Source organism: Rutidosis leptorrhynchoides, chromosome 1, assembly GCF_046630445.1.
Source record: "Rutidosis leptorrhynchoides isolate AG116_Rl617_1_P2 chromosome 1, CSIRO_AGI_Rlap_v1, whole genome shotgun sequence".
NCBI classification, from domain to species: Eukaryota; Viridiplantae; Streptophyta; class Magnoliopsida; order Asterales; family Asteraceae; genus Rutidosis; species Rutidosis leptorrhynchoides.
In genome coordinates, this window is record NC_092333.1 from 60,539,773 (window position 1) to 60,611,861 (window position 72,089).

Here is a 72,089-nt window from a genome sequence, read left to right on the forward strand (position 1 = left end):
TAATTATATTATTACTAATATTATTTCTAGGATAATACTAATAATACATTTAAAAATAATAATAATAACAATGATGATGTTAATAATAAAATGATAATTTCAACAATTTTAATAATAATCAATAATCAATAATAATAATAGAAATAGAAATGATAATAATGATAATAATATCAATAATAATAATATTAATGATATTAAATAGTGACAATTATAGTATTACTTATAAAAATGATAATGATCATATTATTAATGATAATACTTATAAATATTATTACTCTCTAATAACTATAATGATAATAATAAGGATAATAGTAATAGTTTATAATATTAATAATAATAATTCTTAATGATAATAGTAATAATAATATCTAAAATTATAATTTTTCTACAAGTTATAATGATATTAATAATGGTAACAATAATATCAATAATGATAATATAACAAATCAAATGTATCAATTTTCATATTTGTGCGTTATTTAGTATTATTAATAATACTAATTTTCATATTTATATTATTAATGATAATAATATAACAACTATACTTACACTTGTAATTACATTTATTAATTATATAATATTTAGTAATTATATCATATAGTATATAAATACATCTATTGAATATTTAATATTTATATATTTTATAAATGTTATAATATAATAATTACTATTAGAGATCTTATATATATATATATATATATATATATATATATATATATATATATATATATATATATATATATATATATATATATAGTGTCATAATAATATCATATATCTATTTATATATATTCATCCTACTGATAACTTTGTTATTTTACAATTTTAATTTAAATTGATTACAATATACTTTATTAATATTATATATACACTTATATATATATATATATATATATATATATATATATATATATATATATATATATATATATATACACACACTTATATATATATATATATATATATATATATATATATATATATATATATATATATATATATATATATATATATATATATTCAATTGTTCGTGAATCGTCGGGAATAGTCAAATGTATATATGAATCTATGTAAACAGTTCAAAATTTTTGAGACTCAACATTACATACTTTGCTTATCGTGTCGAAACCATATAAAGACTAAGTTAAAATTTGGTCGGAATTTCCCGGGTCGTCACAGTACCTACCCGTTAAAGAAATTCCGTCCCGAAATTTGATTGGGATGGTCATGGCTGACAATAAGTATGTTTTCATGATGCATACGAGTTGGAAATTAGAGTTTTATCATCAGTGAGTAATATGGATAAAACAATTCATTTATGTAAAGAGTACGAGTGAAGTTATCACAAAAGAGTGAAATGAGAACATTAAAGATTTGTCTTAACTTTTGACGTAGTCAGGGTTGAATTTCGTAATTTAAGGAATTTAAAGATAATCTTCTAAATCTTTATAAGGTTTGATTCTTCGGTAATTAAGGAAATTAAGATCTTCTTGATTAAATGCGACGATCTGTCTCGATTACCCCGTCGGATATTTCGCTATAAATCCACCCTCTTCGTTTCCTTTATATTTTGGAGTTCCATCCATTTGTTTTCTCTTCCTGACTTTAAGTCAAGCGAATAATGGTCCAGAATTCGTAAGTATGAAGTTTCGAATGAACATGACTAACGTTCTAAGAGAGAGATTGTAATAGCACGATATTGATTGGTTAAATTACCAAAATTCAATAGAAAAGATAGTACTATCAGGGAGATATGTTCTCGATATGTTTATAGATTAGTTAGAATGTAATAGTCGTGTAACATGGCACATGATGACGTTATGGTCTGTGAATCATCACATTCCATTAGAAACTCAGCATGACTTACTGTAATATAATCACGTTGATCAAGTGTCATTATATTATACTAACTTATGCATCAGTTCCCAACACTACTTCAATAACATTCATATTTTAAGTTCGAATTTTACAGAATTTAGAAACTAAAATAGTTTCCTTTCTGATGTAATACTGATATTGCGAAGAGATAAATGATTTCAGATACGAATAGTTATGAAAATATCTTCAGAACTATCGAGGATATTTATAATGAAAGATACGATGATGTCTTAGAATTTCTAATATTGATGAATGATGATGAAGAAGATTTGTCCGTAAAGATTTCGAGTCAGGAGCAAGGTATTTGTTAATAACTTCAGCAGTTACTGAATCATTTGGATTCTTTAAAGGTAAGTTTATTCTTTGTGATTTATCTACAGCCTCCTTCATAGTTTGATCAATCCGTTTTCCAGTTCCAACTTTTCTGAGATTTGCCAACATACTATCCTTTATCATTAAACTTCTGATGATTAAGGTAGTTTATAGTTTTTGCTGCTTCATTCAGCTTTTTCAATATTTCGAGTATTGATTCGTAGACTGGGTGTTTTTCAGAATGTCAGATTTGAAGATCAAAATTCCAGGAGTTACACATTATATATAACTGTTGAAGTGAAAACACTGTGAGATTCGAGATTGATGATTGATGCTTCTCGATAGTTGGTATGGCAATTCTTGTTATAAGATACAGATGAGTATTTGATAGGGTTTCAAATATGTATAGTGATTTGTCGGAGAGACTTACACCGGAGAATACTGATGTTGCTGGTACGTTTACTGCTAATATGGTGGAACATAAAAGGTTCTCCGGTAACGATGACGAAAGGCAAATTTATATATCAAGGTTATAATAAGGCTTATTCGAATGAAAAGTCAAAATTGATTTGCTGAAGCTGTGACAAAATTGGCTACTTTGGAAAGGGATTGCAAAGTGATTTTCGGTAATAACAACGCCAAAGGAGCTAGCACAGATACGTGTTAAACGTTTACTCAGGTTCTGAGTGTTTTCAGGTGCATAACTATATGTATCAATCTTTTCTTTTGTAGATGAAGTGCGGTTGGTTCATCCTCTCGATTGAGGTGTTTTCAAGGATCATGAAAGGTTTAAACGCAGCTTGTAATCGTCAAGATACAAATGAGGTTTTAAGATAAAATCAAGTGGCAAACTTGAAGAATTGTTTAGTTTCATATGTTATAATCAATATTTTAATTCATTTTAATTGTCCAATGTTGGTAGTCCACAGTTAGTAGTCCACAGTTAGCAATTCAATAATTCATATATAATTTAATATATAATATTCGAATTAATTAATACGTATCGTGACCCATTGTATACATGTCTCAGACTCAATCACAACTCAAAGTATATATATTATTTTGGAATTAACCTCAACCCTGTATAGCTAACTCGATCATTACCGCATATAGAGTGTCTATGGTTATTCCAAATAATATATATAGATGCGTCGATATGATATGTCAAAACATTGTATACGTGTCCCGATATTTAAAATGCATAAATAAAAGTATTTAAATGATGATAATTAAAGTGCATAAAATAAATAACAGAAATAAAATGACGATAAATAAAATTGCGAGAATTAAATTGCGATAAAATAAATTGCGATAATTAAAATGTAATAAGGAATTAGCAGTTAGCTAGGAACAGTTAGCTAGAATTTTATTAGCGTGGATTCTTAACAAAATTTCTCATAGTTAATTTGTTTGTTTCTAACAAATTTTATTTTGTCCAATGTTTTCTTCATTATGCCACTTGTTGGATTCTGATAAATCAAAATCCAAATATGAAATTGGATGAAAATGGTTATTCTGTGGTGAACGGATTCGTATATCTATGAATGTAAGTAGGATAGTAAATGAACGTTGAATCAGATTCGAAGAGTGTACAGTGTAACTTATTAATGTGAAATCTAAATATTCCTCGGGTATTACCTACCCGTTAAAATATTTTCACCATTAACAGTTTGTACAAAAGAATTTTTAATTACAATCTTAATGAAAACATATATACATATATATTTTCTTCAGATGTAATCAGGGATTTAATGAGTCAATATGATATTAGACTCATTTGATTTATTGTTAAAACTAGAATACATAATCTCTAAAACATTAGAAATTATATAATCGTCATGTAAAACGAAGATAAATGATGTAGAGCGATTCGTAGAACGATGATTATGCTCGAGGTACATAATGAGATGTTGAGGCATGTGATGTTGAAACTTAGATTGTTGCTGGTACTGGTATTGATGTTGGGGTACTGTTGGTGCCGGTGATGTTGCTGAAGCTGGTACATTTTACACCATATTTTCCAAGGCTACAACTCGGGCGCGAAGCTCGTTAACTTATTACTCCAGGATGATTGTCGGTAGGAACGAGCGAATGAATAAGGTTTATAATCTGAGTTATGATATAGTCGTGGCGAGATACTCTGAAAATGAGAGAGAAAATGGTGTTTCGAACAGGTTCGCCGGTAAGTGCTTCAGGTTCTTCGCCAAGAGGTGAATTCGGTTGGTGGAAAGGATCGCCTTCTTCGCATCTCCATTAATTATGTCAGCTACGAATCCATCCCCAATTCATCCAGAATTGTTGATGGCTGATTAGTTGATCTATTCCGATTACACTGCTTTCGGAGCTCAGGTGAATATCCATATCGGAATAGCTGTCGAAATAATTATCAGAATAGCTATCGAAATTCGAGGGACTCGAACTGGTTGAAGGATCCATCTCGTACGATCAGATGGAGGATTTTCCATATGAATTAGATTATAGGATGTAGATTAGTATCCTGCAATACATAATTTACATATACATATATAATACTAAAATCCCATAAGTTACGGAGGAATCTACGGAACTGCCAGGCAAAGTCTATGGTAATAGCTACGCTAAGATATGAATTTTTGTCTATACACTATTCATGCAATCAATGCAGTAAGATGTGTCTAGACTAAGAATGATAAGCAGATAATTTTCCGACAAGAAATGATAAGCAAAACTTTTGACATGCAGACACGGTCGAAGTCCAGACTCACTAATGCATCTTAACAACTATCAGTTAGACACACTAATGCAAGACCTGGTTCGCTAAGACCACCACTCTGATACCAACTGAAATGACCCGTCCTAATCCATCTGGACGAATACATTACATTTGGTTACATCGCGAGGTACTTGACCTCTATATGATAAACATTGCATTCGTTTTTAAAAGACAAACTTTCATTACATCGAAAGTTGATGGCATGCATATCATTTCATAATATATCCAACTATAATTGACTTAATAATAATCTTGATGAACTCAATGACTCGAATGCAACGTCTTTTGAAATATGTCATGAATGACTCCAAGTAATATCTCTAAATTGAGCAAATGCACAGCGGAAGATTTCTTTAATACCTGAGAATAAACATGCTTTAAAGTGTCAACCAAAAAGTTGGTGAGTTCATTAGTTTATCATAAATAATCATTTTCAATTATATAATAGACCACAAGATACTCATATTTAGAAAACAATCTGTGCAGGTCTACTCCTGCTATAAAATCATTCATATGAAGAACACTGGAACCTTTAAAAACAAACTCACCAACGGTAGCTAATGCGTGCGTGCAATGCAAAATCATCTCACTGTGGTAGTTAATACAATATAATTTCAATAACGGGAGCTAATGCGTGCAATAACGGGAGCTAATGCGTGCGTGCAATACAAAATCATCTTCCCATAAATAATTTTACAACGGTAGCTAATGCATGCGTGCAATGCAAAATCATCTCACCGAGGGTAGCTAATGCGTGCGTGCAATGCAAAATCATCACACCGTTACTAACTACTAAATCGAACCATTTCGGTAGCTAATGCGTGCGTGCAATGCAAAATCATCACACTGATGGTCGATAATATAAACTTTATAGAAATCGAACCTCAGAATCCAAATAATTCTATCATAGAATGTAGTTTTGAATATTTATGTCTATTTCGTCAATCATTTATAAAAACAGTTCATGTATTCTCAGTTCAAAAATATATCTCAAAAGCATTTAATAAAACAGCTATAAAAACAGCGCATGTATTCTCAGTCCCAAAAATATAAAGAGTAAAAGGGAATCAAATGAACTCACGCATATAAATATTGTAAAACAGTTAATAAAGCATTTGCATGTATTCTCAGCTCAAAAACGTAAAGAGTAAAAGGGAGCAAATGAAACTCACTCTACAATATTTTGTAGTAAATATATTCATACGACGATACTGAACAATGCAGGGTTGGCCTCGGATTCACGAACCTATATTAATTGCATTCCTATTAAAACATATAATAGAAATATCATTATTTCATTTATTAATATATATTTTTGTAGCTATATAAGATTTATACTAGGTTTCATTTAAAAACATATACTTTATGTTATATCTTAAATTATATGTTATATATATATATATATATATATATATATATATATATATATATATATATATATATATATATATATATTTTGTATACGTATTTAAAGTGATTAATATAGTTATATTAATATCTATATATATATTTAGGATTATATTAAAAATACCTAATTTGTTGTATGTAAGTTTTTATATAAGTAAAGTTAATATGATTTATATATATAGTTATATGGAATATTAATATATTTGTAATATATGTGATAAGTATGTTTTATGTACAAAATATTTATTTGTTTAAAAATGATAGTTTTGATATTAATGATTTACTAATAATAATAATATTAACTTTATTAATAATAATGATAATACTAGTAAAAATAATGATATTGTTAATAATAATACTTATGTTAATAATAATAATAATACTAATAATTGTAAAAATGATACTAATAATTATAAAATGGTTCAAATATTCATATAAATGATAATAATAATCATAATCATAACACTTATTAATAACAATAATTCTAATACTTAATAATAATAATTGTAATAATATTAGTAATCCTAATACTTATAATTGTAATAATAATAATAATTGTATTACTAATAATAACAATATTGATAATTATAATAATGATGATCTTAATAATAATAATACTAATAGTAGTAACAATAATAATAATAACACTAATACCAATAACAATAATAATAATAATAATAATAATAATTAATAATAATAATAATAATAATAATAATAATAATAATAATAATAATAATAATAATAATAATAATAATAATAATAATAATAATCATAATAATAATAAATGTAATAAATAAAAACTACCTTTAAATGGTTTTCCAAAAAAAAAAATGCCCACGACCGGGCTCGAACCCGAGACCTCCTATAGTGACCCGAACTTTTCCATGTTTATATATATTAATTGAGATTGATATTTACATTATTAAATGTTTCCAACATGTTAAGCAATCAAACTTGTTAAGACTTGATTAATTGAAATATGTTTCATATAGACAATTGACCACCCAAGTTGACCGGCGATTCACGAACGTTAAAACTTGTAAAAACGACATGATGATATATATATGGATATACATATGGTTAACATGAGATTATGATAAGTAAGTATCTCCATAAGTATATTAACAATGAGTTATATACATATAAACAAGACTACTAACTTAAGGATTTCGAAACGAGACATATATGTAACGATTATCGTTGTAACGACATTTAAATGTATATATATCATATTAAGATATATTAATATATCATAATACCATGATAATATAATAATTTAACATCTCATTAGATATAATAAACAATGGGTTAACAACATTAATTGAGATCGTTAACTTAAAGGTTTCAAAACAACACTTACATGTAACGACTAACGATGACTTAACGACTCAGTTAAAATGTATATACTTGTAGTGTATTTAGATGTATTAAAATACTTTTGGAAGACTTCAAGACATATATCAAAACACTCATACTTAACAAAAATGGTTACAGTTACTTTTCCATTCTTTTCTTTCATCAAGAATTCTAGTCGTATTCTTACCCGTATTATACACAGCTTCAAAACGTACTTACTATGAGTATATACCAATAGGAACTAGCATGGGATTCCACTCTTGATTATGTCATGTATGACTAATCAATTTTAACTTCTACCATGAGCTAGTCAACTAACTAGAACTCCTTTTAACCCCACTCACCACTCACCAATTACCACTCATCATTCACTCCATTTCACTTCCAATTCTCTTTCTAATTCTCTCTCAACACACACACACTCTATTATGAACGTATTTTTCCAGTAGTTAATCATCATCTTCATCAAAAATCACTTCAAGAATCAAGCTATAATCATCATAGGAAGAACACTTCAAGAACACTTCAAAAATCCCTTCAAGTTTACTAATTTACTTCCAAGCTTTCTAATCCATTCCAAGTAATCATCTAAGATCAAGAAACCTTTGTTATATACAGTAGGTTATCTTTCTTATTCAAGGTAATATTCATATTCAAACTTTGATTCAATTTCTATAACTATAAACTATCTTAATTCGAGTAAAAATCTTACTTGAACTTGTTTTTGTGTCATGATCCTACTTCAAGAACTTTCAAGCCATCCAAGATCCTTTGAAGCTAGATCATTTCTTGTCACTTCCAGTAGGTTTACCTACTAAACTTGAGGTAGTAATGATGTTCATAACATCATTCGATTCATATATATAAAACTATCTTATTCGAAGGTTTAAACTCGTAATCACTAGAACATAGTTTAGTTAATTCTAAACTTGTTCGCAAACAAAAGTTAATCCTTCTAACTTGACTTTTAAAATTAACTACACACATGTTCTATATCTATATGATATGCTAACTTAATGATTTAAAACCTAGAAACACGAAAAACACCGTAAAACCGGATTTACGCCGTCGTAGTAACACCGCGGGCTGTTTTGGGTTAGTTAATTAAAAACTATGATAAACTTTGATTTAAAAGTTGTAATTCTGAGAAAATGATTTTTATTATGAACATGAAACTATATCCAAAATTATGGTTAAACTCAAAGTGGAAGTATGTTTTCTAAAATGGTCATCTAGATGTCGTTCTTTCGACTGAAATGACTACCTTTACAAAAACAACTTGTAACTTATTTTTCCGACTATAAACCTATATTTTTCTTTTTAGATTCATAAAATAGAGTTCAATATGAAACCATAGCAATTTGATTCACTCAAAACGGATTTAAAATGAAGAAGTTATGGGTAAAACAAGATTGTATAATTTTTCTCATTTTAGCTACGTGAAAATTGGTAACAAATCTATTCCAACCATAACTTAATCAACTTGTATTGTATATTATGTAATCTTGATATACCATAGACACGTATACAATGTTTCGACCTATCATGTCGACACATCTATATATATTTCGGAACAACCATAGACACTCTATATGTGAATGTTGGAGTTAGCTATACAGGGTTGAGGTTGATTCCAAAATATATATAGTTTGAGTTGTGATCAATACTGAGATACGTATACACTGGGTCGTGGATTGATTCAAGATAATATTTATCGATTTATTTCTGTACATCTAACTGTGGACAACTAGTTGTAGGTTACTAACGAGGACAGCTGACTTAATAAACTTAAAACATCAAAATATATTAAAAGTGTTGTAAATATATTTTAAACATACTTTGATATATATGTATATATTGTTATAGGTTCGTGAATCAACCAGTGGCCAAGTCTTACTTCCCGACGAAGTAAAAATCTGTGAAAGTGAGTTATAGTCCCACTTTTAAAATCTAATATTTTTGGGATGAGAATACATGCAGGTTTTATAAATGATTTACAAAATAGACACAAGTACGTGAAACTACATTCTATAGTTGAATTATCGAAATCGAATATGCCCCTTTTTATTAAGTCTGGTAATCTAAGAATTAGGGAACAGACACCCTAATTGACGTGAATCCTAAAGATAGATCTATTGGGCCTAAAAAACCTCATCCAAAGTACCGGATGCTTTAGTACTTCGAAATTTATATCATATCCGAAGGGTGTCCCGGAATGATGGGGATATTCTTATATATATGCATCTTGTTAATGTCGGTTACCAGGTGTTCACCATATGAATGATTTTTATCTCTATGTATGGGATGTGTATTGAAATATGAAATCTTGTGGTCTATTGTTACGATTTGATATATATAGGTTAAACCTATAACTCACCAACATTTTTGTTGACGTTTAAAGCATGTTTATTCTCAGGTGAATACTAAGAGCTTCCGCTATTGCATACTAAAATAAGGACAAGATTTGGAGTCCATGTTTGTATGATATTGTGTAAAAACTGCATTCAAGAAACTGATTTCGATGTAACATATTTGTATTGTAAACCATTATGTAATGGTCGTGTGTAAACAGGATATTTTAGATTATCATTATTTGATAATCTACGTAAAGCTTTTTTAAACCTTTATTTATGAAATAAAGGTTATGGTTTGTTTTAAAAATGAATGCAGTCTTTGAAAAACGTCTCATATAGAGGTCAAAACCTCGCAACGAAATCAATTAATATGGAACATTTTTAATCAATAAGAACGGGACATTTCAGTTGGTATCCGAGCGTTGGTCTTAGAGAACCAGAAAATTTGCATTAGTGTGTCTTATCGAGTTTGTTAGGATGCATTAGTGAGTCTGGACTTCGACCGTGTTTTCTTTAAAAATGATTGCTTAACATTTTTGTTGGAAACTATATATTTTTAACATATGAATATTATGTGATATATTAATCTCTTAACGTGTTTGATATTATGTGATAGATGTCTACCTCTAGAACAAGTCCCATTGACTCACCTAATAATAATGAAGAGTCAAATGTAAATTGGAATGATTCGTGGACTGATTCACAAGTTCCCGAAGAGGAACTGGAAGAAGAGTCGGAACCGGAAGAAGAATCGGAATCGGAAGAAGAATCGGAACCGGAAGAAGAAATAGAACCGGTGGGGGAAATAATAAAACGGTTAAGTAAAAGAGAATCCTCAACCAACCGACCAAGGTTAATTATGGTCAATGGTGTTTCCGCCAAGGAAGCAAAATATTGGGAGGATTACCAATTCTCCGATGAATCGGATTCCGACGAGAATTCCGATGATGTTATAGAAATTACCCCAACTGAATTTAAAAAGGCAAAAGAAAATAATAAGGGAAAGGGCATAAAAATAGAGAAATCTAATTCCAACCCCGATGAACTTTATATGTATCGTCAACCCCCGAAGTCCTTAAGTTGTAACAATGACCCGGGAACCTCTAAACCACCAGGTTTTTCTAAACCAATGTGGACAACGACGGCTCGTATTAGGGGAACATCATATATCCCTAGAAACTTGGCAAAACGAACCAAAACCGAACAAGAAGAAACGAGCGAGTCGGAATAAGATAGTTGTATTCGTGTGGTGTAATATATGTAATATAGTGTGCTTATGCTTTATGATATATGTAAAAATTGCTTGTATTAATAAGTATTTTTTTATGAATCTAACTCTTGTCTATTTTACAGTATAAAAACACAAAATGGATAGACAACCCAATATTTTAAGAGACCTACCCGGAGACATGATTGATGAAATCTTGTCTAGAGTCGGTCAGAATTCCTCGGCACAACTATTTCAGGCGAGATCAGTTTGTAAGACATTCGAAGAACGTTCCAAGAATGCCTTAGTTTATAAAAGGCTTTCGTTCGAAAGATGGGGGATATCACATTGGGAAATCCATAAGTTACGATGTGTTTACTTTGACGCATATATTGCGGGGAACCCAAATGCTATTTTACGCAACGGGTTAAGAAATTATTTTGACTCAGTATATCCGAATATAGGACTTCGTGATTTAGAAAAAGCGGCTAACATGCAACATAAAGAAGCATGTTATGCTTACGGGTTAGTAATGTTCGCTTCTCACCAAAGTGAGAACAAGAACATCAGGCTACAACTATTAAACAAAACGTTCCCACAAGTGACGGAGTCGGTAATTGGGGTAAGAAATGAGGTTTTTAGGTTATTACGAGACTGTTGGTCATTACGTAACCCTCGTCCCTTTGACGACGTTACAACACGCTGTCTTATCAACGGCCATAACGGTTATGTTCCACAAGACCAAGGATGGGAAGTAGTCCTAGTAAAACCAGAATGCATGACTTGGTTCTGGACGTATGAATTACGTGTCTTTATTGCCTTTGCTGAACGACTTGTGTACTAGCTAGAATTATCTTCACAACTATCTTGTATCAAAGTTATTGTGTGCTATATTTCATGCTTTATGTAAAATAAGCGGTATTGTAAGTTTGTAAAATATTGTATAAAAGTTTGAACGCGAAATATTATTACAATCAGTTTTTCATATAGAATTGTAGTAGTTGAATTGTATATTAGCTACTAAGTATGAACTTAACGGGTAGGTACTACCCGAATTTAAACTTATAAAACGCTAATATGAAGAAAAAGCTTTTATAAATGAGTTCATATTATGCTACGAAATACTATTAACTACTCTTAATATTCTGTATGATTAACTTGTTCCATTTGACTATTTTGAAGAAAATGGCACCGACTACTCGACACACCGTGAATATGAATGAAGAGGAATTCCGTACTTTTCTAGCTTCAAACATAGCCGCAGTACAGGCTGCGCTACATACCAACAATAACCTTGGATCTGGCAGTACAGGAAATCGTGTAGGATGCACCTACAAAGAATTCACTGCCTACAAACCTTTGGAATTTGATGGAACCGAATGACCGATCGGATTGAAACGGTGGACCGAGAAGGTCGAATCGGTGTTTGCCATAAGTAAGTGTACTGAAGAGGACAAAGTGAAGTACGCTACGCATACCTTCACAGGTTCTGCGTTAACATGGTGGAATACCTATCTAGAACAAGTGGGACAAGATGATGCGTACGCACTACCGTGGTCAGCATTCAAGCACTTGATGAACGAGAAGTACCGTCCCAGAACCGAGGTCAATAAGCTCAAGACATAACTTAGAGGGTTACAAACCCAAGGATTTGATATTACCACGTACGAAAGACGATTCACAGAATTGTTCCTATTGTGTCCGGGAGCATTCGAAGATGAGGAAGAGAAGATCGACGCGTTTGTGAAAGGATTACCGGAAAGAATCCAAGAAGATATAAGTTCACACGAGCCCGCCTCCATACAACAGGCATGTAGAATGGCTCACAAACTAGTGAACCAGATTGAAGAAAGAATTAAAGAACAGACTGCTGAAGAGGCCAATGTGAAGCAAGTCAAAAGAAAGTGGGAGGAAAACGGTGATAAGAATCACCAATACAACAACAACAACAATTATAACAATAATCGCAACAATTATCCCAACAATCGCAACATCAATCGCAACTATAACAAACGGCCCAACAACAACAACAACAACAACAACAACAACAACAGCAACTACAACAATCATCCCAACAACAATAATAACCGCAACAACAACAACAATCAGAAGCAGCTATGCCAAAGGTGTGAAAAGTATCACTCGGGGTTCTGCACCAAATTTTGCAACAAGTGTAAAAGAAATGGTCATAGCGCGGCGAAGTGTGAGGTCTACGGACCAGGGGTTAATAGAACGAAAGGAACAAATGGTGTCGGAACGAGTAATGGCGGAGCAAGTAGTGTCAGAGCAAGTTATGCCAATGTAGTTTGTTATAAATGTGGAAAACTGGGCCACATTATTAGAAATTGCCCGAACCAGGAGAACACGAATGGACAAGGCCACGGAAGAGTTTTCAATATTAATGCGGCAGAGGCACAGGAAGACCCGGAGCTTGTTACGGGTACGTTTCTTATTGACAATAAATCTGCTTACGTTTTATTTGATTCGGGTGCGGATAGAAGCTATATGAGTAGAGATTTTTGTGCTAAATTAAGTTGTCCATTGACGCCTTTGGATAGTAAATTTTTACTCGAATTAGCAAATGGTAAATTAATTTCAGCAGATAATATATGTCGGAATCGAGAAATTAAACTGGTTAGCGAAACATTTAAGATTGATTTGATACCAGTAGAGTTAGGGAGTTTTGATGTGATAATCGGTATGGACTGGTTGAAAGAAGTGAAAGCAGAGATCGTTTGTTACAAAAATGCAATTCGCATTATACGAGAAAAAGGAAAACCCTTAATGGTGTACGGAGAAAAGGGCAACACGAAGCTACATATTATTAGTAATTTGAAGGCATAAAAACTAATAATAAAAGGTTGCTATGCTGTTCTAGCACACGTCGAGAAAGTACAAACTGAAGAAAAGAGCATCAATGATGTTCCCATTGCAAAAGAATTTCCCGATGTATTTCCGAAAGAATTACCGGGATTACCCCTACAGCGATCCGTTGAATTTCAAATAGATCTTTTACCAGGAGCTGCACCAATAGCTCGTGCTCCTTATAGACTTGCACCCAGCGAGATGAAAGAACTGCAAAGCCAATTACAAGAACTTTTAGAGCGTGGTTTCATTCGACCAAGCACATCACCGTGGGGAGCTCCTGTTTTGTTTGTCAAGAAGAAAGATGGTACATTCAGGTTGTGTATCGACTACCGAGAGTTGAACAAACTTACCATCAAGAACCGCTACCCACTACCGAGAATCGACGACTTATTTGATCAACTACAAGGCTCGTCTGTTTATTCAAAGATTGACTTACGTTCCGGGTATCATCAAATGCGGGTGAAAGAAGATGATATTCCAAAGACTGCTTTCAGAACACGTTACGGTCATTACGAGTTTATGGTCATGCCGTTTGGTTTAACTAATGCACCAGCTGTGTTCATGGACCTTATGAACCGAGTGTGTGGGCCATACCTTGACAAGTTTGTCATTGTTTTCATTGATGACATACTTATTTACTCAAAGAATGACCAAGAACACGGTGAACATTTGAGAAAGGTGTTAGAAGTATTGAGGAAGGAAGAATTGTACGCTAAGTTTTCAAAGTGTGCATTTTGGTTGGAAGAAGTTCAATTACTCGGTCACATAGTGAACAAAGAAGGTATTAAGGTGGATCCGGCAAAGATAGAAACTGTTGAAAAGTGGGAAACCCCGAAAACTCCGAAACACATACGCCAGTTTTTAGGACTAGCTGGTTACTACAGAAGGTTCATCCAAGACTTTTCCAGAATAGCAAAACCCTTGACTGCATTAACGCATAAAGGGAAGAAATTTGAATGGAATGATGAACAAGAGAAAGCGTTTCAGTTATTGAAGAAAAAGCTAACTACGGCACCTATATTGTCATTGCCTGAAGGGAATGATGATTTTGTGATTTATTGTGACGCATCAAAGCAAGGTCTCGGTTGTGTATTAATGCAACGAACGAAGGTGATTGCTTATGCGTCTAGACAATTGAAGATTCACGAACAAAATTATATGACGCATGATTTGGAATTAGGCGCGGTTGTTTTTGCATTAAAGACTTGGAGGCACTACTTATATGGGGTCAAAAGTATTATATATACTGACCACAAAAGTCTTCAACACATATTTAATCAGAAACAACTGAATATGAGGCAGCGTAGGTGGATTGAATTATTGAATGATTACGACTTTGAGATTCGTTACCACCCGGGGAAGGCAAATGTGGTAGCCGATGCCTTGAGCAGGAAGGACAGAGAACCCATTCGAGTAAAATCTATGAATATAATGATTCATAATAACCTTACTACTCAAATAAAGGAGGCGCAACAAGGAGTTTTAAAAGAGGGAAATTTAAAGGATGAAATACCCAAAGGATCGGAGAAACATCTTAATATTCGGGAAGACGGAACCCGGTATAGGGCTGAAAGGATTTGGGTACCAAAATTTGGAGATATGAGAGAAATGGTACTTAGAGAAGCTCATAAAACCAGATACTCAATACATCCTGGAACGGGGAAGATGTACAAGGATCTCAGGAAATATTTTTGGTGGCCGGGTATGAAAGCCGATGTTGCTAAATACGTAGGAGAATGTTTGACGTGTTCTAAGGTCAAAGCTGAGCATCAGAAACCATCAGGTCTACTTCAACAACCCGAAATCCCGGAATGGAAATGGGAAAACATTACCATAGATTTCATCACTAAATTGCCAAGGACTGCAAGTGGTTTTGATACTATTTGGGTAATAGTTGATCGTCTCACCAAATCAGCACATTTCCTGCCAATAAGAGAAGATGACAAGATGGAGAAGTTAGCACGACTGTATTTGAAGGAAGTCATCTCCAGACATGGAATACCAATCTCTATTATCTCTGATAGGGATGGCAGATTTATTTCAAGATTCTGGCAGACATTACAGCAAGCATTAGGAACTCGTCTAGACATGAGTACTGCCTATCATCCACAAACTGATGGGCAGAGCGAAAGGACGATACAAACGCTTGAAGACATGCTACGAGCATGTGTTATTGATTTCGAAAACAGTTGGGATCGACATCTACCATTAGCAGAATTTTCCTACAACAACAGCTACCATTCAAGCATTGAGATGGCGCCGTTTGAAGCACTTTATGGTAGAAAGTGCAGGTCTCCGATTTGTTGGAGTGAAGTGGGGGATAGACAGATTACGGGTCTGGAGATTATACAAGAAACTACCGAGAAGATCATCCAAATTCAACAACGGTTGAAAACCGCCCAAAGTCGACAAAAGAGCTACGCTGACATTAAAAGAAAAGATATAGAATTTGAAATTGGAGAGATGGTCATGCTTAAAGTTGCACCTTGGAAAGGCGTTGTTCGATTTGGTAAACGAGGGAAATTAAATCCAAGGTATATTGGACCATTCAAGATTATTGATCGTGTCGGACCAGTAGCTTACCGACTTGAGTTACCTCAACAACTCGCGGCTGTACATAACACTTTCCACGTCTCGAATTTGAAGAAATGTTTTACTAAAGAAGATCTCACTATTCCGTTAGATGAAATCCAAATCAACGAAAAACTCCAATTCATCGAAGAACCCGTCGAAATAATGGATCGTGAGGTTAAAATACTTAAGCAAAACAAGATACCAATTGTTAAGGTTCGATGGAATGCTCGTAGAGGACCCGAGTTCACCTGGGAGCATGAAGATCAGATGAAGAAGAAATACCCGCATCTATTTCCAGAAGATTCGTCAACACCTTCAACAGCTTAAAATTTCGGGACGAAATTTATTTAACGGGTAGGTACTGTAGTGACCCGAACTTTTCCATGTTTATATATATTAATTGAGATTGATATTTACATGATTAAATGTTTCCAACATGTTAAGCAATCAAACTTATTAAGACTTGATTAATTGAAATATGTTTCATATAGACAATTGACCACCCAAGTTGACCGGCGATTCACGAACGTTAAAACTTGTAAAAATGACATGACGATATATATATGGATATACATATGGTTAACATGAGATTATGATAAGTAAGTATCTCCATAAGTATATTAACAATGAGTTATATACATATAAACAAGACTACTAACTTAAGGATTTCGAAACGAGACATATATGTAACGATTATCGTTGTAACGACATTTAAATGTATATATATCATATTAAGATATATTAATATATCATAATATCATGATAATATAATAATTTAACATCTCATTAGATATAATAAACAATGGGTTAACAACATTAATTGAGATCGTTAACTTAAAGGTTTCAAAACAACACTTACATGTAACGACTAACGATGACTTAACGACTCAGTTAAAATGTATATACATGTAGTGTATTTAGATGTATTAAAATATTTTTGGAAGACTTCAAGACATATATCAAAACACTCATACTTAACGAAAATGGTTACAGTTACTTTTCCATTCTTTTCTTTCATCAAGAATTCTAGTCGTATTCTTACCCGTATTATACACAGCTTCAAAACGTACTTACTATGAGTATATACCAATAGGAACTAGCATGGGATTCCACTCTTGATTATGTCATGTATGACTAATCAATTTTAACTTCTACCATGAGCTAGTCAACTAACTAGAACTCCTTTTAACCCCACTCACCACTCACCAATTACCACTCATCATTCACTCCATTTCACTTCCAATTCTCTTTCTAATTCTCTCTCAACACACACACACTATTATGAACATATTTTTCCAGTAGTTAATCATCATCTTCATCAAAAATCACTTCAAGAATCAAGCTATAATCATCATAGGAAGAACACTTCAAGAACACTTCAAAAATCCCTTCAAGTTTACTAATTTACTTCCAAGCTTTCTAATCCATTCCAAGTAATCATCTAAGATCAAGAAACCTTTGTTATATACAGTAGGTTATCTTTCTTATTCAAGGTAATATTCATATTCAAACTTTGATTCAATTTCTATAACTATAAACTATCTTAATTCGAGTAAAAATCTTACTTGAACTTGTTTTTGTGTCATGATCCTACTTCAAGAACTTTCAAGCCATCCAAGATCCTTTGAAGCTAGATCATTTCTTGTCACTTCCAGTAGGTTTACCTACTAAAATTGAGGTAGTAATGATGTTCATAACATCATTCGATTCATATATATAAAACTATCTTATTCGAAGGTTTAAACTCGTAATCACTAGAACATAGTTTAGTTAATTCTAAACTTGTTAGCAAACAAAAGTTAATCCTTCTAACTTGACTTTTAAAATTAACTACACACATGTTCTATATCTATATGATATGCTAACTTAATGATTTAAAACCTGGAAACACGAAAAACACCGTAAAACCGGATTTACGCCGTCGTAGTAACACCGCGGGCTGTTTTGGGTTAGTTAATTAAAAACTATGATAAATTTTGATTTAAAAGTTGTTATTCTGAGAAAATGATTTTTATTATGAACATGAAACTATATCCAAAAATTATGGTTAAACTCAAAGTGGAAGTATGTTTTCTAAAATGGTCATCTAGACGTCGTTCTTTCGACTGAAATGACTACCTTTACAAAAATGACTTGTAACTTATTTTTCCGAGTATAAACCTATACTTTTATGTTTAGATTCATAAAATAGAGTTCAATATGAAACCATAGCAATTTGATTCACTCAAAACGGATTTAAAATGAAGAAGTTATGGGTAAAACAAGATTGTATAATTTTTCTCATTTTAGCTACGTGAAAATTGGTAACAAATCTATTCCAACCATAACTTAATCAACTTGTATTGTATATTATGTAATCTTGAGATACCATAGACACGTATACAATGTTTCGACCTATCATGTCGACACATCTATATATATTTCGGAACAACCATAGACACTCTATATGTGAATGTTGGAGTTAGCTATACAGGGTTGAGGTTGATTTCAAAATATATATAGTTTGAGTTGTGATCAATACTGAGATACGTATACACTGGGTCGTGGATTGATTCAAGATAATATTTATCGATTTATTTCTGTACATCTAACTGTGGACAACTAGTTGTAGGTTACTAACGAGGACAGCTGACTTAAAAAACTTAAAACATCAAAATATATTAAAAGTGTTGTAAATATATTTTAAACATACTTTGATATATATGTATATATTGTTATAGGTTCGTGAATCAACCAGTGGCCAAGTCTTACTTCTCAACGAAGTAAAAATCTGTGAAAGTGAGTTATAGTCCCACTTTTAAAATCTAATATTTTTGAGATGAGAATACATGCAGGTTTTATAAATGATTTACAAAATAGACACAAGTACGTGAAACTACATTCTATGGTTGAATTATCGAAATCGAATATGCCCCTTTTTATTAAGTCTGGTAATCTAAGAATTAGGGAACAGACACCCTAATTGACGCGAATCCTAAAGATAGATCTATTGGGCCTAACAAACCCCATCCAAAGTACCGGATGCTTTAGTACTTCGAAATTTATATCATATCCGAAGGGTGTCCCGGAATGATGGGGATATTCTTATATATATGCATCTTGTTAATGTCGGTTACCAGGTGTTCACCATATGAATGATTTTTATCTCTATATATGGGATGTGTATTGAAATATGAAATCTTGTGGTCTATTGTTACGATTTGATATATATAGGTTAAACCTATAACTCACCAACATTTTTTTTGACGTTTAAAGCATGTTTATTCTCAGGTGAATACTAAGAGCTTCCACTGTTGCATACTAAAATAAGGACAAGATTTGGAGTCCATTTTTGTATGATATTGTGTAAAAACTGCATTCAAGAAACTGATTTCGATGTAACATATTTGTATTGTAAACCATTATGTAATGGTCGTGTGTAAACAGGATATTTTAGATTATCATTATTTGATAATCTACGTAAAGCTTTTTTTAAACCTTTATTTATGAAATAAAGGTTATGGTTTGTTTTAAAAATGAATGCAGTCTTTGAAAAACGTCTCATATAGAGGTCAAAACCTCGCAACGAAATCAATTAATATGGAACATTTTTAATCAATAAGAACGGGACATATCACCTCCCGCTAACCTGACACCCACACAAACCGTTCCTCTGTTCCATTAATTCTGTTTTAAATCACCATCGCAATTTATTTAACCAATTATTCAGTGTTTCCTCCTTCTTTTCTATCTGATACATCAGTCAACCAAAGAACCCAATTACCACTTATACAACTAATTGCTTATACGAAATTAAGTGTCTTAATTGAGCTAGGAGTGACCGGTAATTGAAAATTAAATTAACAGACACAAAATAAAAAAAAAATATAGCTGTTCGTGAAAAAAAATTGTAATGAACTCGATAATTGATTTCGACTTTAAGACTGTTATAGAGAAAGTTTATAACATGAATTGTGTGGCAATTGCTTCATAGAAACTTTATAAATTATCAATTTTGACAGAAACAACACCTACATCTTCAATTCGATTGTAGAATATTGTTTAACTTTTGTAAAAATTTACTTTGACTCACGAATTCAGAATGAATAGATGAAATTGGATTTTGAAATTTTACAGGAAGTTCAACTAGAATAATCCTAAAACAATGGCATTATTAGTTTTTGAAATACGATTCGAATTCGAGATTTTCAAGAAATTAAAATGGGAACGGAGTAGTATCTGTTCTTCCCTCTTTTTTTAAAAAAAAAAATTCGATTAAATTACAGGCTTTAAACGATTTGTGTGATGGCTAAACTTAGTAGTAGGTTGAATGATTTACGTTTTAACTGAATTGATCAATTATATAGGAAACGTGGTTCTCAAATTCTCAATCAGACAAATTAAAGCAAAAAAATTAATAAAATACCATAAAATCAAATATAGTTGGTAACTGATTTGTACTACTGATATTGATATGAATCCACTTGGAGAAGAATTCGTACCAATCTAGTATAGTTGATGTTAACATGTAACTGATTCTATAATTATTTATCTGTATTTGTAAATATAAATAATATAAATATTTTAGTAATAATAATACTAATTAATAATAATTATATTATTACTAATATTATTTCTAGGATAATACTAATAATACATTTAAAAATAATAATAATAACAATGATGATGTTAATAATAAAATGATAATTTCAACAATTTTAATAATAATCAATAATCAATAATAATAATAGAAATAGAAATGATAATAATGATAATAATATCAATAATAATAATATTAATGATATTAAATAGTGACAATTATAGTATTACTTATAAAAATGATAATGATCATATTATTAATGATAATACTTATAAATATTATTACTCTCTAATAACTATAATGATAATAATAAGGATAATAGTAATAGTTTATAATATTAATAATAATAATTCTTAATGATAATAGTAATAATAATATCTAAAATTATAATTTTTCTACAAGTTATAATGATATTAATAATGGTAACAATAATATCAATAATGATAATATAACAAATCAAATGTACCAAATTTCATATTTGTACGTTATATAGTATTATTAATAATACTGATTTTAATATTTATATTATTAATGATAATAATATAACAACTATACTTACACTTGTAATTACATTTATTAATTATATAATATTTAGTAATTATATCATATATTATATGAATACATCTATTGAATATTTAATATTTATATATTTTATAAATGTTATAATATAATAATTACTATTAGAGATCTTATATATATATCTATATAGTGTCATAATAATATCATATATCTATTTATATATATTCATCCTACTGATAACTTTGTTATTTTACAAATTTAATTTAAATTGATTACAGTATACTTTATTAATATTATATATACACTTATTAATATTATATATATACTTATATATATATATATATATATATATATATATATATATATATATATATATATATATATATATATATTCATTCAATTGTTCGTGAATCGTCGGGAATAGTCAAAGGTATATATGAATCTATGTCAAAATTTTTGAGATTCAACATTACAGACTTTGCTTATCGTGTCGAAACCATATAAAGATTAAGTTTAAATTTGGTCGAAATTTCCCGGGTCGTCACATTACATTATAAAAGGTACAATTAAAAATCAAAAACATTACAAATTTTAAAAGCTAAAAATTAAAAAGACATAATTAAAAAACAATACATAATTTATTCTTCATCGTCGAAATTGTACTCCGCTAAGTACTTTTTGGTGAGATGGTTCCGATATTTCATGACCAACTCATATTGGTCCGGAGGAATGTTGGGAAAAACTTCTTGAGATAAAAGCCTCAAACCATCAAACTTCGTACGCGTTTGTGCTTCTTTTCGTAACTCCTCCATAGTTTGCCTTGTAGCTATGGACGAATCAATAACGCGAGCTCGAGCCTCGTCCGAAGAAAGCCGAGAAGCCGCATCCGAAGAACCTGAACTTTTAGCACTTTTTGAACTATCACGACCTCGAGGACGACGTATAGGATCTCCTCGGAAGAAAGGCTCCAAGTTTGGTACATTCGTGGTCAGTGTCGATGTTGGGTCGGGATCTTCAAGATTAATTGAGTCGGGTTGGGCGTGTTTCATAAGATCCGCGTCATTCTCTCCACTTTTCCAATGTTGTTTTAGCTTTTCATAAATTCCAATGAAGATCTTGATGTCTTTACACATCCTACTCCAATTTCCCGTTAATTGATCTTGTCGGCGAGGCTTGGTAACCAAATTGTTGTACTCCTCTCGGGCGGTGGACCAAAATGGCCTAGTAGTTTGTGAGTTCCCGATAATGTTGTTTTCAGAAGCTCGTGCCCAACACTCAGATAAATTTATCAGACCACATAACCTTTGCCCGTTTTCCTTTTCCATGTGACTCGGGTGTTTGTGTTTCTTCAACTTCTTCGGTATCAAATTGCGTTTCTTGAACCGCATTAATTTCGGGTTGTGAACCTTCTAACGGAGGGTTAACTTGTGATTGATACATGTTTTGGTTGGGGTTTACGAAATGTTGTGGCGGTCCGTATCCAGCAAAAATGCCTTGTGGATGACCAAAACCACCTTGTGGATGTCCAAAACCGAAATTTGAGGACCTCCGAAACCGAAATTTTGAGGACCTCCGTAACTGAAATTTTGAGGACCTCCGAAACCGCCTCGTGGATGAGTGAAATGTTGTTGGTGGATAGAAGATGTTACGGGTCTCGGAACGGTAATATTGTGTCGTTCGATATCTTGTAAAAGTGAACTCCACATATCCCGATCGACACCCGATGAATGTTGTTCGGGTGTTTGTTTTTGTTTTTGTTTGGATGTTTTTTTTTATGAAGACATTTTGATGAAGATAATGTTTTGGTGTTGGAAGTGTTTGAATTATTGTGGGTGTAGTATGTTTTGAAGTGTTTGTATGTGTGTATATATAGAAGTGTAAATCATCACAATCGGGTTTTACAACCGAATGTTTTTATAATTTCCCTTCATATTTTACAACTCTAACTTTTTAATAATTTTTTATATTTATTTATGAAGTATTTATTTACATTTACATTTAGAAAGTGTGGGGCCGGTAAACCAACTTTATCAGCTGAATTCCTGAAACCAGACCCTCTCTTTATACTCAACCGCCGATCCACCGAGTCACATTACAACTCAATCATAATCCACAGAACACTGTATCTATATCTATATCTTTATACATCTCTATACATGAATTTGTAGTGAATTGAATATGAGGCGTCACGATTGGATAAATTCAATGTTACCAGATGAATTGATCATCGAGATCTTTCGTAATTTGGATTCAAAATCCAGCCGAGATGCATCTTCTCTGGTCTGCCGTCGTTGGCAAGCCCTAGAACGTTTCAGCCGTGATACAATTCGAATCGGTGGCTCCGGTAGCCCCGATTCACTTGTTAATCTCATCGCTAGGCGTTTCGTTAATGTTACCAACCTTTATATCGATGAGCGATTATCTGATGCTCATCCCTTTGGTGTTGTAAGCTCGCTTTTTGCCCTGATTTTTTTTTTTTTTTTTTTTTTTTTATGTTTAATTTAATTACGAAATGAAGTATAGGGCATTAGGGCACTTATATAAAGTATATTAGAAACTAGAATAGAATACAGTATTATATTTAGTTTTGTAGTCTGCTTGTGCAATATTGTTGTCTAATCAATACTAAATTGAAATTGAATTGAATGGAAATTAGATTTTGAACGAAATTCTGTTTAGTTTTTGACGAATCTGGTACATGTATAGTGAGAATAGTGTTTGGTACTCTATATAACTATGATACCAGTGTATGACATGTGCAATTTACTTAATTGTGTTGTCTCTCTAAATATGATATGTGCAGTTTACTTAATTGTATTGTCTCACTAAATTTAGATATATTAGATATTGGTGTTGAGTGAGCTACTTTATGTCAGCATTCATGATAGGTTGAAAAAGTATTCATAATATGTGCAAAGTATGTGGAAAAACCTTTATTGATTTAGGAAGTTTACAAGATCGAATAAAAGTTGTAGCTTGGTCATTCGCACAGTTTACCGTTTCATGAACTGTCACAAATATCATGAACGATATGGAGCATTGCACTTTTGAGGATCGTAATGGAATAAGTATTACATTAACTGCTCAAGAAAATTCTGATGATGTTTGGTTGGCAAGTGTTGTTTGGGATAACGTCACTAGTCTCACTTTGATAGCTTTCTATAATAATGAATGGTCGAAGGATTTTCCCATTATGAACTGTGAGGTTCACAAGTTTAGAAGTGGTGTAGTTAAGTTACATTTTTTCTTTGTTTAATTCTTCACCAATCACTACAATATGTGCTTGAATAAAAATAGGAAACATGTGATGTATTAACCTTACGTTTAGTGATTGAGGGAGTAGTAGAGTACAATGGTACTATCATCAAGTAGATATATCTCTTGTAAACTTTCTTGTGCAATTTTCTACATTAGTGGATGATTAATAAGTTCAACTATTAGCTGTTATTAAATCAAAGTTCTTGACTTTTCGATGTTAAACTAACAAATTTGTGCATAGTTGGGAAGTACTCTTGTTGGAATATTGCCTGAAAAGTGTGAAAGGTTGTGTAACTAATTCATCAATTTTGAAAAGTACGTTTTATTAGTTGAGTAGGTATTCTCATATTTATAACATTAGTTAATATAAGCATGTGGCTTTGGTATTTCTGTAGTTTTCTGAATATTATGTGCATTCTTTAGAGTGAAATATGATTTTATGATATGAAAGGTGTCAAGTCGTTACTCGTTAGGCTGTGATTGTTTTGGCAAAATAAAGTATTTTTTTCCCACCAAAATATGCATTTGTAGAGGAATATAAACCCGTGCTACAGTTACATTTGTCGGATATCTCTTTTGAGACGTAGAAAAATGAACCACTCAATAATTAGAATTTATCTCTTGTGTAAATAGAATTAGAATTCATCTCTTGTGTAAAAAGCATATGATGTTTCATTTTTTTTTTTTAAAAGCGTGTAAAGATTGACATATGCGTGATAATAATCACAAGATGTTGTATAGGCTTTACTTTCATTTTTCTGTAACTATTTTTTTTTTTGAGGAATATAAATAAACAAAATTTAGTCCAATTAGACTTAACAAAATTTGATTTGTGTACTTTGGTTTGCCATATCTATGTAGTTGAAGAAGAATAAGAACCTTTGTTGTAGTTGCATAAATTGGGAGTTTTTTTCCAATGTTTGTTGATGGCATTATTACATATAAATCAAATTTGATACTTTGTGCTTAGATGGCACTTGTTTATCTACATTCTTGATACCCTTTACTATTAAATGTATTTTAATATCGAAATGAATATGAATGGTGTGTTCAAGCTCATATGAAAGTCTGTACTTTTGGTTATTATTAGTATTTAATTTTTTGGTAAATTGCAGGGAAGACGACGCCCTGCTAGACAATCTGCATGGGCCAGGCATCACTTTTTTGCGGAGAGATTTGAGTCATATTGTCTATCGGATGCTGGCTTGGCTGCCGTTGCTGATGGTTTTACCAAACTTGAGAAATTAACACTAATATGGTGCTCTAATGCAACAAGTGAGGGTCTTAGATTTGTAGCTCAGAAATGTGCATCTTTGAAATCCTTGGATTTGCAGGTAATAATATCTTGTCTCACTCTTGTTTATTGTCAAGTATGGATGGATCAGTTTAGTTGGAGAGGGTCTTATTTTTTGGTTAACTTTGAAAAATACTCTAATCTAGTTGTTTAAGAGTGTCTGGTCAATGTTAGTGTCTAGCTCGATCTGTTCTTGTCATGCGGTTGCCATGTTGTTTCATGTCAACTTAGGTGTTGTTTGTTTTTTAAGATGTTCTTGTCTAAAAATCTGCGGACGATGTCTGTAAAGAAGATGTGGCCTAAACATCTGCATGCATGTTGATTGTTGAATAGTGAAAATTGTTTGTTTTTATGTCTGCAAAATTACTTAATCTTGTCTGTAGCACTACGAAGCATATTTCTAAGTCTGCGAGGTTATAGACAAAATAAGACATTATTTTATCTTATATCTTTAGAAAAACAACTAGTCTACAGATGCGGTAGACTAAAAAACAAACAACACCTTAGTGATGACGTGGCTGTTCCTTGTAAATCGTCATGATATGATGTAGGTTTAATTGGTGGTTTATTGAATCTTCGTATTGAAAAGCTTACATTTAATCTAATTAAAAAGAAAAGTTTGCACATATTGAAAGCTATTTAGTTTTGAACTTAATTATAATTTTAATTATTTATTCCACAGGGCTGCTATGTTGGAGATCAAGGTATAGGTGCTATTGGCGAGTGTTGTAAACAACTTGAAGCAGTGAACTTTCGTTTTTGTGAAGGTTTAACCGACACAGGTTTAATTGAGTTAGCCATTGGTTGCGGGAAGACTCTTAAATCACTTGGTGTGGCTGCTTGTGATAAAATAACTGATGTATCACTAGAAGCTGTAGGGTCTTATTGCAGATCTCTTGAGACTTTGTCATTGGACTCAGAGTATATTCGTAACAAAGGGATAATTGCTGTTGCAAAAGGTTGTCCCCGTCTTAAGAATTTGAATCTTCAATGTATCATGGTTACAGATGAGGCTTTGACTGCTGTTGGTAACTTATGTGTGCTCTTGGAGTCCTTAGCACTCTATAGTTTTCAGAGATTTTCAGACAAGTTAGTTTACTTTCTTTATCTCTTCGATTAAGACCGTTAACTTTCTAAACCAACTCACATGCAATATCAAGACTTATGTTGCTTACACTTTGTTGCCTTTTTTTATTATAAGATATCTATTTCTAATGTTAATGTCAAGATTTTCATTTGTCGTGCATTTCTGAGAAAGAAGTGTGTGTCAGTGTAGCATCTAGGATAGTACATTAGTTTAGGCTACACAGTTAGTTCGAAATATTGTCAATAATGGTCTTTCAGTTGCAAATAGAGATAATAAACTAGACAAGTCAATACAAATGAGAAAAAAGTTAGTGCCAGGAAAGAAGATGTTGTATTTCAATGGAACTTGGCATTTTATTTTAGAGAAGTTCTGAAATCTTGTTGGTGGTTGACTGGTGGTTTCACTTGTACTTACAGTTTTCAATTATATAAAAAGATGAAATTTAGGCTTTGCTAAAAAATGGATGTTATATTGAAGACATGTGAATTTTGATATAACAGTAATATTGTTGGACATCTTTTTGTGGAAAATAAACAACACGAAGATCAGAAGATGGATGAATATAAATGTTACTTTGAAATGAGGATAGTAAACTAACAGGAATGGTCCTAACTAACTATGTTTACCGTGCATATGACTTCTCTAACGATTGTCAACTAACTTCGTTACGGGTTGCAGCCTGAAATCCAACATTTGGGATGGATTTATTAAAAGTAATAGTCATTCACTAGATCTGCAGATTGGCCAATTGTCCAGCGATGATTTTGGTACTAATTCACTTATACACTATACTGGACAATGGTTTTACGAAACTGGAACTCTCTACTTCAAAGTTAAAATAATCTTCTTAGAAATATAAGAGAAACTAAGTTACAAGTTTATAATCTCATTGATCTGATGTTAAATTAATATGCAGGAGCCTTTGTGCGATTGGGAAGGGATGTAAAAAGTTGAAGAATCTGATGCTGAGTGATTGCTATTTCCTGAGCGATAAGGGATTAGAGGCTGTTGCAGCTGGTTGCTCTGAACTTGAACGGTTGGAAGTCAATGGTTGCCACAATATTAGCACATTTGGGCTGCAAAGCATCGGAAGGTCTTGCATGTAAGCTATGAGTAAAGATTTGATTGACGTTTTTTGGGTCAAAAAATGCAATTAGTTTTCAGTATTTTATCATATACCTTATTTAGGAGTTATTAGAGCTCACAACAAGAATAATACCCATTTTTTCCTACACCAATGTGGGAAATAAAAATGATATCTTTCTCTAGTTTTAGTGGGGTTCATTTTAGTTGTAGCGTGAAAGGTGTTTAGTGTTGTAGATATTAGAAGCGCCACCATTTTATCATTATATATATATATATATATATATATATATATATATATATATATATATATATATATATATATATATATATAATTGGGCTGATTTGGGCTGTGTTTGATCTGAAACAGGTCAAATGTAAAAATTACCTGAAAAGGGAATGTGTGTAACAGGTCAAATGCGTTAAAAGCTGCTCAATATATATTATTAATACATAAAACAGCCAAAACTGCCGTATTCAAAGTGAGTTTGTGATTGTAACTATTTTAAATTCGTAATAATAATTAACGCATTTAGTTAATGATTAGTAAAATAAAAAGGAACAAAGAAGTGTTTGGTTACTTATTTGATTTTCAAAACGATCCCTTTTGGACTCGGGAAAGAAAAAAAAAGTTTAATCGTGTTACCCGTGACGTGGATCAATGGCAGCACTGCTTCTATGTCTTATGTTGTCTGGACATTTTGATTTTCCAGTTATTTGTCTTTTCTTTTTCATATTTCTATCTGAAAGGTATTTACTTCATCTGCCACTCTTAAAAAACAAATTTTGTGATTGTACTCTTTAAAAGACAAATTTTTGTTACAGGCGTCTTAAAGAGTTAGCATTACTATACTGTCAGAAAGTGAGTGATGATGCCTTATTCGAAGTTGGTAAAGGCTGCAAGTACTTGCAAGCCCTTCATTTAGTGGATTGCTCTCTTATTGGTGATGATGCCATTTGTAGCATCGCTATTGGCTGCAAGAATTTGAAAAAACTTCACATACGCAGATGTTATGAGGTATTCAGTATATTCTTCTTTCAACTATTTCCATATGCATGTACAAACATGTTACTTGATATATCATTTATAGTGTTGTCTATTGTAACATCTGTCCCTATTAATCTGTTGTGCCATGTGTGTCAAAAGTGTCGTATGCAATACTTATATAAGTCTAAACGAACATATTTGTATTACGTATAGGTTGGGAGCAAGGGAATTACAGCTGTTGGTGAAAACTGTAAATACCTTACGGAACTCAGTATCCGTTTTTGTGATAGGTAACAAGTTGCAGTTTCACACTTTCGTACAATTATACAAGTACGCATACAAGTACGCACGCGCACGTACTTGTATGATTTTGTTTTCCCATCCATTTGAACAATAGCCTATTGTACATGTAAAAACATTATGCATTCATATAGCTACGTATATGTTGTATAATTGCATTTACTTTATGATACTGTTACTTAGTTCACTAAATAATAATGAATTTTTTTGGTTTTGTAAATTTATGTTTCTTTTTTGTTTGTGATTCTCTTTTTGTCAATCAAAGATTGCTTTTTGTTAGATTTCTATATCCGTATCTCTTACATGTGGCCAATTTTTGCTTTTTATCATTAGTATATTTTTATCTAATAACTAATTATGCATTTATTTTTAATTACCAGGGTAGGGGATGAAGCTCTGGTGGCTATTGGTGATGGTTGCCCTTTGTTACGTCATTTAAATGTCAGTGGCTGCCACCAAATTGGTGATATTGGAATAACAGCAATTGCAAGAGGCTGCCCTCAACTAACATATTTGGATGTTAGCGTTCTTCAAGTAAGATCTGAATAAATAAAAAAATGGTTAAAATATCATTTTGATTAATTTGATCCCTAAAATCTTTTTTTTAATTATTATTATTATTATTATTATTATTATTATTATTATTATTATTATTATTTTTTTTTTTTTTTTTTTTTTTTTTTTTTTTTTGCAGAATTTGCAGGACATGGCACTGGTAGAGGTAGGAGAAGGGTGTCCTTTATTACAGGATATAGTGCTATCACATTGTCGAGAAATAAGTGATGTTGGTTTAGCACATCTTGTTAACAGATGCAAATTTCTTGAATCCTGCCACATGGTTTATTGTCCCGGTGTGACTGCAGCAGGGGTGGCCACTGTTATATCTACATGTACCAACATTAAGAAGATTCTAATTGAAAAGTCAAAGGTTAGTGAGAGGACTCGTAGGCGCGCAGGGTCCATCATCTCCTACCTCTGTGTGGAAATCTAAAATCCTGATACTTGGAAGATAAAATAAATGACTTTGGTTTTAATACAATGTTAGCTTTTTTAAGAGAATACATGTACACAAACAAAATATTATACTGTTGTGATCCTGGAAAAGCTAATTATACGGTTAAGGTAATTCAGGTATTAGGTTGTAATAAGGGGATAGAAGATATTTGTTTCAGTTGAACTATTTTATTACTGCGAATATGACAATTATGTATCCTTTGGATGGTGGTAGCTATTTTTTTCATCCTACTTATTTCTTTTTTTTTTCCTACCTGCACCCGAGTAGACGTCTCAAGTTATTGTTATAGAACTGATATTGCAAAATATTGCGTTAACCCCATTCCAATGATTTAATTCATCAAAGGATATTGATGGAGCCTCAGATTTGTGTTCTAAATCAACATATTTAGTTGATTCGGATGACATTTTTACGTTTTTCTGAAAAGATGTTTGTAGGTTCAAGCTGTAAGCGTTTGAAGTTTTTTGAAAAGATGTTTCATGTTCGATTCCCGTCAGCTTCAACTCTTTGGATGTCCTTGATCTTCCGTATAAAAAAAAAAAAAAAAAAAATTTTGTAACTACAGTTTCTTTCTACTTCGAAGTTGTTTGTGATATGACTGAAATTAAAAAGATAGAGGTTGACTCTTTACCATTTTTGAAAGTACATACCTTTCGATCAAAATGAAGAAAATGATTCTTGAGGGACTAAAATTGTTCACTAAAGATAGATTAAGGTCAGTTTATGACACACTCGACATTTTATAAAAATAAACAACCCCAAATCCTTCCATTTTCAACGCATTTTAACGAACACCAGAATTTAACGATGCCTTGTACTAGTAGTATCAATACCAGTTGCAGCATTCGAGCTCTTTGGATCCTCAACAATCAAGACGTCGTCGTTTACTCTCGGTAATTCAAATCAATCATTAACTCACTTCATTCCTAGGGTTTCTTATTCGGTTTATATCAACATATCCAATTTCTTCGTTTTACTTATGTATATGTATTCTAGGTTAAATCACGAATTGTATAATTAACGTTATCCTTTTGTTGTTGAAATTGATCAGGAGGTTTCCGGTTGTTGAGAGACGCTGGACTGTTGCTTGTAAGAGATCAAATGAGAATTTGCTGTCATCATCTCTTCCATCGGATTCAGAACTTGCTGCTGCGTTTGCGGATCGAAAAAAGAGGTTTCTGTACTCTGCGGTTTTCTTATGCAGTTGTTCTACTTTTCGTTTAAATTTTATGCATTGTTTCAAGTGAATTTGTCTCATATATGAACTGCTATTTAATTATGGATAGTGTACTTCAATTTAGATGCTGTGACAGAGATCTCACAACAGAAATAGTAACGAAATACACTTATACTAACATATACACAAATATAGTGAAGGTTCATATGAGATTAAAGTGACGAGAATCATTGAGAACCATATGTATACACGGTTGGTTGACTAGTTCATTTCTTAAAAATTTCATCCATGTTTTTCGTTTCTCGATTTTTATTCATTTCTAACAATGCACAAGTGTCTCTCTAGACATATTTGAGATGTATGAATTGAATCTAGTGATACTTTTGACTGTATGAATGAATATGTCGTGTTCTTTCCGTTCTTATTTTGAAGTGTTCTTATTGGAATCTTACTATTTATATATGTGTTTATGTGTCTATAGCTATCAATAGGACACCATTAAGTTGTTGAATTCAAATAAACACATACGGATATATGATACTGTGAGCTGTTGTTAGAAGCAGCTAACTGATTTAGTGTGCAATGTAGGGAAGGATCTGCTCGAGGGCATGGAATACGGGTCAAACAGTCAATTGAAGGATCAGATTCATGGGTTGATGATCCAATAATGCGCCATATTGTTAGTGTTCATGTTAAGAAAGAAGAAAATGGGGAAGATCATACATTTTGGCCACTCATCTTGCATGCCAGAGGACAATATTACATTCTTGTACTGCCCTTGGTTGAACCCAGTCATTTGAAATCATACAACGCTATACGTAATAGGTCCGATTGCGGCAACGGTGTTGGAGTTGAAGGGAATTTGTCTTCCATTTTGCTTCAACTTCCTTGCATCACAGGGTATGGTAAGTTCTTTGCGAGTATAATTAGTGGTTGCACATTTTTGTGTTTGTAGCTCCCAATTTTGTTGTAATATAACTAATTTAATCTATCATTGCGCTGATTACTTCTTTTTTAAACTCCATGGACGTGAATTGTTTGCTTCTTTTTGTAACTTCTTTAAGATATATAATATCTATATGTATGATGATTATGATTAAGTCCTAGTTATTGAGAATGAGAGAGAGAATGAGAGGGCAATTTAGAGAGAGATTTCCGGCAAGGTTTTTCGAGCGTTTTCAGGCGAGATCAAACACGAGAGATGTGAGGACTTTCCATTCAAGGGGCACGATTAGAGATAGGGTTTTCTACAAGGATAGCTCTGAGGGCAACTTTTCGAGGGTTAACTCAAATCGATGGACATCTTACATGTGCTTTAAATTTCCTGAAAGCTGGGAAGTGGTGGATCTATGGAGATTATTCAAACAATATGGAGCTTTAAGAGATGTATACATGGCAAGAAAGAGACTCAGAAACAGACTACGGTTCGCTTTCATCAGATTCGAACAAGTTCATGATAAAGACAGGCTATTACAAGTACTATCAAATATCAGAATCAAGGGTGAAACGTTATGCGTGTTCAGGGCAAATCAAAGATCGGAACAAAAGCAACATGGCAGCAGAACAAACTATGAAGAATCAAAAGACTGGAGTTATAAGGACGAAAGACATGGCAGATGGAGTAATAATGCTGGAAGAGATGAAAGGTACTACGATGAAGTGGTCAGAGGAAAGCATTCGGAGGATCTTAGAACTAAACTTTCGAGTAAGAAGAAGGAAGATGGGAAACAAACTGTTGATCTTAGGGATAAATTAAGAAGTAAAAAAGTTGAAGCCGAAAGGGATGACCTGAGATCTAAGCTAAGTATTAAAAAAGATTTGGGTGGTGAAGATGGTAGAGGTACTCCTATGGATGGTAAAAAAGATACAACTAGAGGGGACAGTGGAGGAGACACAAGACATGGTCAGTACAAAAATAATCAGCAAGAGAAAGGTATTGAAGATGGAAAATTAGTTGATATTATAGATATATCACCTAATGCTTACCTCTTCGGTAAAACATTAATTGGTACAATCAGAGAATATGTTTTATTGGATCAAATTGAAGCTCTATGCAAGGTGGAAAACTTTGGGGTCAAAAGTGTTAAGTACTTGGGAGATTTGGAGATCATGCTCATAATGGATTCGGAGAAATCGGCAGCAAATGTCATAAACAATAAAGATCATACTATTACAAATTGGTTTACAAAGTTAATCTTGTGGGATGAGGGATACTGGCATAGAAAGAGGCTTGTATGGATCAATGTAAAGGGTGTTCCAGCTACTTGCTGGATGAAGAGCACTTTCGAATTGGCTGCCAATCGCTGGGGCGAAGTGATGAGAATGGAGAATTGCGAAATCTTAGAAGATGAAAATCAAAACTTAGTGGTTGGAAGAATACTTATTAGGACTGAAAGTGAAGTGATGATTGATGGATATGTAAAAATGGGTCATGAAAATAAAACCTTTTTCGTTCATGTAATTGAAGACACAACTGACATAGTAGGTATTGAATGGAAAAGGAGAATGGCACAAATATTTCAAGTGATTGGGAAGAAGCTGTAGATGATCAAAGAGATGAAAATGTGCGTGATGATGAATCTGATGATGAAGACGATAATTTTTCGGATGATTCTATGGAGTTTATTAATGATACATTCGATGTTCATGATTCTCCCCTGGCCAAAGAAAAGAATGGGGGTAAGACTCAAGAATATGCCGATGACAATATCGGAGATAATACTCCGGCCGATGATGCTCCGGTCGGCGAGAATGGTGGTAACGGTTTAATCCTTGAAGACCAACAGTCAACTTGTTCAGTGGGAGACAAACAAACAAAAGCGCATTGGAAAGAGGAGACTTTTATTGATAAAATGGGAAACATAGATAATGATGTTAATGGCAATGATAACGTGAATTCAGAAAAGGTTGCGCATGATTCAAGTTATAATATCGAGGGTAACACTTTTGATTTTAATAGGGTGGTAGAGGACACGGTCGGGTCAAACAGGCCTAACTCAAATTATTCAGAGGAAAATGCGGGGTTAGAAAGGATTGGGCCTAATGACGCTAGTGGGCTAGAAGGTACAGGACATAATGGGACTGTAGGTACAAGACAAAATGATATTGGGCTGGTTGAAGCAAAAAATGTTGAATTAGATGGACCTGAAAACGATGGGCTTAAAAACGATAGGCCTGGAAAAGAGAAACAATATGTTGGGCCTAAAAATAAATCACCCATGTGTGGTTTCATGAATGAACCAAATAACGACAGTTCAATAAACAATGGGATCAAGAGGAGCAAAGCTGTTTCGACACCTAAACCTAAAGGTAAAGATAATTAAAGCCAATCAAGATCACTAGAGAAGGAGAATTATTGGAAAGCGGTCGGTAACTGGCGTGCATCATCAAAAATAAGATACGCGAAATCGATTGCTAGAACCCCTCATGCCAAACGCAAAGGAATCACCCGGGACAAGGGCATTGAAATCGAAATCAAGAAATCAAAAAATACAAAATCAAGCACTTCAAGACAAAATATTGGAGGTAAATCAAATTCACACTCCGAATTCGAAAAAAAAAACCCGGAACATGAAAAGAAATCAAAAAGTTCAAAGAAAAATTGTAGCTCTTCCAGCAGCTCGCTTGGAAATGACGATCTTAAAAAGTTTGGAGAAGAATTGGGGCTGCGCTGGCCTGGCCAAGGAAATCAATAAGGTAATGTTTTTTTATCGTTTTCGAACTTCTTCTCTATCCATGAAGATTATGTCGTTAAATGTGCGTAGTTTGAATCAAGAAGGGAATTTCGGGTGGGTTAAAAGCCTGTGTTTTTCTGAGAGGCCGAACATCGCTGTGTTTCAAGAAACAAAATGTCACGAGATTAATTCGATTTGGTTAGAGCGGTTGTGGGGATCCTGTAATTTTGACTTTATTCAGAAGCCAATGGCGGGTAAATCAGGGGGCCTGCTCACTATTTGGGATTGTAGCTGTTTTGAGGTTTTTGATCAGATCATTGAAGAATTCTTTATTGTGATAAAAGGAAAATGGAAAGGATCGGGTCGTGAATCAACAATTGTGAATGTATATGGGCCGCATAATGATAGAGATAAAAATAGATTGTGGTGTTTGTTGGAAGGGTTGATTTCTAGTATTGACACAGCGTGGGTCATATGTGGGGATTTCAACGAGGTTCGAGACCAAACTGAGAGATTCAATAGTGTTTTTCATGAATATAGAGCGGTTGGTTTTAACAATTTTATTGAGAACACTGGTCTCATTGATGTTCCTTTAGGGGGTCGCAAGTTTACGAGATTGAGTGAAGATGGGTTTAAATTTAGTAAGTTAGATAGATTCTTGGTTTCAGAGAAATTTCTTCATCTCTGGAACGATCTCTCATCGGTGGCTTTAGAAAGAAAATGGTCGGATCACTGTCCAATCATTTTGCGCGATAATTTTCATGACTTTGGCCCTAAACCTTTTAGGGTGTTCGATGAGTGGTTTAGTATGGAAGGAGCAGAAGATGTGGTTATTGAAGCGTGGAACTCAAAAGTAGAAGGGAATAGATTAGACTGTGTTTTCCGAAATAAGCTGAAGAACGTAAAATTTGCTCTAAGAAATTGGAGCAAAGACAAGTTTGGTAAGATTGACAAAGAGCTTGCTGAACAAGAATCTGCTGCTGTAAAGTGGGAATTAGAAGCTGAAAAAAGATCTCTTTCTGAGTCTGAACTGGCAGCATGGAAAGAGGCGAGAAAACAGTGGTTTGAATTAGAAAAAGTCAAGGCGGGTATGGTGAGACAAAAAGCGAGAATCAAATGGATCACCGAGGGAGATGAAAATTCTAAATACTTTCACTCGATAATTAAAAGAAGACAAGCGAAAAACAATATTAGAGGCATAACAGTAAGTGGGGAATGGGTGGAAGATCCGGTAGTAATAAAGGATGAGGTGTTTAGATATTTCAAGAAACGTTTTGATGATGAGCAGAATGTCAATCCTGTCATCGATAATTTGGTAACTTGTAGGTTGTCGGATGATGAGGTTTTAGCACTTGATGCTCACTTTAATGAAGACGAAGTGTGGGACGCCATAAAAGATTGCGGAAGTTCAAAAGCGCCGGGCCCGGATGGTTTTAATTTCAAGAAGTTTTGGTGGTTATTAAAAGACGATCTAATGAAGGCTGTTCGTTGGTTTTGGCAGCGGGAGGAAATTTCTTTGGGATGTAACTCTTCGTTCATATCCTTAATCCCTAAGAAGTCTGATCCTTTATGTCTTGGAGATTTTCGACCGATTAGTTTAATAGGTAGCTATTATAAAATTGTAGCTAAACTATTATCTAATCGGCTAAGGAAAGTAGTTCCGAACCTTATTGGGGAGGAGCAAAGCGCTTTCATGAAGGGTCGTTATATTCTAGATGGAGCGTTGGTTGCAAACGAAACGATCGAATATTTGAGAAACAAAAAAGAAAGGAGCATAATATTTAAAGTGGACTTTGAAAAGGCATTTGATAATCTTCGGTGGGACTTCTTATTCGATGTGATGAATCATATGGGCTTTAGCCAAAAATGGAGAAATTGGATATGCGCGTGTTTAAAGTCGGCCACGGTTTCGGTTCTAGTCAATGGCTCTCCAACAAATGAATTCCCGTTAAAAAAAGGTGTTAGACAAGGTGACCCATTATCTCCGTTTCTCTTCATAATTGCAACGGAAGGGCTCAGCTTTCTCACGAAAATGGCAATCGAAAAGAATTTGTACCAAGGTGTCAATGTGGGTTCGGACAACGTTTTGGTATCTCACTTGCAATATGCAGATGATACTATGTTTTTCGGGAAATGGAGTCGAAGAAACGCTCAAAATCTTATAAATATTCTCAAATGCTTCGAGTTGGTTTCAGGGCTCAAAATCAATTATCATAAAAGCAACATTTTTGGAATTGGAGTAAATAAGACGGACACTATATCCATGGCTGACAGTCTCGGGTGTAAGATGGGTGAGTTTCCGTTTACTTACCTAGGATTACCAATGGGGACAAAAATGAATAGAATGAAGGACTGGCAACCGGTCATCGAGAATTTCAAGAAAAGGCTCTCGGAGTGGAAAGCACGTAATTTGTCTTTCGGTGGTAGATTAACTTTAGTAAAGTCGGTTCTCAATAGCTTGCCCTTGTATTATTTCTCGCTCTATCGTGCTCCCGTGTGTGTGTTAAAAGTGCTTGAGAGATTGAGACGAAATTTTTTTTGGGGCGGGTCGGGTGATAACTACAAATTGGCTTGGGTTAAGTGGGAAAAATTGCTTGTTCCTTATGATTCGGGGGGGTTAAATATCGGGTCTCTTCAGGGTAAAAATATGGCATTGCTTGGCAAATGGTGGTGGCGTTTTCTTACCGAAAACAACTCCTTTTGGGTGAAAATTATCTCAAGTATCCATGGGTCAAATGGGGGACTGTTTTCTATGCATGATCCCATTCGGTCTAAGGGTACTACTTGGCATAAAATTCTTGTAACAGGTCAGGAAATAGATCGTGCAGGCATCTGTTTTACAAAGTCCTTTTCCAAGTGTATTGGGGATGGCTCGAGCACACTATTCTGGGATCATCCTTGGCTTCATGGGATAATATTGAAGGATAAATTTCGAAGATTGTTCAGGCAAGAAACTGTGAAAGACGTTCGGGTATGTGATCGTGTTCAATGGACTGGTAACAGTTTGAGGCAAACTTGGAGCTGGAACAGGAATCTGTTTGGAAGGGAACTCGGGGAGCTGCAAGAAATTACTAACATGGTTGACTCTCTGACAAAATATGACAGGACAGAAGACGTTTGGGAATGGAACCTTTCGAGCAAACATTCTTTCACAACAAAAGAGCTTACCAAATTAGTCGACAATAAGCTGCTGACTCAATTTTTTTGCAACTTGAAGACAAATCGTAACGCGTTGATCCCGAAAAAAGTAGTGATTTTCAATTGGCGTGCAGCTCTCAAGAGACTTCCGGTAAGACTAGAGCTTGATAAAAGAGATGTGGATCTTGACTCGGTAAGATGTCCATTGTGCAACGAGGGTTTAGAATCGGTTGATCATAGTTTATGGGATTGTAAAGACGCGAAAGAGGTGTGGGGCAGGATTTATAAATGGTGGAATAACGACAACCTTCAAAATAACTCTTTCGAGGATATTTTTAAAAGAAATTTTATCGGGGCAAAATCTTCGTTAGGTCATCAAATTTGGCAAGCGGTAAAGTTCACTACTAGCTACCTAATTTGGAAGAATCGAAATTCGATGGTTTTCAACAAGAAAAAATGGAATGGTCCGATTGCGCTAAACGAGATTCAAGTGAGAAGTTTTGATTGGATTTCAAGACGTTTTCGCAACAAAAAAATCGATTGGCTCATGTGGCTTACGAATCCTAGCACTTATGGGGAGTTGTAGCTTGTTTATAGTTGTTCCGCTGCTAGCTCTGCAGCCTTTTTTTTCTTTAGTTTTCTTCTCTGTTCCTCATTTGTGCTTTGGTTTTTGTTGGTGTTGGTAGGAGTCATTTTGTGCTCCTGTTGTACTCTGGTTTTCTAGTTTATTTTTATATAGTTTTTTTGGCTTGCTTTTCAAAAAAAATATAATATCTATATGTGTATCTTCCTATTCAACTTAAGACGGTTTGATTTTTTCTGTACAGGGCATTCATGGTGGCCCATGTCCTAGGTGACATAATTACATCAGATCACCCAGAGCCTGAAGTAGTTGTAACCGCAGGACCTTCAGTTGGAGGCTTATTAGATTCCCTAACTGGAAGTATAGGCATTTCAGCAAGACCAAAACCGGTAGCAGCACCAGTTGCTGCTTCCACCAATTCCAGCACTATTGCTGGCGGTTCTGGTGCATCAGATGGTCCAAAGATTGGCTCAAGAAACCCCGATAAAGACACACTACGGAGTTTCATCAGTACTGCAATGCCCTTTGGTATAGTAAACTTCAGTATATAAATACTTAATTTTTTTTAGATGCAAATCTGCTGTGCATATTTTACGTTTCGTGTTCTTTTTGTCCCTTTTCTAATAGTAAGAGAACAAGATATACTAGTCATGACACTAGAAAACAACCTCAACTCTGTAGGAAGTTGAGGATAAAGTTATACAAAAATAATGAATGAGTCTGATAAGCGAAACATGTTTAATTTTTGAATCTAAGAGAGGTTTGAACTCTACTTCTTATGCTGAGGGTGTGCTTGGTTCAAATAGATGTATGGAAATGGGAATATAGTGGAATACTATAGGATAATACTTAATACTTGTTATTAAATATATTTAAATATATGATTTAAAGCTTTAAAAAATAAGAAAGCAAAAAGTACATGTCAAATAATTGTGAGAAGAATAGCAGGGATAAAATTAGTTAGCTTCACCCAAAGGAGTCAAATTCACCCTAAGTGTATTTCTTAATACATACAACCTCTAAATTGCTATTATTTTGAAGTGTGTCATGTGTGTGTGTTGTTTATTGCAAATCATTACTAGCATATAAGGTTATCAAAATTAAAGAATAGATAACATATTGTTTGTGGGTCAACTTGACCCTTGCCCGGCCCTTTTTGACGTCTACTAGGTAATGAATCATGTTTGTGGGTTAACTTGACCCATACCCTCCCTGCACATCTTTCTGGCATGTGGGATTAATTAATTATCTGCTACTTCTCTTCCATATAGGCACTCCAATCGATCTAAGCTACTCCAACATTTCTGCTGTTAGAACTAATGGCTTCTCGCCAGGTGACACCCCACTCGTAGACAGCAAACAACCTGCTTGGAAACCATATCTTTACAAAGGAAAACAACGACTGTTATTTACAATTCACGAGATTGTTAATGCTGCAATGTATGACCGTGACGAAATTCCCGATAGCTTATCAGTATCAGGGCAAGTTAACTGCCGGGCAGAATTGGAAGGACTGCCTGATGTCCTGTTTCCACTAACCGGATTAGACAGTAAACGTGTCGAGATATTATCATTTCACCCTTGTGCTCAATTTCCCGAACAAGGTGGAGATAAACAGACAATAATGTTTTCACCGCCACTTGGAAATTTTGTATTGTTAAGGTATCAAGCACCTTGTTCTTTAGGTGTTCCAATCAAGGGATTTTACCAGCTTTCAATGGTGTCTGAAAATGAAGGGGCTTTTTTGTTTAAGTTATCTATAATGGAGGGTTATAAGTCTCCGTTAACAATGGAGTTTTGTACTGTTAATATGCCGTTTCCTAGAAGAAAGGTGGTTTCTTTTGAAGGGACGCCTTCTACTGGAACTGTTTCTCATACCGAGCATTCAGTTGAATGGAAAATTATACCGATCGGTCGAGGAGTTGTTGGTAAGTGTATTGAAGCAACGTTTCCGGGAACTGTCCGGTTTGGTCCATGGAAAAGTCAGAGGTCCGTCAACTCCGGGTCTGTTCAAGGTGATGAAGATAGTGATACGGAAATAGAGGCGGCAAATAATATGGTGAATGTGGATGAGTACTTGATGGATAAAATGAATAAGGATCTTCCAGCTGTTGATTTAGAAGAGCCCTTTTGTTGGCACGCATACAACTATGCCAAGGTATGCATTTCTTCTCCTTTTTTAGTTTTTTACACTTTATAGATTACAGATTTCGATAGAGAAACCAACTGATGGTTTTGATACCTTCAGATAGAATAAGTATCACATATCTGATGCTCAACTGATGGTTTTGATACCTTCAAATAGAATAAGTAAGAAATAAAAGCTTGCCTCATAGGTATTCTAGAGAAGTCTAATTTGATCAAGACTAAATATATATTTTTTAGACAAAATTGTCCAAATCGTCCATGTGTTTATGGTTTTTTGCCCAAATCGTCCCTGTGTTAACAAAACTGCATAAATCATCCTTAAAAGCCAAATAACTTCCCAAATTAGTCCCTGCCTTAAACTTTGTTAAATTCTCTGTTAGTCAAAAATATAACATTGGTCCCTGAAGTTTCATAAAAGATTGCAACAAAGATCCTCTTCATCATCTTCAAGATGAAGCTTTAGTGATAGCTTAAAAATCAATTAAATTTAGTAGAGAACTAGTTGATTAATTTATCGGGCAGTATAACTTTAAATTAATAATTAATAATTAATAATTAATAATTAATAATTAATAATTGAACATGATTTCGTCTTAATTTGAAGTCTTATTAGACCCTTAATCAGCTTACATGTTTGTAGATATAATAAAACTCAACCGGTATGTACTTGTCAGTTAACTTCTAAATAACTGGTTTATATCTTTATATTTATCTTGTAACGAACTGAATTGAAGTAGAAGCACTGCTTAATCTGAACCTGCATCATATAATTCAGCCCATCTAATATGCACTCTTACATAGTTCACGTGAATCAAAGTTTAGGGATAAACAAAAATCATCATTAATACTCTCATTACAAAAATACATGTAACTTGAGTGAGAAATAGCAGAAGCAAAATACCCCAAATGTCATAGCACCAAATCTCTTGTTAACCTATAATAATTCAGCCTGTTTAGGGCTTTATTACCGTCCTTGTTCACTGATTCTAATAGATGTTCACTAACGGAGATTTTGACAGAAGTTAAGTCAGGGATTGATTTGGGACATTATTTGGCATTTAAGGTTGATTTATGCAGTTTTGTTAACACAGGGATGATATGGGCAAAAAACCATAAACACAGGGACGATTGGGCAATTTTGTCTATTTTTTTATGTACAAAACAAAGGACGGACTTATATATTGCTTTAAAAATCACTAATCAACCTGCACGTGACAAATCTGAAATGCCCCATAGCCAAGTTTCTTGATCAAATATTTTGTGGGAAGGCACACACTATTTCTTGAACTCAAGGGAAATAAAATCATAACATGATAGTCATACATTAAACCAGTCACATCAACTCTCAAATGGGATGCAAACATCACCTTACGTGCTTCAATTTGGATATAAATTGACCCTTGAGTACATTAAACTTTATAGTTTGTTGTGCTACAGAGTACTAAAAGTAAATTTCTGACACAGGTTTCTTTCAAGATGGCGGGTTCATCTCTATCAGGCATGACCGTAGATCCTAAATCTGTGAGTCTACTCCCGTGTTATTGTATAAAAATTCTAAAGCAAGGGTTTCGATCTTTCTTGTATCTTAATCTTGCGAGTTTGTGAAAATCCTTGTGACAAATTGCTATGCAGATAAACATCTTTCCGTCTGTCAAGGTTCCTGTTGATTACTCAACCCAGGTCACTTTCTTTCTCTAATGGCTCTACATTGTGAAAGTTATATATATATATATATATATATATATATATATATATATATATATATAATGGGGAAGTAACCAATCGGGGTGAAGCAAATTTTTTTTTTTTTCGCTTTTTTTGGAATTTTTTTTTCCGGCATCAAGATCACACAAAAATATGAACATTTAGAAGATAAACATTCAAGATAATATTGTTCGTGAAGAATATGAACGTTTTTTTTTTCATGTTTTGTGAAGTAAAATTTAGCCCGATTTAGAGTTTAGGGTTTAGGGTTTGGTCATAAACCCAAAACACCAAACCCTAAACTCTAAACCGTTCGTGTTAAACCCTAAATCTAAACCCTAAATTTCTAAACCCTAATATCTAAACCCTATAAACCCTAATATCTAAACCCCAATAGCTAAAACCTCAACATACGCTCGAAAAACACGATAATTGTTATATATTACTTCTTCGAGCGTTTTCCCGCCAAAATAAAAACATTTATCACAAAGTGTCTTTACTAAATGTTCATATTTTCATCCCATCTATAATGTTCGTTAACAAAGTTTTTTCAAAAAACGAAAAAAAAAAGTTTTTGCTCCCCCCGATTGGTTACTTCCCTCTTGATCCTACCACTACATATATATATATATATATATATATATATATAAAACTGTTGAAGCTTGTCGCTCTTTGAATGCTTTTCTTTCATTAGCTAATAGTAAATATCTTCATTTGGTGACAGGTCCACTCGGGGGATTATATTTTGTGGAATACTTTAGGAAAATGCCCCGTTGCCGCTACACCAAAAGGCTGACTAAAAAAAACATCAAACTTGACAAGTGCCCTCATCCTTCTAATATATATATATTAGTGTGAGGTGAGTTTAACCAGTGCCTTTTCAGGTGCACGTTTTCCTATCGTTGTTTATGGATGTGGGGGTATGATTCGAACCTGATACAAGCTGTGTGCTACATGTATCTGTTTCTTTTACATATGTGCATATTTTTCTCTACGTTTATGCCAACGTTTTATTTGATACGTTTGAGAATTCCGTGGTTGGTTACACTAAAATTTTCTAGTACTCATCAAACTAACCAAATCTTCTATCTGGAAAAAAGTGATCTAATGATGGATCAACCATTTTACCTTCTCATCATCCTGCTCTCCTCGTATATGATATAGACGGTAGTCTCTTTTGATAAAACCATAAACATAAAAGAAACGGGAAAAATTCCCTCAACTATATCTGGATTATCATGAAGCTCTTTGATGATACGCATTTCCATTCCGTATCAAATACACCTTATTCGTATAAGATTTTGGTATTTTATAAAGTAAAATAGACGATGAAAGAATCACAAATAAGAACCAGCACCGTATAGAAGCACAATCAGGGAAGGATAGAAGATTGCAAGGAAACAATAACCGGCACCATGACCAATTGCCGGGTAAAGAACACCGGATACAAGTTTTGGCATATAAACCGTGTAGTAGATATCCGGATAAAGAACATCAGGAACACTTAGATAGTTTAGGCTGTGATCGTATGTAACCCCTTCAACTTGGTTAAGTGTGTAGGTTACCCGGTAGTCTGCACACGGACAACAAAATACTTAAACAATGGCACACGAGTGGAGCGTCTGTGCCACGTCAGCCTATAAATTCAGGAAAGTTTGTTACGCCAGTTTGTTACGATCATGAAAGGAACAAGTGTCACGTCATCGATCCCTCTAACAAACTTTCTCGCCTGACTCCTTGGGTCACTCATTCAGACAACACAGTCATCTTTACAATATGACTCAAAATTAAACCAGACATTACAGTTTTACGATCGAGTTTGCACGATTGCCGGAGTTAAAACATCCGATTAATCCTATTTTTCCAAATTAAGCACTCGAATCTGATACTAGAATTTTTAGATTTGATCAAATTTTTTTCTTATAGTTGACGCTGTAGTATATGACCTAATGGGATATAACGATCGTCACTCGAATGAAGCTTGATGACCTGTTAATGAAATTCGAACATACTTTGCGATTGTGACCATGCCTATCACACAGACCAAGTAAATGGACATTTGGATTACCTTCCATACTTGTTTTAATACAACCAATACCGAACCCCCCCTAGTAATCAAATCATACTTACGAAAACGTATTTTATAGCAGATCAGCTGTAAATTAAACAGCAGAAAAAACAAATGATTAGATAAGGGAGATTTAAAGTGTAAAGGAGTGGTACATAAAGGTGATCATAAGCATGAGAACATGTTTATGGTGTTAGAGTAATTAAACAAACAAGGTAGTAGAATAATGAATAATGATTGGTGGGGCCGGTTGAATCAGAGTTGGATGGGGAGGGAACATGATGGCCTCCATGTTTATATTTACAAGCCTGAAACTCGGACATTATCACACCTTCTAAAAGATAAAGATCTCCAATCAATTCTCATGTCTTGGAACTGGAACTGGAACTCACACCTTTTAACCAACTTTAATTTGATTGCGTGCTTTCACCCAAATCCATGACACCATCTTTATGTCATCAAATTTTCTATTCTTACACCCCCTTTTAAATTTAATATATTCTTTTTTGCAAAACATATGATATACTGAAGGATGAGATGATGAAGCTTGCGTGGAGCAATCGAGTGATATTCCAATCAAGGCACGAGTACAATCATGTGGTTTGTAACCAATCCCCTTCCTCAGTTTGAAACTATAGGGTGTAGTTTTCGATTTTTTCAGTTTATTCGGTTCGGGTTTGAAGTATTTAATTAGAAGCAAAATAGAAAACGGAAACCGAAGCTGAATCTAATTTCAAAACTGAAAGTCGAAACCGAATTGAAAATCGAATACAAATTCGGGCCGGTTTCGATTAAATTGAATAACCCAAAAATCATAATTAAATCAAAATAATCATAAAAACTCAATTTTAAATTCGACTTTTGATTATAAAAACCAATTTTTCGTCTATATACTAATAATTCACGGAGTAATATATTATTAGTTGAATTTGTATTTGAATTCGGCTTTTGGTTAAATCGAATTCGAAAAAGTAAAAGGAAACCGAAAATCGAATTTAAATTAAAAAATTTAACCGAAAATCTATCGAAAATCGAACCGAATATCGAATTCAAATAAAAAAAACCGAAAATTATCGAAAATCGAATTCAAATTCAGTTTGTATTATTTCGTCTATCATTCGGTTCGGTTTTTTATATTATCGGTTTGAAACCAAATATGAAACACCCATATTTCAAAATATCTTTTTTTTTCTTTCTGTTAATTCGTGATTCTTGAATTAATAACTAATTTATTTTGCTACTTGATATTCAAATTTGGTTGAATAGAACTACAAATAACGATCATAGACCATTTTAAATTCAATATATCTCATGCATAAATAAGAAATAAATAGCAACAAAAATGGCCAAATGTAAGAATTAATGGTAGTATAAAATACAACAAGAGGGAATAGGGAAGGGCTCGAGGAGAAGGGGGAATGAAGTAGAAATGGTTGTGTCGGGAGGCATGACCTTCAACTTTAATCTAACTAATTAACATGTACGTCATGTCTTGTTGATCTCATTATATATGCCACCTATTCGTAATCATTTTCAACCCCCACCACTATTGTTTTAAATTTAGTAAACAAGCAAGCACAATTAACATTTTTGATTGCTTTTAGTTACTCCAAGATAAGAAGTTGTTTTTCATGAGCCGATTAAACGATGAAGCTGAAGATTGTATATCAAGAGCCATCTGAGACAATTGGTTTTACTTTTAGCCAGATCAAAGAATATTATTGTTGAACCCACCTAGTGAAGTAGTGATTAATTGGTTCACCCATTTACACTTGTGTATTGCGATGGGTGGGAAGGTCTCAAGTTCGAGTCTCTTCCCTTAAAAATATTCGTGGGATGTATTTCCTGAAAGCCGAAATGCCCCGGGCAGGTTTTACAGATTCGTATTCAGGACCCAGGTCTGACCCGCCTGTCTCTCTAGATGGTTTAAGGTTCGGTGTAATGTGGTTCGGGTTTCTGTCCAAAAGCGCGTGCGTGCGTGCGTGACAAATGAGAGTATTTAATACTAACGACTTGCCTTCCAAGAAAGAAAAAAAATTTGCCACCTATTGTTGCAACATTTATGAATGAAATTTTAGTTCATAGGACTTTTTTCAAGTGCCTACTAGTGTGATGAGAGAAAATTTGTAAAAGAAAGTTCTTCACAAAATAGAAGATAAAGTACTGTATCATCGTGTAACATCCCGCCTATTTCCGTTTACTTTTCCGTTATACTACTTTAAACTCCGTTATATGTTTATAACATCTCCCGTTAACATGCGTTTCAAATTATCTTGTTTAGGTAATTTAACGCACCCGATTATAACTTGAGGGACTAGTTTCGCCAACAAGACAAAGAGGTGACTAGCTTTGACTAAGTCAACCTTCTTATCTTCTTACTTTTCATTTCTTTCTTCTTTTCTTTCACTACTTACATATTTTCTCTAAATTCTCCATAAAGCAAATCATCATCCATAATAAATCGATCAAGCTTCGAGCCAAACAAATTACATATTTGAACTCCTCGTGATCTCCTCTTCGATTCCATACCAATCTCATTGCATTTGGGTAACTTTCTAAAATCACTAATTTTTGTGTTCTTGAGATTTTTGAGTTACAAGGTTGTTAATTAGTGTCTATGGCTCTAGTCTAACAAGATTATGTGTTTGAATTGCTTGATTTGTTGTTTGGAAGTAACTTGCATGAACTAGCAAAATGGGTGTGTTTAATCTTGAGTTTTAGATGATTAAATGTTGTTAAATGTTATAAATGCATGTATTAAATGTGTTCCTAGTGTTACTAGCTTCATTTTGATGTATAGGTTGCATGAGAAAACTCTAAGAACTTGTTTAGTGATTTTTGGTGGAATTGAGCTAGGGTTTAATGAACTTGAAATGATTATTTGATGCATTGATTGCCATGATTTGTTGTTAGTAAGTTGTTAGTTGTATTGTATGCTCAATTACCTACAAAATGGCATGTCATATGTATGCATTGAATGCCCGAATCATTAAATGTGCATTGGTGAGTTTGAAGCATTAATGTGTGCATTGAATGATCACTTGGTTTGAAAACTCGGTTGTTACAAATGAGGTTTTTATTGATGAATTGTGTTTAGTTGTATTCTACGTCAAAAGAGCTTTCCAACGATATAAGGTGCGAGTCCTAAGTGTTAGCGGTTTGTGTTTTATGCACAAAAAGGTTTTGGATTGAGACTTGAACATTTGGGACTGGCCAGGCACCAGCACCCGGCCTTTGCCGCGGCGCGGCCCCTTCCTGTCGCGGCGCGACATATAAGGGGGCCAGGTTCTGACCTCCTTGTCCCAAATGTGAAAAATGTTTGGCACGTTCTAGACCTCCAATTCACATGCAATTTGTTCTAACATGCTTATATATGAATAATTAGCATAGAAAATTTGTTCGGGACCCGACCCGAACATGTTGACTTTTTCGTTGACTTTGACCGACCAAAGTTTGACTTTTTGTCAAACTTAACCAATTGATTATGCAATCTTTCTAACTTGTTTCTATACATGTATCTTGCATGAAACTTGACTATTTGCTTCACATGCTTCATAATCGAGTCGTATTGAGCCATAGGACTAATTGAACAACTTTGACCCTCCGTGACTATCGTTATTGACACAACCTATTTGTTTAGGTCGAGACTAGCGTTGTCCTTAGCGCACATTACTTGTTGAAGTACTTATTTGCTCTTGCAATCAAAGGTGAGATCATAGTCCCACTTTTACTCTTTTATACTTATATTTGGGATGAGAAAACATAAACGTTTCATTTTACAAAGTGAACACAAGTGCGAAAACAAACATTCTACGTACGAGTTAGAACAAAAAGCCTCAATTCAATTATCATTAGTTACACTTGCAGGGTGTAAGCGAGAACTTATGTTGTGTGGCCATACGGGTTTGACAAACCCTCATTCGGACGGTTCGCTACCGTTAATCGGATGAAATATATTTTCGGGGATAAGTGTATGTTCTGACACTATATTAATGGGGTTTCGTGATAGTTAAGCCTTGATAATTGGGTGCTCGTGATATCAACTTTTAGAATGGTTTATTATTATTTCAACGTGACAACACTTGTGGTTCAACTTACTTACTCATTTACTTACTTACTAAACCTATGATTTCACCAACGTTTTCGTTGACAGATTCTCTATGTTTTTCTCAGGTCCTTGAACTTAAGTGATACATGCTTCCGCTCATACTTTTGATACTTGCATTGGATGTCGAGTATACTTGCATACGTGGAGCGTCTTTTTGGCTACTTTAAACTATGTCGCACGTGTTTCATATGAACTATAACTTTTGATATGTACTTGTCTTGGGAATTACTTTTGTAAACATTGAAACATCCTTTTATGAAATGAATGCGACATATTTTCGGTCAAACTTTGTTATAAATGCTTATGACCATGCAATGGGACCATACGTAGATGACGCCGTCACTTGACGATTTGTCGGGGTCGCTACACATCGTCCAACATCTAATGTGAATTTTACGTTTACATTGAAGATGACTAAAAATATACAAAAAGAAGACTTAACCATTCCATTTAGCTATTAGCATGTTAACCGATTAGAGTGCTCCCAATGAAGACATGACTTCTTCCAGGACTAGCCAGCCATTCAGCGACACATCATCACTTCCATCTCACTTCCTTCCCAGGACTAAACTCAGGACTAACCACTCCCAACAATGACATACCTCCTCAAATAAATTGGACCCACTTAAATTATTTAATTAAAGATGTTACAAGCTTTAATGTTAATGGTACAAGTAATATATATGCATGTATATCCGTCCATCCGTCCACAAATGTGCTGAAAAAGGACCAAACCAAGGGCGATGGGGCTGGGCGATGGGCTGGGCGAGACCTGGGCGGCCTCCGTGCCATCGGCGCCCAGGCTGGGCTAAGGTGGGCAAGATTTGAGGGCGGACCATTGGGAGCACTCTTAGAATTCAACCTGTTTGTGATTCTTAGGGTTGTAAATGAGCCGAACTACTCACAAGCTACTCGAGATCGACTCGTTAAAAACTCGATTTGATCCGAGCCTAAACGAGCCCGAGCCCGAGATCGAGCCTCACATATGGCTCGTCCCGAGCTCGAGCTTCATATCTCGAGCTCGAACAAGCTCGCTAGCCTAAACGAGCTTTCATATTTATATATTTATTTTTTGTAAAAATCACATTTTTATACTAATTTAGTACATAATAATTAAAAAGTGTTGATGTGTGTAAAGGTTGGATATAAAATCATGTACACTATTGATCTATTATCAATACATAAACTATATTCATTCACAATCAAATGACTTTTTTGTGCCGTTGGTCCCTCCCACCAAATAGTGAACATCCTTTTCGTTTTTGTTCTGCTTATAGCATCCCTCTATTTTACAATTTTGTGTTTCAGTGTCCCTCCGTCAACCATCCGTTAAAAATGCACGTTAAGTCATGACATGTTCTATGCATGTGAGGGTAAATTCGTCTTTTTATAAAGATAAATATATACTTTGCTGCTACTTTCACGAGCAAGGTTGGAGAATTCGGATCTCGGGGGGATCTCGTTTAGACTTTTTTAGGGAGATCTCGGCATCTCGGAATATTCTCGGGGAGATCTCGGACGTTGACTTACGTTGACTTTATAGTTTTTTTGATAAAAATATACATAATAACATAAATATATGTATATTTATATACGTTTTTGCGAGATTTTATAAAAATATTCGAGAAATGGGCGAGAAAATCTTAGAAATTACGAATTTTACAAGAAAATCTTACAAATTAGCAAGAAAAATCCGAGAAGTCGTGGTTTTGACTAAGTTTGACCCCGTTGACCGAGAAATCTCGGAAGATGAACATCTCATCTCGGTTGCCTTCTAAAAACGAGATCTCGGGGGAGATCTCGGGAGATTTACAACACTACTCACGAGTGCTATATCATCATCATTATGAGTCAAATTCATAATTCTTTTTGGTGATTCATACAACAAACGAAGAACATATTCATGATCCTTATACCTTTCTAAATGTCCATCGATCATCAGAATCCATTAACAACAACGGAATCATATCAAATGGGATCGAGTTCATCAAATCGGATTGAGTTCATCATCTTAACAGATTCAACTATGTTCAAATCGAATTACATGGTTATTCAGAGTCACAATCTCTTCCTGAAGCTTCGTGTATCTTCAAATCAGATTACAAACTGCTACAGATTTCACGATCTTAAGGTCAACGATTCTACACTTTTGGTCAACTTTTTGATTATGATGAATCAATGTGTTTCAGGTTAGAACGATGATTCACGAAGGTTCTAATGGTGATTATAAGAATTTTTCATGAAGGAATCACTTATTGAAAGTGTCCGAAAACAAAATTCAATATTCATGTTCATATGAAGTTTTCGGCCCTGTTCATCTTAATTTTGTGAATTCGAAGATATTTTGGTGAATGATTCTTCACATACAGTGTTAATCGCTGCTATTGGAAGCTTACAGATTCAATTTCGAAGTGATATTGCATCAGATTTAAGTTTGAATAATTTTTGTTCTTCATCTTCATGAAGATGAAGACGGTTATGATAAGAAGCAGTTATGATTCAGACAAGGATGTTTGCTCGATTCGCTCAGCTTGATATTGAATCAAATTCGCACACTTGAAGATGTGTGATTCGCACCTGCAACCACAACCGCCACCACCGCTAACTGTTTGTGATACTGATGTAGGTAGATCATGAAATTGATGTTATACTTATGTTTTATTTTGTGTGGATTTAGGTTTACAAATTATGGATACCGGTACAAACGAGCTGTAGATGATCACAATTATATACTTATGTTTTAAGGGTAATTCATTTTGTGTTAATTTAAGTTTAGTTTTACAAATTATGGTTAGGAAATAAATAAAATTTGTGTGGATTTAGGTTTAAGTTTTAGTTTTTTGTTTTATTTTTTTAAAAAATTAGGGTTTGTAAATTTGAGGAAGAACATTTTAAGCAAGCTTCAAATTTAAATAAAGAAGAAAGAAAGGTAAAAAGACGAATTTACCCTCACATGATGGTTGAGGGACACTGAAACACAAAATTATACTGTAAAATAGAGGGATGCTGTAATAAGGAAAAAAAATGAAAGGAATACTGTTCACTATTTGGTGTATAATGGAGGGACCAACGGCACAAAAAAGTCCAATCAAATTAAAATTTATGTAGTACATACATGAGTTTACATACGTACTGTATCATTATCTTATTTAACTATATTGACAATCAAAGTGATAGTCATGTTGATACACACATGATTCACATACGTATACTGAATCATTTTCTCATTTAAATACTACGTACATATAGTTAGCACTGCAAAATGGGAATTTGATATTGGTGCTACTACTTTCTCACTTCCCACATCGAGTGAGAGTTATATTTACAATAGAACAAAAACCTTATAAAAAGGTAGAAGAGATAATTGTAGGTTATACTGCTATTCGAGTAAGTGAGAGCCTTAACTGGTATGCTCTTATTAAACTCTTCAGTTAGTATAAAATTCAAAACTCGAATTGAAGGTTGAGCTCGAGCTTATAAAGAGCCGAGGTTGTACTACTAGTTTTATTAGATATATAACGAGCCGAGCTTGAACTTAGCTCGATGTTTAAAGCTCGAATTGGGCTCGTTTTCCGTTAAGCTTTTTTTTTTCCTAGTAAAGGTAAAGAAACATTTTATTGATGATATATAGTACAGAATCATAGAACTTTATATACATTATACATAACCCGACAATAACCTATTTTATTGATTCTATTAAGCTAATAATGTAATTTTTTGATCAGTTAAATAAAATAATTAAGTTGATTTGCCTTGGACACAAAACTGTTAAAGACTACTCCCAACGACACGTTATAGAAGCCGCCATTGTTTATGCTTGGGAGGGCACCTTTGGCAATGGTGCCTCCCTCGGCCTCCCTCCAAAGCCAAACACCACTTCGCCCTGCAAAAAGTCATGGTATAGCATATTCGAGGACGGGAGAACTTGGAGCATGTGGGTCCTTTTTTCCTTTTTATTGTATTAATATGTTATTTGTAGACTGAGTATTTATGTTGATCGGAGTATTTGTAGATTGAAGAACAAGAGCATGTCCAGTTTATTATAGAAGATGAAGAAAAGTACAAAGTATCTTTTTTATTATTTTGCACCACAACCACAAGTCAAATTGTGGTGTACACATATACACGTTTTTATTTTATTTTTAAATTATAAATATCGAATATTAGATATAACTAGAATATGGCCCAACCCGCTTCACCGGGCCAAAGTGCATTGCTGCTGACGGAATGGTTATCGTTTACACATATACACGTTTTTATTTTATTTTTAAATTAGAAATATCGAATATTAGATATAACTAGAATATGGCCCAACCCGCTTCACCGGGCCAAAGTGCATTGCTGCTGACGGAATGGTTATCGTTCTATAAAAATATATGCTTTTCGTTAAAATATCTCGTATTGCTTTTAACAAAATAAAAAAAATCAACCACAAAAAATGCAGTTAAACCTAACAAATGTGTATAATTTTATTTTTCATAGTTTAAGCAATCAAATCCACATAAATTAGTTGTTTAAATTGTTAGCACAAAAAATTTAGTAAACAAAAGTAAATAATATTTGTTATGTATAACCTGTTTATGCACATTAATAAAATCTAATAAATTGTCGTTATAAAAATTAAAATATATATATTTATGAAAAATTAAAATTTTATAACCACAAATTAATTAATATGTACAACACTTTTTATAATGTCTTTTTAATTATAAAAAGGTTAAAATAAATATCACTACCTCACTTATCCATTCATTTGCAATATACGCGAAAAACAAAACAAACAAAATGTGGCCAATAAACTTATACTTTTTTCGTTAGCCTAAATTCCGGTATGCGCGTTGCGGCAGTACATTCTAACATTTTTTTATTAAATTAATATCGAGTGAGAACTGAGAAAAAAATTGAGTAGAAAAAGGGAAAAAAAATGGGTCAGACTCGAGCTCAGGTCGTTTCTCTTAACAACTCATAAATTTACCAATTGATGTAGCAATCTCCTCGTTATAATAAATTGGGTTTATATTATATATATATATATATATATATATATATATATATATATATATATATATATATATATATATATATATATATATATATATATGTTTTCTTAAAATAAAAGTTAAAAATCATTTTCAAATATAGTTATTTGCGTTTTTTCGTAAAATTATTTCGAGTTGAACGGTGATAACGAAAAAGTGTAACTCGCGTTGAAAAAAGAGATAAATTACGTAGGAAAATTGGTAGATTTTATTTAATAATTTCATATTAAATTGGAAAGTTACATTTGTAACCCCCAAGTTACATTGCAAATACAACTTTTAACGTTGAAAAATGACATCTTTTACCCCTCAACTTTAGGTGGTTTGACCATTCCCTTCCCTGGTGTAAACGACACTGAGAATTTGGGATTTAAAAACATGAAACTACAATTTAACCTTTCACCAATATGGAGATTGGTAATAACAATAACAATAATTAATAATTATTAATAATAATAATAATAATAATAATAATAATAATAATAATTAATATGGAGTAATATAATAATAATAATAATAATAATAATAATAATAATAATAATAATAATAAGAATAATAATAATAATAATAATAATAATAATACTTCATAAAATTTGAGAAATTATGTCATGGTTGGCAATTGTGTGTTATGAGAGTGTTATGAGAGGTTGTGTTGAGAAAGGTGGAGAGAAAAAACTGATATGGCACTGAAAAAAGTTGAGGAAGTATGTCATGGTTGGGAGTGGTCTAATAATGAAAAAATGGTACTCATCCCTCTTCTACAACTTTTTATTTTTATTTTTCAGGATCAACAAGTTAAGGTTTAATTGTGATTATTGAAAAAATAATACTTAAAAATGAGCGTTTGAGGGCTAAAATTCCTTTGTTGTTGGCGATTGCGTTACATTTCACTGTAACATTTTACCGTCACATTTGACTGTCGCATTCAACCGTTATATTCGACCATCATGTTCAACTTTACATTTCACCACCACATTTCACCTTCACATTCACTATAATTAAATGATCATTTTTGACCATCATCTAATGTTGACTTATTATTTAGTCACTAGTAATAATAATATTTAGTTACAACCATAAGGTGTAGCTTATTGACTGAGACGTGAAAATCTCTAGTAAAGACCCAAGTTTAAATCCCATTGAGTATAATTTGAGGCATTGCCTTACAAATACTATACTATTTATTTAACATTAAAAATTCGTCACTGAATCTTAGTTACTATACGATATTAGTGACCAAACAAATGGTCATTATGGTAACCAGTTTTAGTATTTTTATCTATAATAGAATTTTGTGATATGTGTGTGTGTGTATTCTGAAGAGCATTTTGGGATCACCCAGTAGGGCCAAACCACTCACGCGATCATCTCTTGCAGTTGCATAATCCGCCCCAACTGCCGTCTTGGAAGAAACCCGGACCAATTCGAGGGCATGACCGGTGAAACCACCCATCCCCCTCCCCTCCCCGCTGCCTCCGCAACACAATGTGTGAAAGTCGACCTTGGGTTATATATATATATATATATATATATATATATATATATATATATATATATATATATATATATATATATATATATATATATAGTGGTAGGATCAAGAGGGAAGTAACCATTAGGGGGGAAGCAAATTTTTTTTTTTTTCGTTTTTTGAAAAAACTTTGTTCACGAACATTATAGATGAGATGAAAATATGAACATTTACTAGAGACACTTTGTGATAAATTATAACAACCCAGAAATTTCGGACAAAATTTAAACAAAATTTTTTACATGGGTTCAATTAAACTTCGACAAATTCCAACGATTCACGAACAAATAATTTTAAATAAATATATAAACTTGAAATATAATACGACTTAATTATAACTAAAAATGTAAAACTTTATACAAAATAATATTGCTGTTATATTATTACTTTTATTATTATATTTAACAATATTATCAATATCATTTACAATTATCATTATCAATATTGTCAAAAACAATATTATTATTATTATTATTATCAAAATTTTATTATTTATCATTAATATGATTAGTAATATCATTAACATAATATATATCATTAACATTATTATTATTAGTATTATTATTTAAGTATTATCATTACTAATATTATTATTATTAGTGTATAGTTATCATTATTAATAATGATAATTTAACATTTTTATTAAAATCATTATTGTTATTTTTTTATTATTCATAATATTAATAGTATTATTATTATTATTAATATCCTTAATAATTAAACATTAAAAAATAAGAAAAATAAAATACAGCAAATATCAAATTACCAGATTGATTAGTATCTTCCTTTCCTATTTTTTTTAATAAAAAGCAATTAGGTAAAAATTAGGTATCTGTTTTATTTAATTTTTTTATTAATCGTGTTCTGCAATTTGCTTTTCATTATTTTAAGTGATCGAGCTTCATATATTTTTAATTTCTTTATATTATTTTTTATTTTATTTTTTTCTGTTCTTGTCTGATTGATTCATTGTCGACACCCACTTTCAAGTATGTAAATCGATCATCTCAAGTGATAAACGAGTCAGTTTCCATTACCTTTATCAATTAGCTGCCACTTACCTAATAATTAAAACAGAAAAACCTATTTAAAAGGCTCGATACCTTTGTTCATATTCATCTTTTGAAAGCTTCAAAAACGAATCTAATTACAAAATCTAATAATGCAGTCCTGTTAGGAATCTTCTACTTAATCTATCTGAAAATTATCAAGTTCCAATTCATCGTATCGAAGTTTAATTTTCGAGTCAAACTTTAAATTTCAAAAATTCAACTAAGTGTTCATCATAAAATTCGAATTTGTTTTTATGTTTCAGTTGAAATTGAAGATTCAAAGAGTTTATAGGAGTGATTTAAAACCTTTTTCGTGTTATAATCTTGGGCTAAAATGTTCTCCAATTGCGAAATCAATTTTTTTTTTTAAAAACCGACGAGCAGCAGCTATTGCTGTTTCTGTTTTATTTTTTTTATTTTTTTACTTATAACCCAACTAAAAATCGTTTATGTTTTAATTTAAAAGTCAAAAATGAAAAATCAATTCGTGTTATGGTTACTCGTATTAGTTTTGGCCGATTAATTATGAAGAAGAAGAAGATAGAACATATTAATACGGGTTATATTTATATAAATATAGAGTTAATCAGAAAAACAGAAGGCAGTAGAGTGGTGTAGGCTGTTAGCGGATTTCGAGAGGTCACGGGTTCGAGTCCCGTCTTGGGCTTATTCTTTTTAGAAAAACTTCAAAGGTAGTTTTCAACTCTATTTTTATTATTATTATTATTATTATTATTATTATTATTATTATTATTATTATTATTATTATTATTATTATTATTATTATTATTATTATTATTATTATTATTATTATATTCATGCTAATACTAAACTTAATATTATAATTATCATTATCATTAATATGATTATTATTATCATTATCATTATTATTACTATTATTAATACTAATAATATTGTTAGTATTATCATTAAAAGTTATTAGTAACATCATTACTAATAAAATTATCATTTTTATTACTAAAAGTATTATTTTATTATTATTATCATTATCACTATTATTATTGTTATAATTATCATTACCATCAGTATTTTCATTACCCTTATAATCAAATACAACTTTTGATTATCAATATTAATATTATTTTACTAAATAGATATTATGTATATAAAAGCGTATTTATGATTAATATTACACATAAGTATGTATTAACCATATTATCAATTTTATATGAATATTCATATATAACAAATTAGATATTTTTAAAACAAACCAAATATATATTAATATAATTACATAAATATTTATCATTTTAAATACATATACAAAAATTAAATATATATATATAATATATAATATAAGTTATAATATGTGAAATTGTTTAATTACGATTACATGTTTTAATATATATGAAACTGATATAGGTTCGTGAATCCGAGGACAACTCCACACTTGTTCAGTACCATCATACACAAATTTACTACAAACTATCGTATCAGTATCGTGAGTTTATCTGCTCCCTTTTTATATATTTTTGGGCTGAGAATACATGCGCAACTTTTATAACTGTTTTACACGTATCAAATATTAAACTGTGATATGTTGGGCTATGACCAGCAATTCCCCAACCGACAAGTATAAACGATAACTTGTTACGGGGCAAACTTGAAAGTCTAGTCTAAATATCAGTACCAACTATTAAACTATGCTATACCCGGCTATGTCCGACTAAGTCCCTACAGTGATATTTTTAATTGCTGCGGCATTCTTAATTATTGGGGATAGGCCTATCGGGAGTAACGTTCCCGATACATTTGACCAAGTCTTTGTATTACTTGATAATGAAATTAAACGACAAGGACAGAACAACTTGTCACGGGGAAAACAACGTTTAGTCTAAATATCATGCACTGGCATAACTTTTTGATCCTGCGGGAGATCAACTTTTGGATCTTGCGAGATCTACTTTACAAAATAAATCTTGTGATCTAACACTATTACTGAAATCATTATTTATGACAAACCTATGAACTCGCTCAACCTCGTGTTGACTTTTTAAGCATGTTTATTCTCAGGTACTTAAATATTACTTCCGCTGTATATCTACTGCTTTGATGATGATTGCTTGCTATGTTTGGAGTCTTCATTACATATCATATCAATTAAAGACATTTATCTTCCGCTGCAAAACTCAACAAAACGTCTCATGTAGAGTCGTTCTCGTTTATACAACTGAGATTTGATATGATTAGACACAAATACCCCAGGCCCTATTTGGGGGTGTCATAGATTGGTATCAGAGCAGGTTGTTGTAGAGAACCAGGATTGCATTTTATGTGTGCCTTATACAATTAGGTACCTTAGCAATGTAGGACTACAACTTTTCTTGACCATAGTGCCTTTAATTGTTGCCTTTAACTGTTAAATGCTACACTATACCTTAGAAACTATGCTCATTAAATTCTTTAATATTTCTTAGAATGCCGAGCCAATCCGAGAACTCTGTCTACTCTTCAATTATGCCACCACATTCAAATGCGACACCTGTTGATTCTGCTGACTCTGGCTCTAATCATTCACCGGTATATAAACCAACGAGTACTTCTGAATGGGAAGCTATTCAAAGCCTTCCTAACTACAATGGTGACTACTCAGGCTACGAGCCCGAAAAAGAGCCTATTGAGGAATCGTCTAAAAACTTATCTCTAAAGAGAAAGCAAACCGAAACCGCTATTGCTGATAAAGCCGGTCCATCAAAAAGGGCTAGCTCACCATCTCGTGAAAACATCGCTCAGATAGAGGCGCGTCTGAATAACCTAGAGAAAGAAAACAAAGTCTTGAAAGAAATCATCATAGAATCCTTCGAAACCCAAACCGAAAGGCTATAAAAACTTGTAAAGTATAACACAGAAAAAGTGATGGAGAAGGTAATGAAAGTGAAGGACGATGAAGAACGCAATACCCGCTGGGGAAAACAATCTCTTGCCTATTTGAGAGAAGATGTCGACCTTAGATTTAAGATGGAGGAAGACCACATGAATAGTCAACTTTCTATGAGGGACTACATGTACCATGTAATCAACAATGATGTTTTCAATCTTTATGATAACCTCGAGTATCTTTATGAGGAACAAAAGGAGAAGAACGAGAAAGTTGAAAAGTTTATGAAGAAGGTTGAGGACGAGAAAAAGAAATATGAAGACTACTTCAATCTTAATATTTCCTAGTTATTTTCCTATTTTCTATCTATGCAAAGGCTAGGCCTTAAACTATTTCTATCCCCGAATCGTGTAATAAGAAGGCTTGTTTAAAGCCTCGTTCTTAATAAAATAAAGTGTTTCATTTATATCATATTCATCTCTATTCCACTTAAATTTTTTTCAAACTTATGACCTATCAGATTTATCAAACTTCTATACACCCTTATGTTATTGAAGAAAATGGTTCGTCCACAAGCTCCTGCTACTACTCCAAACATTCACGTATCTTATACCTTTATGCATCGGTTTGCAAATTGGAAAATGTCATTGGGTTATCACAGTATACGAATCATAATTCTTTAATCAATATCTGGTTACAAACTTTTTATTTAAAATCTCAACACGTCATACCACCATTATTACATAAATGGATGACACATCATATCTTATCATATCTATCCCTGTAAACTTTGTCTACCACTTTTCCTAAATTCTCACCGTAAATTACCAAAAATCTTTTTGCTATAAATACGTATTCAAGGAGACGAATATATCATTCAGTATTCAATACCCATTTCATATCAAACCCTATTCCAAACACATAATATGAATTTCTCGAACTCTTCGAGCTCCAACGGCAGCGTAACTGGAACAAACGAACCAATCAGCCATCATCTTTTCTGGATGAATTGGGGATGGGTTCGTAGCCGACTCAATCAATGGAGGCAAGAAGAAGGTGATCCCTTCCACCAACCAAATTCACCTCTTGGCGAAGAACCTGAAGCACTTACCGGCGAACCAGTCCGAAACACTATTTTCTCTCTTCTTTCCAGGGTATCCCATCACGAATATATAATATCGAAGATTTTAGATCTTATTCACCCCCTTGTTCCAACCGCCAATCATCCCGAAATAGTAGAAGAAGTCAACGAGCTTCGCGCTCGAGTAGTGGCTCTGGAGAATATGGTGCGAAACCTACGAACACCAGCAGCAGCACCAGCAGCATAACCAGTACCACCAATACCATCAACATCACCACCAACAGCATCAACTTCATCAACCACAACATCCAGATTCCACGCCTCAACATCACACTCAGTACCTCAAACATCAACATCATACGTCCCATAGATACCAAGGAATATTAGTAATAATGAGTTAAGATGTATTGACTCATTCTTAGTGAAGAATTATATATGTATACTTTATATATATATATATATATATATATATATATATATATATATATATATGTATGATTTGGAACAATAATAAATCTTGTCGTACTAAGCAATTACGTGTGAATCTCAACGAGTGTGTACTACTTGGTTAATTCATATCACTAATATGCTATGATGAACACCCTTCGTTAATGACTTAACAATTGTTAATCACTGCTTCAGCACAATAAACTCAATTTCATAATGAATCACGTGTAACGATGAATGTATTAATTCATAACTTCATTAGCGAAATATTTCGCGACAATTATGAAATCTCTAAGGTTTTGGAGATTATTTACTCTCGTTCCAAACCGCAAATCAGACGAGTTTAATATAAATTAACTCATTAAATCCATGATTATATCTGAAGAATACATATATGAACGTATATCTTCATAAAGATTGTAAATTCTGTTGTACAAACTGTTAATTGTGAAAATATTTTAACGGGTAGGTAATACCCGAGAAATATTTACATCTCACATTAATACACTGTACATTATTCAATTTTGATTCATAAATCATTAAATATACGCACTAACTTCACAATGATACACAATCGTCTTCATACAAAATCAATTACACATTCTGAAATTAACATATCGGAATTCAAGTAAAGCAATAGCAGGTGTTATCTTCCTAAAGATTACTACATTCATGAATTATATTCATTCGTATTCTGCAATGAATTATCACATCAAACCACCAAAATTATCATTCATTACTTTTGAAATCAAGAACGCTTATTCGTTAACCATTAGATCCGTTGACGATTACAATCAGCGTTTAATCATCTAAAAATAAAATTTCTTGAAACCATCTCGGATTGATAACCAATGATTCAAATATGGATGCATTAAATGCAGAGGAAACAGAAGAATTTTCCTCACCATTGGATCTTAGAAATTCTAAGATATCACCGTATCTTTCGTTATAAATATCCTCTATATTTCTGAAGATATCTTTATAACGATTCTTGACCGAAATTAACTGTCTCCTTGCATCTTTATCACATCATAAAGGAAATTGTTTTAGTTTCTATATTCTATAAAATTCAAGTTTAAATTATGAATGTTTTGAAGGAGTGTTGGGAATTGAAGCATGAGTTAGTATAATATAATGACATCAGACCAACGTGATTATATTACAGTAAGTCATGCTAAATTTTTAATGGAAGATGATGATTCATAGACTTTATAATCATCATTTTCCATGTTACACGACTCTTACATTCTATTTAAACTCTAAACATATCAAGAAAATATTTTTCTTGATGATTCGGTCTTTTCCGGATATTCCGGTAATATGACAAATCAAATCGTGCTATTACCTTTCCTTCTGCTTTGAATATCATGATCATTCGAAACTTCATACCTACAAATTCTGGACCGTTACTTGCTTTACAAAAGCATGAAGCTTCGACATATAAGGGAAAATATAAAGCCCGATAACAACACTGAAATTACAAACCATGAATATCAATGCGTATAGCAATATAAAGACACGGGAGAACTAAAAACACAATAAATCCTAAAGCATAGTAGAAGTAAACAGACTCCTCTGGTGGGAGTTGGAAAAGAAGGATGATTGTGGCGATAACCAATATAAGGTCAAGAACAAGAACTGGATTGAGCATATTAACAAAACTTTTTGGAAGTATGAATTGAGAAAGAAAGTATAGAAGTGGTGAAGATAATGAAACGGAAGAAGCTAATTTATAGCAAAATTCCAGACACAACAATCGAGGCAATTCACCGCATTTAATTAAAGAAAATCCTAATTTCCTTAATTACCGAAGAATTAAATTCTATAGACTACGAAGATTTCCTTTAATTCCTTGAATCTTGGAAATCAATCGTGACTACGTCAAAAGCTAAAGCGAACATTTAATTTCCTCATTTCACTCTTTTACGATAGCTTCATTTATACTCTTTCTATAATCGAATTACTTTATCCATATTATTTAATGTCGATAAAACTCTAATTCATCATTCTTGTTGTAAAGAATGACGATCTCTATCAAATCTCATGACTATGATTTTCATGAACTCCTCTCTGTTTTGTCTGCCCTAATATTGCAGCATAAACGCTCAAGGTTTTAAATGAGCTCAATATTATTCATAACACATTTCATGTATCCAATTTACTGAAATGACTTGCATAACATCATCATTTTGAATGATCTCTGCATTTATGATAAAATGCACTTCGTAGAAGAACGTGTAGAAATTATGGTTCGTATGACTTAAACGCTTGAAACAAAACAATATTCTATCCGTTGGAAAACACGCAAGGCCCCGAGTATACCTGGGAACGTGAAAACTAAATAAAACGAAAATATCCTCACCTGTTTACAAACAACGCCGACTGATGGCAGCAACTAAAATTTCGGGACGAAATTTCTTTTAACGGGTAGGTACTATAACAACCCGGAAATTTCGGACAAAATTTAAACAAAATTTTTTACATGGGTTCAATTAAACTTCGACAAATTCCAACGATTCACGAACAAATAATTTTAAATAAATATATAAAGTTGAAATATAATACGACTTAATTATAACTAAAAATGTAAAACTTTATACAAAATAATATTGCTGTTATATTATTACTTTTATTATTATATTTAACAATATTATCATTATCATTTACAATTATCATTATCAATATTGTCAAAAACAATATTATTATTATTATTATCAAAATTTTATTATTTATCATTAATATGATTAGTAATATCATTAACATAATATATATCATTAACATCATTATTATTAGTATTATTATTTAAGTATTATCATTACTAATATTATTATTATTAGTGTATAGTTATCATTATTAATAATGATAATTTAACATTTTTATTAAAATCATTATTGTTATTATTTTTTTATTATTCATAATATTAATAGTATTATTATTATTAATATCCTTAATAATTAAAAATTAAAAAAATAAGAAAAATAAAATACAGCAAATATCAAATTACCAAATTGATTAGTATCTTCTTTTCCTATTTTTTTTATAAAAAGCAATTAGGTAAAAATTAGGTATTTTAGGTATCTGTTTTATTTAATTTTTTTATTAATCGTGATATGCAATTTGCTTTTCATTATTTTAAGTGATCGAGCTTCATATATTTTTAATTTCTTTATATTATTTTTTATTTTATTTTTTTCTGTTCTTGTCTGATTGATTCATTGTCGACACCCACTTTCAAGTATGTAAATCGATCATCTCAAGTGATAAACGAGTCAGTTTCCATTACCTTTATCAATTAGCTGCCACTTACCTAATAATTAAAACAGAAAAACCTATTTAAAAGGTGATAGTTAAAGCTAAGGGGTATAAAATACTATTAAATTTTACAAGGAAATACTATTAAATACGATACAATTTTACACAAGATATTTATTTATTTATAGAATGGATATACTTAAACCTTGCTACAACACTTATAGGCAGTGTACCTAATCATACAGTAGTGTAGTTTTTAGTAAGTCCGGTTCGTTCCACAAGGAAAAATCTTTAAACAAAGCTTAACGCTATATTAGTTTTAATTTATAAAAATACAAATATATATAAGTAATATTATTATTATAAAGGGGGGTTTTTACCGTTTAATGACCGGTTTGTCGATTTTAAAAACTTTAGTCGCAGTTAAAACCTAATGTAAAATATTAAAAATAAATACAACTTAATTTAAAGCGTAAAGTAAATAACGATAATGAAATTGCGATAAATAAAAGTGCGATAAAATAAAATTGCGATAATTAAAAAGTACGATAATTAAAAGTGTAATTAAATACAATGACAATAAATAAAAGTGCGATAATTAGAAGTGCAATTAAATGTAAAATAAAAGAAATTAAATATGAAATAAAATAATTATGCTTATTTAAACATCCGTAATCATGATGTTTGACGTGTTGATTTTAGTTTTATGTCATGGGTTAATTTTCCTTTGTCCTGGATTATTTAATATGTCCGTCTGGTTTTTATCCATAACAGTCCATCAGTCATAATTATAAAGTGCGAGTATCCTCGTCAAAGTATCCTTATACCCGAAGTCAAATATTCCAACTAATTGGGGACTTAAACTGTAACAAGGTTTTAATACTTTGTTTAATAATTACACCAGGTTATCGACTGCGTGTAACCCAAGGTTTTAATACTTTGTTATCAATTATGCCAAGTGTCCTTGTACATAATTTCACCCCTGTTTTAATAATTCCATAGACTATTAATCCATTCCCGTGTCCGGTTAAATGAACGATTATTCGTACATATAAATACCCCGCCCATCGTGTCCGATCGAATGTATATGGTTATTTATAGGGACGTCCAATTGTAAATCTTTATATTAAAATTAACAAACTATCATTTAGTTAAACAAATATAAAGCCCATTAATAGCCCATAGTCTAATTTCCACAAGTGTCGTTCTTTTGTCCAAACCCCAATTATGGTACAAAGCCCAATTACCCAATTTTAGTAATTAGTCCAACATCATGATTACTTCGGATTAAATAAGCATAATAATAACTTAGCTACGAGACATTAAATTAAAAAGGTTGAACATAACTTACAATGATTAAAAATAGCGTAGCGTTACACGGACAGAATTTTGACTTACACCCTTACAACATTCGCTAACATACCCTTATTATTAGAAATTAAAATTAAGATTAAAATTAAAATTATAATATAAATATAGATATTATACGTTGAGTAATAGAGAGATTGATATATGGATGGATATATGGTGCACCAAACACTCGTTTTTATAGGGCATGTGAACTGAAAAAGTTGCTCATGCGATCGCATGGGCTTTGCCCTTCAAGGCCATGCGATCGCATGGCCAGCTGGGGAGGGTCAAAAGTCTTTGTTTTTTTATGAAGACGGTTTTTAAATATAATATAATATATATATTAATTTTAAGAATTAATTATATATTATATTATATTCATGTGCATAGTTGACTTGTAATTTTTAGTCCGTTGCATCGAGCGTTGAGAGTTGACTCTGGTCTCGGTTCCGGATTTTCGAACGTCCTTGCGTACAATTTAATATCTTGTACTTTGCGTTTTGAATCTTGTACTCTTGTAATTTTGAGACGTTTCTTATCAATAATTGGAACCTCTTTGATTGTATTTTGTACTTTTGAGCTTTTTGGTCGTTTGCATCTTTAATTCGTCGAATCTGTCTTTTGTCTTCACCTTTTATTATTTAAACGAATATTCCTTGTAAATAGGACAATTGCAACTAAAAGCTTGTCTTTCTTGAGGGATAATGCTATGAAATATATGTTCGTTTTTAGCATTATCAAATATTCCCACACTTGAGCGTTGCTTGTCCTCAAGCAATATAGTCTTGAAATACTAGAATCACTTCTTTATTCTTCACACTTTGTACATCAGTGATTTCTATACGGCGGTATAAACAATGGTAGTAACGATGTGGTTTACAGTCCCACATGACTATAAAAATTTAGATCCTTTAAGGAAATTGGATCTTTATGAAAATATTTGATCTTTTGAAAATTAAATCTAGTTTTTACCCTAGATAAGTTTTCCGGAATAACCCTTCACCGGTGTTCGCAAATTCTTTTTGTGGGTTTGGTGGTTTCAGATATGAAAACTTTAGCTCAAAACTTGTGGTTTTGTGTCACCCACTTACTAACCTTGTATTGGGAAAGCAACACGTCCAGTTTACTTGTTCCGAATATTACCTTTCGGTAAACTACCATCCGGTTGTAAAGGAAAGCGTTGAACAAGCAACTGTTAAGGCAATGTCCCCTGACATGCTTTTAATTATGGTCTATAACGTGTCGAACGCAATTACTATCCTTGGTAGGAGCAATAGTAAAGCTCACCCTTATAATTTTTCGGTCTGGCACAAGGTCCTGTCTTTGACCATGCTATGCAACCACCGTTCTTACGGTTGACACCCGATTTGGTTCAGGTGACCTAATGAATTTCAGGTGAATTCCTAGGATTTTACGTTCAATGGTAATGAACGCATCGAAAATAGGTTTTCAGAAAACAAATCGGTTTGTAATTTTGATCAAAATATTTTCTCGTTCAAGCTCGAGTTTAGATATCATTGAATTCCATGAGTTTGTAATTCTCAATCTTTAAGGTCAATCTCTAGGATTGAGTAACATCAGTCTTAAAAGCTGATTTTTGATCTTTTAAGGAGATTATCCTTTCTGGGGATCTGATTCATTAGTCTTATCAAGCTAATTTGCACGGCATCATCCCCATTTTACAAGACAGATCCTCTCATGGTTAGGATAAGTCTGACCACTTGGCGACCCTGTTTGATGCTGAGGTCCGTGGATTTCCTGCTGATTTTAGTGATGACTTTTCTAGATTTTTCGTCAACCTACAGCTGGTCTGGACGACAACTTCATGACCTAAATCAAGAAGCGTGTTTCTTTTTCGGAAGACTTTACTTCCTTTTTAATGATGGAATTGATTCATCGTGTAGATCCATCTTTCTTACAGTAAATCGGGTAAAACTGTTTAGTTTAGTCCAAAGCAAAAGTATCTTAGTTATTTGTTACAGAAATATGTGACATATGTTTAAAATAACTTGGTAAATTTTCCCACACTTGGCTTTTATTTTCCTTTTTATTGTCCTCTATTCCATTTTAAATGAATTTTAACATTTTCGTTTGTTTCTCAATTTATGTCCTTTTCGAGGTAACAATAATTTCGGTGTTAATACCTAGTTTTATCGTTCATAAATATGTATAAACATGATTTTGAATTCATTTAATTGAAAATTTTGAAAATTTTTACTAGAATTGGGTAGTCAGTATATAAGACTAGGGCTGTTCTTTATTATCAGAGAGCACTAGATTCTAATACAACTACTGCTTTACTAGTATTTTTAATGGTAACCAAGTGTATAAAGTAAAAATTTTAAAATTCCGAAAGAATTTAACCCCTTCCCACACTTAAGATCTTGCAATGCCCTCATTTGCAAGAAATCAGTAACAATTTAAATTATTGAGGGTGATTAGCGCAGAAAAATGATTAAATTTTACCAAAGTTTCCAAACATATTGGCGTTTGTTTGCTGAATGATAAATGGTGTATATCATTTGTTCATTCCGTCTTGTTGTTACATCACATTTATTTTTTATCTTGTCGTCAAAATTACTAGCTTTTGCAGAACTTAATGCCAGTATTTGAAAATGCGCTGTTTTACCATGTTTTGTACAATCGACAATATACATACATACAAATATAAACATGCATGGCAATTTGAAATGGGACTTAAAATCTCACTTTCAAATCCTAAATGTAAAATATTAGTACACAATAATAATAAAAATAATAAAAATTACACAAATATATCCAATAACATAAGTTTAAACATGAATAATTAAAAAGATAAAAACATAAAAATCATAAAAATAACCAAATGGAACCAAATCAGTCTGGATAGGGGTTCCAGTTCATCTCATCAGGTGGGTTCCATTGTTAGTTATAGGTGTCCTGATAGGCTTGGTTATAGTCATACCGGTTAAAGGGTGGTCGGATATCGGGGCTATGTGGCGGAAAATGAGCAGGTCGAGTAGGCACGTAATTATTTGGTACCTGATATGATAGCTGGCTCATGATTTGGTGCTGATGAACTAACCAGCTATCGTGTTGGAGTCGCCTATAATCCTCGTATACTCGCTCGGAGTTCCACTGCTCGTACATACTATGTCTGGCCGCGCTCGTCATTGCTTCCTCATCTATACGAACGTGGACGTCAAGAATAGCATCTCGAAAGACATCCCTAATGTCTTCCGCCTCCTCCATTTCCTCGTCTGAGCCCCTTTCTACCTGTGGATGAGGGCCCTCATAGGGTACTGCCTGGTTGCGTCTACTTTTCAATACCTTAGCACCCACATAAACTTTCAAACCTAAAGGCTCAACCTGTTCTCTACAAAGCTGTAATGGACCCCCTTGGTTCCTTTCAACACCTAAATGCTCTCCAATGAGAGTAACAAAAATACCTCCTCCTATTATACTCCCGTCCTGCATTCCTTCTACCATTTTAGATAAATAAAAACCAACACAGTAAGGGATATTGACAAAGCTTCTAGGATCCCGAATACACTTTAGGTAAAATAAATCATGTAAGGTTATTTTTTCTTTATTGTTACCCCTTTATGTAATCGAGTTAGCCAAAAATCTATGAATGATACGAAGCTCGGCTCTGTCAATATGTGTATAGGAGTGTCCTCCTGCTCGTGTAAAAACATCAAAATGTGACATACGCCTCCAAATGGCGTCAGCGTCAAAGTTGCCATCTACCCTTTCACCATAATGAATCAAGTTTGTACAATCGGGTAGTAGCAACTCACCAGGAGTATATATCTGTAAAGCCCTGGCCATGTCCAGCATGGACATTCTGTACATCCTACCGCCAAGGATAAAACCTAAGAAATCTTCTATCATCTATTCTAACTATATTTGTATCAAGTGATACAGTACTCATGAGCTCAACACACCATTCTTTATATACAGGTCTACGAATGGTGAAAAGACGTTCCCAATCTGTAAAAGAAGAGTTCCCGTACCTCTGAATCAGTAGCAGTCTGACTCTATTAGCTAGCTGAACTCTTTCCAAAGGATCCCAATCGATTACCCTTGGCACCTCTACATTTTTAATTACCAATCTGAATTTGTTCCTTTGATATGTCTCGTAATCCCTCCATCTTCTATCAAATCTCATATTTGGATGCAAAGTGTGCTCAGGAATTGTTGGGAATTCTACTGGCGGCCTCATCGGGAATACTATGAATTCATTAACAAACTGTACCGGATCATAATAAGGTACATGTTGATCAGGCTGTTGTTGTGGTTCCTGTTGTGATTGTTGTTCAGGTTCTGGCTCGTGTTGCATTTCTGGTTCTGGTTCTGGTGCTGGTGCTGGAGCAGGTCGTCTAGATGATGATGCTCCTGAACCTCCATTATCGACTTTCTGCAAAACACATTAAACACAAAATTTGTGCATCTAAATATGCATTAGTGTTATCAAAATAACAACTTAAAACAATCACAATAACATGTTAAATCAAAATTAAACTTATACACATTTTCACAATTTTAATTCTACACTTTTCCAAATAAGCACATATGAAAATGTAGACAAAGTTCATAAGCATTTAACTCGAATAACATGTCAAAATAGTCATTACTAACAATTAAACAAGTCTTAAATGGCAAATATATCAAATTAATCAAGTTCATGAATTTTGGACTTAAAAAGTCCACTTTAATCTCTAAAAATCATGTTTAGGATCAATGTTTGGATCATTTAACTACCTAAACATGTTACAATACTCAATTTAGCAATAATTCATGACAAAAATCAGCCATAACCTGTTTATATCAAAAAGCCCCAAATTGCTCAAGAACACAAACCCTAGATTTCTAAAAATTTTGAAGTTTTTGGCTTCAAATCATGTTAAATAGCATCAATCTAGGTTATACATGCATAAAATACTAACAATTTAACACTAATTACACTAGATATTAACAAAATTGTATTAGGTAAAATATTGGTAATTATCACAAAAACTAGGAAATTTATGAGTTTAGGGGTGTAATTTTTACCTTTTTGCTGAAGAATGAGAATCTAGGCATGATTAGAACAAGAAAAATGACGAATTACGGTGGAAAAATGATGAAATTTGGTGAGGTTTTGAGTGTTTTTCGTATATGTGTGTGTGTTTATGGATGAAGAACAGCTCGCTGGCTGTTTATACCAGACCTGTTTTTACTCTCCATGCGATCGCATGGAGGGATAGTGAGAATCCCATGCGATCGCATGGGTACCCGGCTACAGTGATTTCAGGTTTTTTTTTTTTTTTTTTTTTAAACAACCTTATACTTTATAAAACATATAATTAATTAAATTCTAAAAATTTTGTTTTCCTTTATGAGCGAGGGTGTTTCGGATCGATGTCCTAGTCTGTTCCTCGACAAAATTTTAAAATTTGTCAATTCAAAGCGCGGTTTTAAAAGTAAAGATTTTTAGGTTTTTTTTTTAATATTTTTGGCATACTTTAATTCAATAAGATTAAAAATAATGATAATAAAAGTTCTCGTCCCTCCCTCAGGTGAAGCAATTTCGGTTTAATGACCTAGTCTTCAACTTACGACGAATTTTAAAAATCATATTTTTAACTTAGCAAAATAAAGTAAATTTTTGTTTTTAAATTCACACTAAACTTAAATTTAAAATGCATAAAATTAAAAATTCACACCAAACTTAATTAAAAATTCATATTATAAATTCACACCAAACTTATATTATATTTTTGTTTTTATACATACAAACTTATATTAAAAAGATTAATTTTTTCAAATATTTACAATTTTAAATAAGTTTTACAATATTAAATTAATATTAATTTATAAAAACATGGTAAAAATAAAATTAAAAATCTTTTTGGCTTTTATCCCACTTTAATCAATCAAATATTATCAAAAATATGCGCCCCTCTTTTTGGTAAAGTAATTGCGGTTCCATGACCTAATTTAACTCATGACGAATTTTTGAAATATTTTGAGTTGATTGATTAAAGATATTTATACCTTAAGAATAAACGTTAAATTTCGCAGTGATGTAATAAATTTTTGAATG

General features: G+C 32.8%; 2 protein-coding genes across 3 annotated transcripts; both read left to right on the forward strand.

Moving 5' to 3' along the window:
- Window positions 1-23,854: 23,854 nt before the first annotated feature.
- Window positions 23,855-30,831, forward strand: LOC139860367 (uncharacterized). Its single transcript, XM_071849134.1, has 8 exons — window positions 23,855-24,251; window positions 26,180-26,398; window positions 27,041-27,447; window positions 28,362-28,547; window positions 29,354-29,546; window positions 29,730-29,806; window positions 30,197-30,350; window positions 30,511-30,831. The coding sequence occupies exons 1-8, from the start codon at window positions 23,985-23,987 to the stop codon at window positions 30,805-30,807; spliced, it is 1,800 nt and encodes a 599-aa protein (XP_071705235.1). The 5' UTR covers window positions 23,855-23,984; the 3' UTR covers window positions 30,808-30,831.
- Window positions 30,832-31,619: 788 nt separating this feature from the next.
- Window positions 31,620-44,285, forward strand: LOC139860373 (AP-5 complex subunit mu). 2 transcript variants are annotated; one of them, XM_071849141.1, is made up of 9 exons: window positions 31,620-31,724; window positions 31,883-32,005; window positions 32,209-32,260; window positions 32,597-32,908; window positions 39,648-39,931; window positions 40,675-41,561; window positions 43,016-43,072; window positions 43,184-43,231; window positions 43,980-44,285. In XM_071849141.1, the coding sequence occupies exons 2-9, from the start codon at window positions 31,933-31,935 to the stop codon at window positions 44,049-44,051; spliced, it is 1,785 nt and encodes a 594-aa protein (XP_071705242.1). In that variant the 5' UTR covers window positions 31,620-31,724; window positions 31,883-31,932; the 3' UTR covers window positions 44,052-44,285. The 2 variants fall into 2 exon arrangements, with proteins under 2 accessions (XP_071705242.1, XP_071705239.1); XM_071849138.1 differs by lacking the exon at window positions 32,209-32,260 and having other exon boundaries at window positions 31,626-31,724.
- Window positions 44,286-72,089: the final 27,804 nt, after the last annotated feature.

What these genes read in the sequence shown, in the direction of transcription:
- LOC139860373 (XM_071849138.1), top strand. Translation starts at nt 31,639, where the DNA reads ATGCCTTGTACTAGTAGTATCAATACCAGTTGCAGCATTCGAGCTCTT. An exon ending in CAACTTCCTTGCATCACAGG is followed by an intron (nt 32,909 to 39,647) that starts GTATGGTAAGTT and finishes TTTTCTGTACAG; the next exon opens with GGCATTCATGGTGGCCCATG. An exon ending in CTGTTGATTACTCAACCCAG is followed by an intron (nt 43,232 to 43,979) that starts GTCACTTTCTTT and finishes ATTTGGTGACAG; the next exon opens with GTCCACTCGGGGGATTATAT.
- LOC139860367 (XM_071849134.1), top strand. Translation starts at nt 23,985, where the DNA reads ATGAGGCGTCACGATTGGATAAATTCAATGTTACCAGATGAATTGATC. An exon ending in TTTCAGAGATTTTCAGACAA is followed by an intron (nt 27,448 to 28,361) that starts GTTAGTTTACTT and finishes ATTAATATGCAG; the next exon opens with GAGCCTTTGTGCGATTGGGA. An exon ending in TGGATGTTAGCGTTCTTCAA is followed by an intron (nt 30,351 to 30,510) that starts GTAAGATCTGAA and finishes TTTTTTTTGCAG; the next exon opens with AATTTGCAGGACATGGCACT.